Source organism: Amblyomma mixtum, chromosome 9 (assembly GCF_055824585.1).
Source record: "Amblyomma mixtum isolate Tamu chromosome 9, ASM5582458v1, whole genome shotgun sequence".
In the NCBI taxonomy this organism is placed as follows: Eukaryota; Metazoa; Arthropoda; class Arachnida; order Ixodida; family Ixodidae; genus Amblyomma; species Amblyomma mixtum.
Window position 1 is genome coordinate 69,560,016 of NC_143020.1, and position 72,089 is coordinate 69,632,104.

General features: G+C 45.2%; 3 protein-coding genes and 1 pseudogene across 3 annotated transcripts; all 4 read right to left on the reverse strand.

Moving 5' to 3' along the window:
• Positions 1-7,251: 7,251 nt before the first annotated feature.
• On the reverse strand, positions 7,252-13,031 carry LOC149329581 (uncharacterized; annotated as a pseudogene).
• Positions 13,032-21,343: 8,312 nt separating this feature from the next.
• LOC149329582 (uncharacterized) lies at positions 21,344-37,710 on the reverse strand. The gene is made up of 2 exons (XM_089559273.1): positions 37,423-37,710; positions 21,344-22,408 (listed from the first exon to the last, which is right to left on the reverse strand). Exons 1-2 carry the CDS (start codon positions 37,708-37,710, stop codon positions 21,344-21,346), a joined length of 1,353 nt encoding a protein of 450 aa, XP_089415399.1.
• Positions 37,711-50,225: 12,515 nt separating this feature from the next.
• LOC149329583 (uncharacterized) lies at positions 50,226-55,413 on the reverse strand. The gene is made up of 2 exons (XM_089559274.1): positions 55,126-55,413; positions 50,226-51,379 (listed from the first exon to the last, which is right to left on the reverse strand). Exons 1-2 carry the CDS (start codon positions 55,411-55,413, stop codon positions 50,264-50,266), a joined length of 1,404 nt encoding a protein of 467 aa, XP_089415400.1. The 3' UTR covers positions 50,226-50,263.
• Positions 55,414-64,288: 8,875 nt separating this feature from the next.
• On the reverse strand, positions 64,289-69,595 carry LOC149329584 (uncharacterized). Its single transcript, XM_089558900.1, has 2 exons — positions 69,305-69,595; positions 64,289-65,556 (listed from the first exon to the last, which is right to left on the reverse strand). The coding sequence occupies exons 1-2, from the start codon at positions 69,590-69,592 to the stop codon at positions 64,441-64,443; spliced, it is 1,404 nt and encodes a 467-aa protein (XP_089415026.1). The 5' UTR covers positions 69,593-69,595; the 3' UTR covers positions 64,289-64,440.
• Positions 69,596-72,089: the final 2,494 nt, after the last annotated feature.

A 72,089-nucleotide genomic window follows, 5' to 3' on the forward strand; every position in this document is an offset into this window, starting at 1 on the left:
GTCGAGGTCCGGGCTGAAGCCGACGAGCGTATATTGGGTAGTGGCAGGAGGCATCACTCTTCGCGTGCGCTCGCTTCCCCGCCGCCTGAAAAACTGCAATTTTTTCGCCCTCGCCGTGGAGGCTCTTATCTATTTTGTTTTGTAGGCGGTCGCTGGGGCAACTAGCAAAGCGCTATCCGCTGCCTCTTGCGGAACGTATCGCCTGCTGCGCCGGATTGGCGTTCGTTATCTCTCGAGCTGCATCCACAACATTCTTTATACGTACCTTTAACTCAGGCGGCTTTCTTTCGGAAGGGATCAATCGAGTAACAAATTTCTGTTCCCTGACTAATTTCGGAAATAAAATTTTGCAACATATTACAACATGAAGATGCTCGATGAGTATTGCAGCTGGCGCTGATGGGCCATGGCGTTGTAATCAACGTTTTTAGATCCCTTTCAGTTTGCAAGCTCCCCCGCGCCGCGCCCGAGAAAGCGGCCCCCGTCCGCTTCCACTCACCACGCGGCGCTGCTGTCGCTGTCGGCCCGGAGGCGCCGGAGCGCTCGCGCTTGGCAGTTGCTGTGACAGCCTGTTCTCATCCGCGATAACATTGGGAGCGAACACGTGGAACTCAAATTTGCTGTACTTTTGTAGCTGTCACGTTGAAACTTCAGCCTCATGGTTAAAGAAATGTTTCACCTGGCTAGTAAGGGTGAGATAAAGAGCAGGCTGATGCCAGTTCGCAAAAAACCAATCGTTTGCATTGCGCTTTATCGCATCACGTTTGCGACGTTTAGCGCTGATGATATGCGTATGTTGGAGTAGAGCTATCAATATTTCTTCGGGAGAATGCACGAAACATTAATGAAAGGATAAAACTAGCGATGTTCCGCTTCTAGTTCAGTCACGAAATTCCGCGCTATATTATCAACGAAGCACCGCACATGCGAGCAGCATTTTGCACGTTCTTTAGAATTCCAATTTCAGAGAACACAAGTATAAATGCAGACACACTTAGCTGGATCCAGGGAGGGAATAACTATAGAAGAGCTTTTTATTTGCAATGATAGCACAGACAGGAGCACCGTACTGCACTTTCATTTTTAGAATGTTAATTTCATTGAACACAGACAAGCATTAAACGCAGACACACTAAGTCAGAAGCACGGAGGGAATAGCTACTTGAAGGCGAGCTTTTTTATTTGCAATGACAATATTTCTCTGTTCTCTAGCCGACGGTTCACGTCTCTCGCCTAGAAGTGGATGCGTGTCACTATGACAAAATGCAGCACTTGGCATGTAAAAGTGGCCATATGCTCTGCACATCCAAGCCGAATAAGGTTTTGCAATTCAAGCTCGTCTAGCAGCTCCCCAGAAACGTCCCTTTCAAAAACGGGACCTTCCTTCAAAGAAATCGGGATTGCTTTGTTTACAATGTTGGTAAACTATAGCATCTTTTTGGTGGGATGCTTTAAGCACCCTTGCTTGAAGCTTTTGTATACTGTAAGATAAGCGTCACTGCCAACAACTGGCACAGGACAGCTGATATCTTCCATGCTGATATCTGCTGGCTGCTCCAAATCAGGCGGCGGTGACCATGGCGTAGACGCGAAGGGCCACGCTGGTCGGGCAAACAGCGTGGCGAGCGCCACCGCACGGAAGGAAACGGAAAGGCGAAAATCCGCGCACCGCAGCTTTCAAACTGAAAGGGATCTAAAAACGTTGGTTGTAACACTGAATAGTAATATTTCGTGGTTGCAACTTTGCCGCCGAGGTGCGCGGGTTTGATTTTCGCGGTTTGCATCTCGTCCATGCAGGAATTTCGATGCCAGCGAAAGGACAAACTTTCCGTTCAGAACTGTCCCAATATACATATGTTGAAAGAGTTGTGGTATGATCGGATTGCTACAGTGTTCGCCACCAAGGCACGACTTAAAAACCGACAGTCTTAGATCAGGATATTAAGAGCAATAAATCCTTCTGGCATTCCGGTGGTATTTAAGAAAAATAAAAGATTTGCACACATCTAGTCTGTACCGTGTGAAATTGATGTCAAAATCAAATTTGTGCGGTGCAAGCTGCGACACAGAATTCTATCAGTGTGGATAACAAAATATTCCAGGTGATAAATTTGTGTACGTTGTCACCGACACGTTAGAATGTCGTGGGCACATGCAAAGTCTTCAAATGACCTACGTCAGCTTTCACACACCTGGCACTGTAATGACTTACTTGGTGTTTTTTGGCTGATTTTAACGACGACGATGATAATGATGATGATGGTTTTATGGCGCAAGAGCATCTGCGGCCAATTTACAGACAGTGTCTTCGTCTACACGAGGTGGGGTCAAGGCGCCGTTTCCTGATCATTTCACCAAGAATGAGTCAAACACCACGCAAGGGAAGACAGACAGCAAACTTTATTGGTGCCTTGTGATTACGCCTACGGTTGGCCTAGGTCTGGGAAACAAGGGCCAGTCGAAAGCCAGGGCAAAGCTTCTGCCCCTTTGTTTCGTCCGTCGGTACATAAGGCCGCTTCCGCCTAATTTGACAAAGAACTGCTTGAAATTGCACAACATAACCATACTTTTCTAATGAGGCTGTAGGCAATTATTACGTCTAACATTCTAGAAATTTTTACCGAGAGGACAATCTGCGACGTAACAACTATTGCTGTCAAAACTAATCATAGCGACCTTGCAAGAACGACCGAGACAAGCAAGAGCTCGACTGAGTAGCTTAACCAGGAGAAGAGCCAATTCAAAAGCCGAAATTCCCGTTCACAACTAGCTGTGGATTTTCTAGAGGAGCTAGCTGCATTCCGCTCAAAGAGATCGTGACCGCGATGTAAAGTTTTTTTGTAGGGACAGATCACCGTTTGGTGATGACGACGAGCCTGTGTCCACTAAAGAGGGAGCTTTTTTTATCTTAAATGGTCCTAAATTTTATACAGAAATTGCAACCGCTTGGCGTTTTCGTAAGTAAACAGCAGTGACTTGGAGGCAGTTTTTGTCACCCGGGTCCGTGAGCCTAAGCTCTAGCAATGGCCGCTTCTAAACGGTACTCCCGGTCCACTTTTCAAACAGTCTTGATGGCACAAGACCAATCGGTTTGCGTGAAAAGGATAGGCCGTCTTTGAAACCAGTTGTCCTAGGAAAAAAATGTGGCGTGTTTTGCCGCCGACAGTAATCAGCATCTTCGGAAATACACATACCTAGCAATGCTCGACAAAAGCGTTTTGGGACGGGAAACCTTTATTGATGCAATTTTTTCGCATAATGTAAGATTTCACTATAACAATCAATATATCAGCACATTTCCTGACGGCAGTCTTGAATTTTTTTGATATCAACCTTTTTTTTTCGATCATCAGAAGCATTCCCCATTGGATTTCTGAGGCAGTATTAACACTTCGATGCGATCGATGGAAACGCTATAAAAGAAAGAAAGATTTTCTCACATATCAAAAGAACGGCCATTACAATGAATAAATACACAAAAGCATCCTCCAATTTCCCAATTTTCAAAAACATTTTGCAGGAATGTTGGGCATGATCGATTTTTACAAACAAAAATAGTATTGGACGCAAGTCGTCCACATTTTCACCTTGACCCCCAAATCTATGGTTTGCCGTGTATGCCCACAAAGCCTATCGCAATTCAACGGGAATAAAATCAGAATCAGAATGAAATACATAGTCTGCCAAAGAGCGCCAGCAAGTAGGAATGGAATTGCATAACAGTGCTATATTGGAAGTCGTTGCAATAAGTTTACAAGAACGAAACTGCTTTCCCGCAAGAATTTGCTACGTACCGATAAACAACACAAAAAGAGGTACATGAAGAACTTAAAAGTAAGGACGGCCCATAGAACAGCTAGAACTTGAAGTTAAAGCGCTTCTTTCTACCCTCACTTCCGGTCGCTTGTGTGCCTCGTTGTGTGCTTTGTTAGGAACTAATTTATAAGTACATGAAAGGTCTCTTTGTAACGGAAAGATTTTTTTATCTCGAAAAGAAAGTTTTACTCAATGTCGATGGCTGGCTTCGCTGACATTATAATTAGTAAGACGTGATAACTCGTGACCCCAAAAGTTAAGTCGTACTCAGTTTGTATTCTTTAGATTTTTCCTACAGGCTGTCTACCGACCACCGTCCTCAGACTAAAGTGGCTCCCCCTTCGTCGGCGGACGCCACGGAAACTAAACACCAGAAGCGAGTGTCTGTGGAGCCGCCATTCGAGAAGAAGACCAGCGTCAGCGCACATTCAGTCGTTGTATGCCAAATAAAGAAAATGATGAAATGCATTCCAAACCCCTTAGCCTCTCTCACCCGATATGTCCGTCTTACACCCATGGTCCCCGCAGGCGCTGAAGCAGAAGTTCTCGCTGTTTTTTTTTTGTGCCACTCAAAACCTCCTCACTCTGTACTGGACGCTATGCCAGCAAAAACTGAACGCGTTTAGTAATCGACGTTTTACCCTCGAGCCCGTGAGAACAGGACTGTAGAGCAAGCCGCCACGTCGCGTTCATAGCTGCGACTCTTCACAAAGAAGTCGAGTGGTTCTGTCTGTCCACTAAACCACCTGAGATTTCTGTTAAATATATGGTGGTCTATCCTGGCAAGAGGGTAAATTTTCTTGTTTTCGAGACAAAACTACTTTCTCGCCATCATCGCCATAATAAGCCAAGATTAGTGCAAGAAATTAATTTATGGAAATCAAATGTTTTCCGCATTTGCCTTAAGTTTTCTCAACTATCTGAAACACATTTCTTGTTCCAAAGATCATCAGCTCACACAAAAGTCGCGCATTCTGATATGAATAAGAAAGTTTAAGAAAAAGTACATTTTCTCAAATATTGACATTTTCCAGACATACATTTTTTCTTACTGTAGTAATTGCATCTACTTTCCCAAGCTCTCCAGAATGTCAAAAAAGTGATAAAATGTGTAGGAATAAAACTAAGAAAAATTCTGCAAAAAAAGTAAATTCTAGAATACTCTAAATATCCGTCTAGCCGCATACTTAGCTGCAAATCGGAAACTATGGTGATCCTAGTAAAGATATAAAAGACCGTGGGTTCAAGCAGACAAACAGATAAACGTAATTAAATTGAGCGCTTTTTCTTTTAGTCGATAACTAATGCTGAAGTTCAGTACTAGTGCCAAAACCCTGGTGGGCTGAATTATTCCGCAGAAACCGCGTTTCAATTCGGCCGCGGCGGCCGCGTTTCGATGGCGGCGAAAAGCGAAACGCGCTTGTGTGCTGTCCGACGTCAATGCACGTTAAATGCCCCCATGAGGTCGAAATTATACCGGTGACATCCACCACGGCCCCGTTTTCTTTCTTTCTTCTTTTACTTCCGAATTTATCCCTTCTCTTACCGCATGGTTCGGGTGTTCACCCAAATATGTGAGACAGTTACAGCGTCATTTCATTTCCTCAAAAAATATAATAAACATAGCTAATCCGCAGCACCCCACTACGACCTCCCTCATATCTAATGTGTCGCTTCGGGATCTTTAATCCTCACTATCAACATTTTCCAAAGTAGTTCGTTCTGAATTCACCACAAGGACGCAATACAAGAACTAGACAGTGAAAAATGGAAACGAGCGACTTCACTGAACTGCGCGCATTATTTTTTCTTCGCGGATGAAAATATACCAAATCTGGATGCAAAGTACCTTCCCGACAATTTCAGCGATATTATTGCATTGTTCGCTGCACTGAACAGTAAAATTGCAGTGCTCTGCATGCTTCTTAAATGCTATTACACCGTCCGATTTTTAGTTTCTAAATCTCGCGACTATGTTGCTCATTGACAGCTCACAAAAATGTGAATCTTCTGATTCGCGAAATTATCTATATCCATTCATCATCATCACACTATTACGTCCACTACACGATCAGCGTATCTCCGATATCCTTCCAATCAGCCCTCCCGTGGGCCATCTGCAGCCCTGTATTCAATCTAATTCTTCCTAATTATATCAGCCGACCTTTGTTCCCACCGCTCCCCGCTACGCTTGCTTTCTGAACAAAAAAAAAACAACGACGACACTAAAACCAATATATTAGAAACGTATTAACAGTTATAACTCTTAAGCATATTTTGTCAAGATACCTATCTCCTGAGACGAAAAATCTGAAGAAACCACAAAGCATGAAAGCGTCTATCCCTACCGAGAGAATATAACTAGCAGAGCTATAAAAGTTAATAAACAAGCGCTAGGCAGCCAAAATAAGTAAGTTTAATCTGGCGGTGGTGGTAAAAACGTTTATTTCCTCTGAAAAAAGGGACTTACATGGCGGTTGCTCTGGGGTCAGGCTTAGTGCCCTTCCCGTCACAAACACTAGGAGGAGTTCCTAGTACGGGACGCCAGTGTAAAAGCAGCGAAGAGAAAACTAGGCATGGATAATAACCACACGTATGTGACAAAGAGACAAAGAGGGCAATGTCATTAGCAATATGGATAAGATAGTTGAAGCAGCCGAATGGTATTACACGAATCTATGCAGTACCTAATGTAATCAGAACGTTAATAGTAAAGACAGTAGAGCACAGCAATGGGACATCCCGACAGTAATTAAGGAGGAAGTAAAGAAAGCCTTAGGAGCAATGCAAAAGGGGAGAGCAGGTGGTGAGAATCAGATAACCGCACATCTGTTGAAGGGCGAAGCGGATATTCTGCTAGAAAAACTACCCTCTCTGTATCATCATCATCATCATCATCAGCCTGACTACGCCCACTGCAGGGCGAAGGCCTCTCCCATGTCTCTCCAATTAACCTTGTCTTGCGCCAGCCGCGGCCACCATATTCCCGCAAATTTCTTAATCTCACCCGCCCACCTAATTTTCTGCCGTCCCACCGTCCCCGGCTACGTTTGCTTTCTCTTGGAATCCACTCCGTTACCCTTAAGGACCAGCGGTTATCTTGCCTTCACATTACATGCCCTGCCCAAGCCCACTTCTTCTTGAGAGTACCAGAAGCTTGGCGGAGCGCTAACATTATCGTAATTCATAACGAAGTTGACGTTTAGGACTTGAAAATCCATAGACCGATCAGCTTAGTGTCAGTTACTGCAAGGTATATACTAAGGTAATCGCAAATAGAATCAGGACAACCTTGAACCCTCATCAATCAAATAATCAGGCAGGCTTTCGTAAAGGATACTTGACAACAGACGATATTCACACCATCAATCAGATCATAGAGAAATGCACAGAATATAACCAACCCCTAAATATAGCCTCCATTGATTACGAGAAAGCACTTGATTCAGTGAAAACCTCAGAAGTCATGCGGTCATCACGGAATCAGGATGTAGAAGAGCCTTATGTGAAAATACTGAAAGGTAGCTATAGCGACTGCAGAGCTACCGTACTCCTCTAGGAAGTCAGCAATAAAATTCCAATAAGGGAGGGTGTCAGGCCCCGGCATGTGATCTCTCCAGTGCTGTTCACCGCCTGTTTACAGGAGATTCCGAGGCTTAGATTAAGAACAGCTGGGGATCAGAGATAAAGGAGAATACCTTAGCGATAAGCGATTTGCTAATGACGTTACATTGATAAGTAATTCAGGAGATGAGGTGCAAACCATAATCAATCAGTTAGATAGGCAGAGCAGAATAGTAGACCTTAAATTTAGCGAATCACAACGTAGATTATAAGACGCTTAAAGGCAGTATTATGAAGTACGAAACACCAATGACGTCGAATACAAACCTAAATAACTTGCATTTAAACTGCAAATTTATTTTGAAACAAAATGCTAAATATTGCAGAGGCCACGAAGCTTTTTTCAAATCTGATTTTAATATGAAGATAAAAAAAGTTTATTCCTGCCATGTACATGCGCCAATTCCTTGTCCCTGTGCCGTTGGAAGAGAAACTCAAGGCAGGAGCTCCCACTTGACTCGAAGCTTGTCGTCTTCAACAAAGCCGTCATTCAGGAGGTCCGCTAGGACGAACGACGTCTTCAGGAGATAAACGCCAAAATTGCTCGAAGATTCGGGCTTTTCGTAGTTCTTCCAAGAACGTATTGTTTTAACCTCAGCCTCACGTTCGGCGCCTCCCTGCGGGTGTACGATGCTCAGCTTGATTCTTTTCTCGAATGGCCACAGAACAATGTCGTCCAGGTCGCCTTTGTGCAGCTTTAATAAAATATGCATAGTGACCGAGTCGCCTGTTTTGTTGAAATATAGGCCGGGTGATATGCAGTAACCACGCAAGTACACCCTCTCGTTGTAATACCAAGCAGTGCCTTCCTCCAGCGCTTTCTCTTCGAGGGATTTCACACCTCTTACAAAAAACTCGCACCGCGTTGCTTGCAGCTGAGCCAGTGTATACACTTTTGTGATGCGCTCCAACGTCTTCTGACCATTCTCCCTCCCTTCTGTTCTGGCTTGCTCCAGGGCAGCTTTGATTTGGGAAATGCTTCCTGCAGTTTCCGTTCGCATATTATCCAGGTGATCTTTCAGTACTCTTTCTAATGGGTTCCCCCCTGCAGCAAGATTGTTTACGGCGTCGCTGCGTGTGGTCAAACGTTCTTTGATTTCCGTGTTTGACGCCAAAATTTCACGCAATGTTTCCCTCAAGTTTTGAGGATTTTGAACTGCAGCTGTCAGTTCCTGCCTTACAGCTTCCTTGAATGTGTTGATATCATGAGACATTTCATTCAACCTGTCACCGTGTGTGCTATTATCAGCAGTGATTCTTTCGAGATAGCCCTTCATTTCTTCCGCCTGCTTTTGAATTGCTTGGCTGAAAGTAGCAAAAGACGCATTTCCATCCTTGGGGTCGCAATTGCTTTGGGTTTCCAAAGAGGCGTTAGTCATCGAGCCGCAAGTTCCCGACCTGAGGTGGGCGCACACTTCGCTGCAGAGGACGCTGTTCGAACACTTGGGGCAGCGAGTAGAATGGTGCACACATTCCCGCTGGAAATGGTGGGCGACCATGGAAGCAGCCATCACATCCTGGCAGCCACTTTCGGCATTCCAGCACTTGACCTGCAAAGCAAAAATAGTATATTCATTGAAATGACTATTACCTCTCCAACGATCGCCTTTTATTTTTGTTAATTCTCCTCGCGATTTCACGTCAGCGCTTGGTTGAGCGCAAGGGCAGTAGGGTCTTTAAGTTTTCCTCTTCAAAATCTGCAACTTTATAGCTGCCACACATGAAGTTCAAAGGCATGGTTGCGCTTTTCCCTTCTACGCGTCCACTCAATCCGACTCCTAGTAGCGTAATTCATGAACTAAATTATAGTTTTATATTTACACACTCCTGTCCCCTATATCACGATTTTAGTCCTCCCTATACGCTCTGATTTAGCTCCTTCTGCCTGGCGACTGACGTACATAGCAGTAAATAGCAGTAGCGAACAACAGTAGACACCATCTATTTCTAATTGCGCGCATGCTGCATATATGGCAGCGTTCAGAGAAGGCTTGGTTTTTTCGATATCTTTGTGAGCTTCGAATAAGAAGAGAAAAGAATTTTGGACTAGGACGATTTCCTTCAATAATACACTCGCCTCCATGGGAGCCCTCGGAGAACTAGCGCCATGAAAATGTACCTTACTGCACATGCAAATGCCTCGCTGCATTTCCTGCAGTACTCCAATGCAATGGGCAGCAACGATTAACCTGCGGTAATTTTGTCCGTCTGTCCACAGAGAGACCTGAATTACAATAGAACATCGACCTGCGTAACAATATCACCCACGTATCTATAAGCCCAGACTAGTTTGATGATGACACATTGCGCACCGTGCATACACAGCAGCGTAAATCCTAGTACAGGATATCCATGTGGTCCGCCTGCTCTCGGCAGGAAACAAAAAAGTTACAGGTAAGAAACAAAGCTTATTGCGAAGATAATGCCTATTCTTCTGTGGGAGCCCGCCGCTTAACCTGGATAGAAATGCAGGCTCAAACAGACCTCAACATCAGGAGAGTACCGATGCAATTTGAAGCCTACATTCTACACAGAGCACGTATTGAGCAAATTGTTTAATAGTGGGTACATATGCGCGAGGAGGAATATTGTTCTTGATGTGGACTTGGAAGGATTAGTAAATCTGGCATAGACATGATACAGGAAATTAGGTGTTCGCCAATTCATATCATGGGTCCACCCTTGTATGTGCGCGCTGTATATATGGTCGCACAGGTAGGATCATGAGATACCGTGCTGTCCAGGTAAGCCGGGTAGAAAGCGTTGAAAAGGCGGTAGACCAAGAAGACAGCTTAAGTAAACACCGACGCCTCTTGGAACATCAGTCAGAGAAACGCAACGACGAGATTCCTACCGCATGACGGAATGCCTGATTGCCTTTAATTCCATGGAAACCTACAACCGTACTTGATCACCAGACGTCAATTCATTATGACGAGTAGAAAACAACGCTTTGTATGGTAGGGTTCTGAAAAGTAAACTTCCACAATCACATTACCTCCTAAATGTATTATGTGTTGATCACGGGATACGATACACGAAAAGGGAAAAGAAAGGATTTTCATCTTTTGAAGCATTAATGAATTCAAACTATTTGAGCAACCCTGCGACAGATGTGTGTTGAAACCCGTAGGCAAAAATATCGTGGCTTAATCTGTTTTGTTTATGTGCCTTCGATCGGGACCGAAACCATTCCCACTGTTAGAGAAATAATTCAGACGCAATGGCAGTTCCTCTTGACAGACAACTGTTATATGATTCAAAAACGTGCTTGCGACAATAGCGGCAACACGCTTACCCAGTCGCTTTGATTTCTTACGAAAAAGGTGCACTCTACTGCATACAGTACTGCATTGCGGTGGACCACGTCAGCAGAAAGATGAAAACAGAGGGGTCTTTTCGTCGCGAAAAAGCAGAAATAGGGACTTTTTTACCCTCTAGTCGTCCGCGCACCTGACTGACAGGGCTTGTTGTCCATGGTTTTTTGTTACATCATCTAGCATTACAAACGTTCAGAGTAGCGGGCTGTGGCTGTCAATTGAGGCACAACATAAAACTATACCCAACAGCTTAATCAATCGGCCCAATATTGGAAATGGATGGTTTCGTTCTGGTTCTCTGTAGGACCGAACCCTTTTTCAATACATTTCTAATATTGGGTCAATTACCTGCGCTGCTTGGGTACCTCTCGGACCTTCGCGGATAAGAAGGCTCATAACCATAGCTTTTCTTTTGTCTTTTAGCGCGACGTAAGGAAAAATATTACGCTCAATGATCACCTTTAACTGCTAAATACTTTTTTTCACATACTTTTGATCACTCACAAACCCGCAGAACCAGAAAGATTGCGAGCGTGTTCGGCGAAACTCGGTCCATACCTTACAGTGCCTTAAATATTGCAGAAATACCTGTCCCTGTGACGTGACGTTAAGATATCGGAAGAGGGCGGAGTGGGTGAAGGAACAAACGCGGGTTAATCATATCCTAGTTGAAATCAAGAGGAAGAAACGGGCTTGGGCAGGGCATGTGATGCTATGGCAAGATAACCTTAAGGAACCTTAAGGGTAACGGAGTGGATTCCAAGAGAAGGCAAACGTAAGAGTTAGGTGGGCTAATGAGATTAAGAAGTTGGCGGTGATACTATGGCCGCCACTGGCAAAGACAGGGTTGATCGGAGAGACATGGGCGAGCCATTTGCCCTCCAGTGGGTGTAGTCAGGCTGATGATGAGATGATGACGTGTCCTTTCCTTCAAAGATTCGAGACGCCCGAGTAATCTGTGCGGCTCTGTAGTACGGGTTCTTTAGTATATCCTATCTATCCAGCGTCCAAAATAATCAGTAAATGAGAGCAGCATACATTCAAGCATTTCTACAGCGCCATGCGAGTTAAGCCAGCCATTTTTAACTGTATCGGGCACTGTCGAAAAGCCAGGACTTAAGCGGCCTATCACCGCACACAGCGCCGAAATCAGCGAGATTACGCGGAGCGGTGAAAGCTCTTGTTTTAGACAGCCTCGTCTCCCCGGCTCTTCCCACACGCGCCCACAACCCCCGTCACCATCGGTGCCGTCGTCATCGGACAGTGAAAGCACACGCGACTGCAGAGTGGTTATCGCTGCTCGCTTACTGCACGATGTAGCAGTTTTTTTTTGTACGAAACATGCATTCCTCGCAAACAACAAAGAGAAAAAAAATAAAAACGCACTGAACGAAAACCGGTGCTTGCAAAACGAATAAAACGAAAGCGAAATATGCAAAGAAGGCAAATAACTTGATTGTTTTGCGCGAAAATGACAAACGAAGGTTAACTTGTGGAGGGACGATCCCGAATTAAAGAGCACGGAACACATTTTGCGTGGTGAAGATTTCCAGACGGTGTCTTGGTGCGGGCCGTGTTAAGGTTAGGATACACATAAATCGTTCCGCGGTGTCCTCGTTTGAATGATCCCGCAAACCCTCCTGTCGGGGGCTGGTTTCTATTCATTGCATGGATACATTTTGACGTGGACATCGGGAGTTAAGGCTAGTACTCTCGGGAATTCAAAGCGGAGGACACCGGAGAAGAAAATAACAGACGAAAGAATGCGCTACCTTGGCACACCGCAATACTGCGCTGTACAAAAATGGAGCGAAACTTTTCGGTAAGCAGTCAGAGCGAGTGGTTCCGTCTGCCTATTTCTTGTCCTGCGTGTGGCACTGCTACTTCTTTTGCAAACATTATGATACTTTTTTCATGCCAGATAGAAACAGGGAACGATAGTACAAGATAAAAAAGAAGGGCGTAAGTTCCGTGACTAACCTCTCGTCTCTGCAACTCATCTAGAGGAAAGTCCCTCCAGTCGACGTCCTCTTCGTCGTGCCACTCGTAGCCATCGAGCGGACAGACGTGCATCTCTTCCTGGGCGCATTGCTCGTATCACGAATCGCACAGCACGTGCATGCAGGGCAGCAACGCGGTCCTCTTGCGCACCAGTCCGCAAGCACTGCACACCCTGCTCGCCGGAATGGTCTTCACGAAACTCAGAGGCCTCCAGTCGAGGTCCGGGCTGAAGCCGACCAGGGTATATTGGGTAGCTACAGGAGGCATCACTCTTCGCGTGAGCTCGCTGCCCCGCCGCCTGAAAAACTGCAATTTTTTCGCCCTCGCTGTGCGGGCTCTTATCTATTTTGTTTTGTAGGCGGTCGCTGGGGCAACTAGCAGAGCGGTATCCGCTGCCTCTTGCGGAACGTATCGCCTGCTGCGCCGGATTGGCGTTCGTTATCTCTCGAGCTGCATCCACAACATCATTTATACGTACCTTTTACTCAGGCGGCTTTCTTTCGGAAGGGATCAATCGAGTAACAAATTTCTGTTCCCTGACTAATATCGGAAATAAAATTTTGCAACATATTACAACATGAAGATGCTCGATGTGTATTGCAGCTGGCGCTGATGGGCCATGGCGTTCTAACACTAAATAGTAATATTTCGTGGTTGCAACTTAGCCGCCGAGGTGCGCGGGTTTGATTTTCGCGGTTTGCATCTCGTCCAAGCAGGAATTTCGATGCCAGGGAAAGGACAAACTTTCCGTTCAGAACTGTCCCAATATACATATGTTGAAAGAGTAGTGGTATGATCGGATTGCTACAGTGTTCACCACCAAGGCACGACTTAAAAACCGACAGTCTTAGATCAGGATATTAAGAGCAATAAATCCTTCTGGCATTCCGGTGGTATTTAAGAAAAATAAAAGATTTGCACACATCTAGTATGTACCTTGTGAAATTGATGTCAAAATCAAATTTGTGCGGTGCAAGCTGCGACACAGAATTCTATCAGTGTAGATAACAAAATATTTCAGGTGATAAATTTGTGTACGTTGTCACCGACACGTTATAATGTCGTGGGCACATGCAAAGTCTTCAAATGACCTACGTCAGCTTTCACACACCTGGCACTGTAATGACTTACTTGGTGTTTCTTAGCTTATTTTAACGACGATGATGATGGTTTTATGGCGCAAGAGCATCTGCGGCCAATTTACAGACAGTGTCTTCGTCTACACAAGGTGGGACAAAGCGCCATCTCCTGATCATTTCACCAAGAATAAGACGAGCACCACGCAAGGGAAGACAGACAGCAAACTTTATTGGTGCATTCTGATAACGCCTACGGTTGACCTAGGTCTGGGAAACAAGGGCCAGTCGAAAGCCAGGGCAAAGCTTCTGCCCCTTTGTTTCATCCGTGGGTACATAAGGCCGCTTCCGCCTAATTTGGCAAAGTGCTGCTTGAAATTGCACAACATAACCATACTTTTCTAATGAGGCTGTCGGCAATTATTACCTCTAATATTCGCGAAATTTTTACCGAGAGGACAATCTGCGACCTAACAACTATTGCTGTCAAAACTAATCATAACGACCTTGCAAGAACTACCGAGACAAGGAAGATCTTGGCTGAGTAGCTTAACCAGGAGAAGAGCCAATTCAAAAGCCGAAATTGCCGTTCACAACTAGCTGTGGATTTTCTAGAGGAGCTAGCTGCATTCCGCTCAAAGAGATCGTGACCGCGATGTAAAGTTTTTTTGTAGGGACAGATCACCGTTTGGTGATGACGACGAGCCTGTGTCCACTAAAGAGGGAGCTTTTTTTATCTTAAATGGTCCTAAATTTTATACAGAAATTGCAACCGCTTGGCGTTTTCGTAAGTAAACAGCAGTGACTTGGAGGCAGTTTTTGTCACCCGGGTCCGTGAGCCTAAGCTCTAGCAATGGCCGCTTCTAAACGGTACTCCCGGTCCACTTTTCAAACAGTCTTGATGGCACAAGACCAATCGGTTTGCGTGAAAAGGATAGGCCGTCTTTGAAACCAGTTGTCCTAGGAAAAAAATGTGGCGTGTTTTCCCGCCCACAGTCATCAGCATCTTCAGAAAGAGCAATACACATACCCAGAATTTCTCGACAAAAGCATTTTAGGACGGGAAATCTTTATTGATGCAATTTTTTCGCATAATGTAAGATTTCACTATAACAATCAATATATCAACACATCACCCGACGGCAGACGAATTTTTTTTCTATTAACATATTTGCTATCATCAAAAGCGTTCCCCATTGGATTTCTGAGGCAGTATACAGTTCGTTGCGATCGATGCAAACACTATAAAAGGAAGATTTTCTTACGTAACAAAAGAATGGGCCATTACCTTTAACGAATACCTAACAGCATCTTCCAATTTCTCAATTTTCAATTTTTTGTCCGAGAATGTTGGACATGATCGATTTGCACAAAAAAAGAAGCATTGAACGCAAGTCGTCCTCGTTTTCACCTTAACCCCCAAATTTATGGATTGCCGCGTCAGCCCACAAACCCTATCGCAATTCAACTTTAATAGATGCTGAGCCAGAATGAAATGCATAGTCTGCACAAAAGCGCCAGCAAGTAGGAAAGGAATTTCGTAACAGTGCTACTTTTGAAGTCATTGCAATAAGTTTACAAGAACTTCACTGCTTCAACGCAAGAATTTATTACATATCGATACCACAAAAAGAGGGACATGAAGAACTTAAAGTAAGGATGGCCCATACAACAGCTAGAAATCGAAGTTCTAGCTCTTGCTACTATTCGCGATTCCGGTCGTTTGTGTGCCTCGTTTTGTATATTAGCAAAAATTAATTTATAAGTACATGCCAGGTCTTTTTCATATGCTAAGATCGTTTGCTCTCGAAAAGAAAGTTTTACTCAGTGTGAATAACTGGGTTAAATGATATTATATTCAGTAACACTTAATAACTTGTGACCCCGAAAGTTAAGCCGTACTCAGTTTGTATCCTTCAGATTTTTCTTACAGGCTGTCCAGCGTTCACCGTCCTCAGACTAAAGTTGCTCCCTCCTCGTCGGCGGTTGCCACGCCAACGAAAGACAAGAAGGGAGTGTCTGTGGAGCTGCCAATCGACAGGAAGAACGGCGTCAGCTCACATTCAGTCCTTCTATGCCAAATAAAGAGCATTATGACATGCTTTCCAAACCCTTTAGCCTCTCTCACCCGACATGCGCATCTCGCTCGCACGGCCCCCGGAGGCGCTGAAGCAGAAGTTCTCGTTGTGTTTTGTTGTTTTTTTGTGCCTCTGCAAACATCCTCGTTGTGTATTGCACGCTACGAGCTATAACTTAACGCATTTAAGCACGGTGTTTTACCCCCGAGCACGTAATAACAGGACACCCGTGCAAGGCATCACGTAGCGTTCATAGCTGCGACTCTCCACAAAGAAGTCGGGTCGCCGACTGTCTACTAAACCACCCGAGATAGCTGTTAAAGAAATCAAGGAACATTGAACATGGAAGAGGCTTTTGCCCTGCAGTGGGCGCAGTCAGGCTTATTGTAATGATGCTTATGGTAATATTAAAGCTCGCCTTCTTTACGTGGATGCCGCTTACGCATTCATAGATGCGTCTGCTCAGCTGAGCATGGGACACAGGATCAACATTTCATTCGCACATCCGCCGCAGTGGCTCCGTGGTTATGGTTCTCGGCTGCTGACCCAAAAGAGGCGGGTTCGATCCCGGCCACGGCGGTTGAATTTCGATGCAAGCGAAATTCTAGAGGCCTGTGCATTGTGCGATGTCAGTGCACGTTAAAGAACCCCGGGTGGTCGAAATTTCCGGAGCCCTTCACTACGGCGTCTCTCATGGCCGAGTCGCTTTGAGACGTTAAACGCCATAAACAAAACAAAACCAATAATTCTCACATTGCTCAATAAATCCTGTTGGTTGGCCCTTTGATTTCCTAACATGACAATTAAAAATAATGCTGTGTTACATATACTGTCAGCAGCAAATGTTTGCGGGAACTCCAGCCCGTGGTGGAGCAACGCAAAACTGCATTCTAGCGCCACCTGCCGTGATGACACCCGATGTCGAGGCTCACAGCACTTCCGCGTTAACCATTATTTGTGCATGCCTGTCCTTTCTTTCTGATCGCGCATGTCTCATTGTCTCTTCGCCGGGATCCGCTTTTGTCACTCGCCATTAGCAATGAATCGCTGTGTCACCATCATTGCGCGTCTCTTTCGGCTGCTGCGATGGTGTACAGTGCTCTCATCGCCCGCGCGAGCCTAAGTAGGACTGGCTGCGAACGTCACACAGCGCCTCAGCGGCCCCCGTGAGTCAGATAAGCGCGTCACGGGGAAGCAAGCGTCACGGCACGCTTGATAGCGAAGAAAAGTACAGGCATGCACAAAGCGTGCTTCAAACGCAATTTCCGTGGGCCTCGACAACATGCTTGGAGGCGGCCGATGGCGCTGGAATGCAGTTTTGCGCCGCTCCGCCACGCGCTGGAGATCCCGCAAACTTTTGCTGCTGACAGTAGATAGGCGGGGCAATGGAAGCTCTAAGGCCGCGATCATGCGAAAAGCTGCGACAATGAAGTGATAAGCCCAACACCGGGACAGCGCACACCGCCCGACACAAAGAAGATCCATTTTGATGAACGTATGCGTGGAGACAGCCGGAGACAATACCTGCGTTTCACTGAGTAGGTTTGCCAGAAAACTTCAAACATCTGCAACGCCACACCGGTCGAATAGTTTCCGAAGTAATTTCCAGACAATGTTCAGAAAACTCGACGTGATTTCAAGGGAGAGGGTGCTACATCAGCTTTCCCAGTACCTGACGCATTTTTATTGGGTATGAAAACCGACTTGCGGCAATGCCAATTTTTACACGCCTCCTGGCCCATGGTTAATAAAGGCTAAAATGGTACTAAAGAACGGTCACTGAGAGAAAGAAGCCTCGTTTCCTGTAGAAATTAAATAAATAACTCTATGATTGCACCGTGGAGGTCCGCACTAATCTCCCTAAGACATTTTCTCACAATTTGACCACGGCTCCTTTGCAAAAGGTGATTTGGTTTATCGGGGTTTATCGTCCCAAAGTGACTCAGGCCATGAGGGACGCCGTAGTTCCCTGAAAGATGCCGGAAATTTTGGCCACCTAGCATTCTTTAACAAACAGTGAGATCCCATAGTATATGGACGTCTAGAATTTCATCTGCATCCAAATTCAACCGCTGCGGCCGGGATCAAATCCGCGTCTTTCGGGTCAGCTGCAGAGTGCTATATCCACTGAGCTAACACGGCGGCTCTACAGAAGCAGCGGCGCGCAAAACCTTACGCATACACAGCTCATTTCAACCACCGTCTATTGTGTTAAAGCTAAGTGGAGGACAGAACTTAGGACTTTCCATGTTAATGCTATTGGCGAAGTTTTCTTTTCACCTTATCCTCATTTGTAACCGGACTGGGGCCTCGCCCTCACTTGATGAGAGTATTGGCTGTCCGCAGGTCTAAAGCACACTTGTATAAAATGATTTGATTTGGCCTTTACGAGAGTAGACATGGCACAAGGACAGTTTTCCCTTCAGTTAACAAATTTCACTTATCTTCACTTCACTTTATTACCTTAAAGACCCTCGTTAGAGGGTATTACATAAGGGGTGGGGCACACAGAAATGAAAAACAAAATAAGTAACAGAAAAGTTGTGAGTTATAACAATATAAGATTTTCACTCAGCAAGTACAAGCGTGATTATTTCTACGAACAAATATGGGCATATAACAGAAGCAAGTTCTTGGGGAAGGCTGTTCCAGTCGTTCGCAGTCCCGGGGAAGAATGATGAAGAAAATGTAGTGGTGCGGGCGCGAGGTCGTGACACTAGCTGCTGATGGCCGGTGCGGAGGGAGATGCGTGGTGGTGGTGCGCAGATGTAGGGTTCCTGTCGTAGCTCAGAGTAAAAAAACTTGTGAAACAAACATAAACCAGCAATGTAGCGGCGATGAGCAAGGGTCTGGACTGTGATTTGAGGGATGATATGCTGATATCAAAGGAATACGATGAATGAATGAATCTAGTTGCTCGGTTTTGAACTGCTTCAATTGAATTACAGAGATATGCTTGCCTTGGAGACCAGATGGGAGATGCGTATTCTAATTTTGATCGGGCTAATGATTTGTATGCGAGGAGCTTGACGGGCTGAGGTGCTGAGCGCAGGTGACGCTTTAAGAATCCTAGTGTTCTGTTAGCGCATGATACGATGTTTGAAATATGCGTATCCCATGCAAGATCCTGACAAAGATGAACAGCGAGGTATTTGTATGATTGGACAAGATCGAGAGGAACCTTAGATATGCTGTATTGGAACAGAAGAGGGTAACGGCGACGATGGAACGACATATATTTGCATTTACTTATGTTAAGTGTCATTAGCCATTCGCTGCACCAGTCTTCCACGTGAGTTAAGTTATTTTGAAGAGATTGTTGGTCGAAGGTGTTAGTTACTGTTCTCTAAATAACAAAATCGTCAGCAAACATCCGAATATGGCAATCTAATTTCTCAGGTAGGTCGTTAATATAAATTAGAAACAAGAGTGGCTCAAGGACGGATCCTAGGGGCACGCCTGAGGAGACTGGTAGGAGGTTAGACATTTGCTTATTGACAATGACTGATTGGAAGCGGTGAGTTAAGAATTCTTTTATCCATGCTAGTATGTCGGGATGCATGTTTAGGCGAGAGAGTTTCAGAAATAAGCGGTTATGAGGTACCTTGTCAAATATCTCAGCGAAGTCGAGAAAAATTGCTCCATTTTGGAGGTTAGCATCAAGGTTGGCATGCAAGTCATGAACGAAAAGTTCTAGCTGACTTTCACAAGAGTATCCTTTGCGAAATCCGTGCTGCGATTAGTGAAAAAAAAATTATTTAAATCCAGAAAATGCATCGGTAAAGAGTAAATGACGTGTTCCATGAGTTTACATGGTATGCTGGTGAGTGATATGCGTCGGTAATTAAGTGGTGAATCATTGTTACCCGACTTGTGGACAGGAACGACCTTCCCCACTTTCTACTCATGGGGTATGACACCTGTAGAAAGAGACTGTGAGAACAGCAGGCATACAAATTTGGCAGACGTGTGGTTAACGTTTTTTAGTACCTTGGTGTTGATTTCGTCAAAGCCGGCAGAAGATATCAGTTTTAGTTTATCTATAAGACAAGATATCCCGGCTTCAGAGAAAGTAACGGCTTGCATTAAACTTCTTTGGTCATTTGCTGTCATGAGAGGTCGCGGTTCTTGTTCATGAGTGAATACAGATGCGAAAGCAGAATTAAATATGTTAGCACGCTCGACAGCGTAAACAGCACGCCCGGAATCATCAGTGAGGGTAATATTGCGTAAAGAGGGCGGGTTTAAAAGCTGCCAGAATTTAGTCGGGTTATCCTTAAGTATGTTGGGTAGGTCAGTATGATAAAATGAGCGTTTAGCATTTTTTACTGCGACCATGTATGTCTTTTCGGCAGTGTAATATTTTTCCCATGCGCAGTCATTTCCAGTCTGTTCGGCACTGCGAAACAAACGTTTCTTTTTGTTTACCAATTTTCCTAGAGCCTTGGTAAACCATGGTTTCTGTGTGGTTGCGCGGAAGCTGCATTTGGGAATATATTTGTTAGTAAGTTCGTTCATTTTGTGAATAAACATCGACCAATTTTCGCGGATCGTTTATTCCTGGAAAGAGCGCTGAAAAGGTGGGAAGTAAGCTTCCAACGCCCTGTTTACAGCCTGATAGCTACCTTTGTTGTAAAGGGTGATTGTTTTTCTGGGAGTTTCTTTTATTGTTGGAGTGAAGGTAAAAGACGCGTGGATGACTTTGTGACCACTAATTTCCCGGGGATAAGTAATGGAGTTGAGGCATTCCGGGTGGCTAGATAGTAAAAGGTCAAGAATGTTAGCGGTATCTCCGGCGATGGGTGTAGGCTGTGTTACTCATTGAGTAAGATTAAAGTTAAGCACACCTCCACCATCTCCTGTGATTCACGCTCTATAAATATAGGTTGATAAGGGTTATTCCAATCTATGTCAGGATAGTTAAAATCTCCAAAAAGGAGCACGTGTGCATTACGGTGTTTTGTTGCAAGTTCGTTCAGAATGTTGTGCAGCTTTTGAGGGAATTCGGGGTTATTGGGGGGGGGGGGGGGGTATTCTACCGTGAGCGTCGCAGTATTCTTTTGGAAAATATTACGAACACAGAGGCTTTTTTTATTCCCGGAAATATGGCATATTCAGCTATCGATGTGAAGCTGGGTATGAGCAAATGTGAAAGCTTTCATATCCAAACAACATTTGCGAGTATGGCAACGGAAATTGTAAGATGTTAAAAGTAGTGTTTGGTAGGGCAAAACAGCACTGCCGTCGAATCCAAACCATTGTAAATTCCAGTTAAACTTCGAATTTATTTCGAACAAAAAAGGTTAAACATTGCATAGCCCACGAGGCTTCCTTCAAATTTCAATTCTCAAGAAATTCTCACGAAGAAAAGTTATTACTACCATGCACATGCGCCACTTCCATCTTCCTGTGCCTTTAGAAGAGAAACTCAAGGCAGGAGCTCCCACTTGACGCGAAGCTTGTCGTCCTCAACAAAGCCGCCTTTCCGGAGATCCGCTAGGACAAACAACGACGTCAGGAAACAAACAGCTTCATTGCTTGGAGTCTCCGGCTTTTTGTAATACTTCAGAGAACGCCATGTTTTATCCTCGGCCTCACGTTCGGCGCCTCCCTGAGGGTGCACGACGCTCAGCTTGATTCTTTGCTCGAATGGCCAAAGAACAGCGTCGTCCAGGTCACCTTTGTGCAGCTGTAAGCAAATATGCACAGTAACCGAGTCGCCTTTTTCCCTGAAATTTAGGCCAGGTGATATGCAGTAACCACGCAGGTACACCCTCTCGTTGTAATAGCTAGCACGGCCTTCCTTCAGCGCTTTCTCTTCGAGGGATTTCACACCTTTTACAAAAAACTCGCACCGCGTTGCTTGCAGCTGAGCGAGTGTGTGCACTTTGGTGATGCGCTCCAACGTCTTCTGACCATTCTCCCTCCCTTCTGTTCTGGCTTGCTCCAGGGCAGCTGGGATTTGAGTAATACTTCCTGCAGTTTCCGTTGTCATATTACCCAACTGATCTGTCAGTGCTCTTTCTAGTCGGTTTATCCCTGCAGAAATATTGTTCACGGTGTCGCTGCGTGTGGTTAGATATTCTTTAATTTCCGCGTTCGACGCTAGGATTTCTTCTCTTAAGGCTTCTTTGAATGCGTTGATATCATGAGAAATTTCATTAAACCTGTCACCGTGCGTGCTATTATCAGCAGTGATTCTCTCGAGATAGCCCTTCATTTCATCCGCCTGCTTTTGAAATGCTTGGCTGAAAGTGGCAAAGAACGCATTTCCATCCTTGGGGTCGCACTTGCTTTGGGATTCCAAAGAGGCGTCAGTCAACGAGCCGCAAGTTCCCGACCTGAGGTGCGCGCACACTTCGCTGCAGAGGACGCTGTTCGAGCACCTCGGGCAGCGAGTAGAATGGTGCACACATTCCCGCTGGAAATGGTGGGCGATCATGGAAGCAGTTGTCACATGCTGGCAACCTTGTTCTGCATTCCAGCACTTGACCTGCAAGGCGAACAAGAGTATTTTCATTGAAATCACTATTACGTCTCCAACTATTAAATTTTTTATTTGTTTTTAAGGTAATTCGTGCTGTGATTTCACGTGAGCTCTTAGTTGGGCGCAGAAGCAGCAGGATCTTGCAGCTTTGCTCTTCAAAATCTACAATTTTATAGCTGCAACACATGAATGGCAAAGACACGGTTGCGCTTTCACTTCTACGCGTCCACTCACTCCGACACCTAGTAGTGCATTTCATAAAATAAATTATAGTGTTATATTTACACACTCCTGTCCCCTATATCACGATTTTAGTCCTCCCTATGCGCCCTGATTTAGCTCCTTCTGCCTGGCGACTGACGTACATAGCAGTAATTCTAGAAGCCGGTGTGCTGTGCGATGTCAGTGCACGTTAAAGAACCCCAGGTGGTCGAAATATCCGGAGCCCTTCACTACGGCGTCCCTCATAGCCTGAGTTGCTTCGGGACGTTAAACCCCAATAAACCAAACCAAACCAAGTAGCAGTAGCGAACAACAGTAGACACCATCTATTTCTATTTGCGCGCACGCTGCATATATGGCAGCGTTGAGAGAAGGCTTGGCTTTTTACGATATCTTTGTGAGCTTCGAATAAGAAGAGAAAAGAATTTTGGGCAAGGACGATTTCCTCCAATAATACACTCGCCTCTATGGGAGCCCTCGGAGAACTAGCGCCATGAAAATGTACCTTACTGCACATGCAAATGCGTCGCTGCATTTCCTGCAGTACTCCAATGCAACGGGGATCAACGATTAACCTGCGGTAATTTTGTCCGTCTGTCCACAGAGGGACCTGAATTACAATAGAACATCGACCTGCATAAAAATATCACCCACGTATTTATAAGCCCAGGCTAGTTTGATGATGACATATTGATCACCGTGCATACACAGCAGCGTAAATTCTAGTACAGGATATCCATGTGGTCCGCCTGCTCTCGGCAGGAAACAAAAAAGTTACAGGTAAGAACCAAAGCTTATCGCGAAGATAAAGCCTATTCTTCTGTGGGAGCCCGCCGCTTAACCTGGATAGAGATGCAGGCTCAAACAGACCTCAACATCAGGAGAGTACCGATGCAATATGAAGCCTACATTCTACACAGACAACGTATTGAGCAAATTTTTTAATAGTGGGTACATATGCATGAGGAGGAATATTGTTCTTGAGGTGGACTTGGAAGGATTAGTAAATCTGGCATAGATATGATACAGGAAATTAGGTGTTCGCCAATTCATAGCATGGGCCCAGCCTTGTATGTGCGCGCTGTATATATGGTCGCACAGGTGGGATCATGAGATACCGTGCTGTCCAGGTAAGCCGGGTAGAAAGCGTTGAAAAGGTGGTAGACCAAGAAGACAGCTTAAGAAAACACCTACGCCTCTTGGAACATCAGTTAGAGAAACGCAACGACGAGATTCCTACCGCATGACGGAATGCCTGATTGCCTTTAATTCCATGGAAACCTACAACCGTACTTGATCACCAGACGTCAATTCATTATGACGAGTAGAAAACAACGCTTTGTATGGTAGGGTTCTGAAAAGTAAACTTCCACAATCACATTACCTCCTAAATGTATTATGTGTTGATCACGGGATACGATACACAAAAAGGGAAAAGAAAAGATTTTCATCTTTTGAAGCATTAATGAATTCAAACTATTTGAGCAACCCTGCGACAGATGTGTGTTGTAAACCCGTAGGCAAAAATATCGTGGTTTAATCCGTTTTGTTTATGTGCCTTCGATCGGGACCGAAACCATTCCCACTGTTAGAGAAATAATTCAGCTGCAATGGCAGTTCCTCTTGACAGACAACTGTGATATGATTCAAAAACGTGCTTGCGACAATAGCGGCAACGAGCTTACCCAGACGCTTTGATTTCTTACGAAAAAGGTGCACTCTACTGCATACAGTCCTGCATTACGCTGGACCACGACAGCAGAAAGATGAAAACAGAGGGGTCTATTCGTCGCGAAAAAGCGGAAATATGGACTTTTTTACCCTCTAGTCGTCAGCGCACCTGACTGACAGGGCTTGTTGTCCATGGTTTTTTTTACCTCATCTAGCATTACAAACGTTCAGAGTAGCGGGCTGTGGCTGTCAATTGAGGCTCAGCATAAAACTATACCCAACAGCATAATCAATCGGCCCAATATTGGAAATGGATGGTTTCTTTCTGGTTCTCTGTAGAACCGAACCCTTTTTCAATACATTTCTAACATTGGGTAAATTACCTGCGCTGCTTGGGTACCTCTCGGACCTTCGCGGATAAGAACGCTCATAACCATAGCTTTTTTTTTGTCTTTTAGCGCGACGTAAGGAAAAATATTACGCACAATGATCACCTTTAACTGCTAAATACTTTTTTTTTCACACACTTTTGATCACTCACAAACTCGCAGAACCAGAAAGATTGCGAGCGTGTTCGGCGAAACTCGGTCCATACCTTACAGTGCCTTAAATATTGCAGAAATACCTGTCCCTGTGACGTGACGTTAAGATATCCGAAGAGGGCGGAGTGGGTGAAGGAACAAACGCGGGTTAATCATATCCTAGTTGAAATCAAGATGAAGAAACGGGCTTGGGCAGGGCATGTGATGCGAAGGCAAGATAACCTTAAGGGACCTTAAGGGACCTTAAGGGACCTTAAGGGACCTTAAGGGTAACGGAGTGGATTCCAAGAGAAGGCAAACGTAACAGTTAGGTGGGCGGATTAGATTAAGAAGTTGGCGGTGATACTATGGCCGTCACTGGCAAAGGACAGGGTTAATCGGAGAGACATGGGAGAGCCATTTGCCCTCCAGTGGGTTTAGTCAGGCTGATGATGATGATGATGACGTGTCCTTTCTTTCAAAGCTTCGAGACGTCCGAGTTATCTCTGCGGCTCTGTAGTACGCTTCTATTGTATATCCTATCTATTCAGCGTACAACATAATCAGCAAATGAGAGCAGCATTCATTCAACCATTTCCACAGCGCCATGCAAGTTAACCAGCCATTTTTAACTGAATCGGGCACTGTCGAAAAGCCAGTTCAACACCGCCTCATCGCCGCACACAGCGGCGAAATCAGCGAGATTAGGCGAAGCGTTGAAAGCTGCTGCTTCAAATAGTCTCCTCTGCCCGGCTCTTCCCACATGCACCCATAACCCCCGTCACCATTGGTGCCGTCGTCATCGGACAGCGAAAGCACACGCGACTGCGAGTGGTTGTCGCTGCTCGCTTACTGCATGATGTGGCAGTATTTTTTTGTCCGCAACACGTATTCCCCGCAAATATCAAAGAAAAGAAAAGAGCAACGCACTGAACGAAAAACGGAGCTTGCAGACAGAATAAAACGAAAGCGAAGTTGGCAAATAAGGCAAATAACTTGATTGTTTTGCGTGAAAATGAAAAACAAAGGTTAACTTCTGGAGTGACGATCCCGAATTAAAGATCACGGAACACATTTTGCGTGGTAAAGATTTCCATACGGTGTCTTGGTGCGGGCCGTGTTAAGGTTAGGATACACATAAATCGTTCCGCGGTGTCCTCGTTTGAATGATCCCGCAAACTCTCCTGTCGGGGGCTGGTTTCTATTCATTGCATGGATACATTTTGACGTGGACATCGGGAGTTAAGGCAAGTACTCTCGGGAATTCAAAGCGGAGCACACCGGAGAAGAAAATAACAGACGAAAGAATGCGCTACCATGGCACACCGCAATACTGCCCTATTGAAAATACTGAACGTGGATTCTGCGTGCCTACCTTTGCGTGTTTATTGCCACGCACATTGTGACGATTGAGCGAGGTCGCAGAACGCGAGACATATTTCACACAATTTGCGCAAGCCGAGCAAGCTCGCAAATGCGAGACATCTGTCACATAAAGTGCGCAAGCCGCGCAAGGCTCCTACAGCAGGAGACATCCTCGCGTGATATGCGCAAGCCGGGTGGGGCTTCCAGAATGTCCGAGAGCCAAGGGTGAGTCCCAGAATGTTCAAGAGCCTTGTCTGGCTCACAGAGCACTAGACAGTGTCAAATGGAGTTACCATCATGATACCGATAATACCTTGCATGGCTGCAAGGCTCCTACATCAATGCTCGACACGTTACGCCAATGCCCTACCTAAAGGCCTCCTCACCTGTCTGTCACTGCCTCATTCAGCATGCATGTTGTGAGATAACAAGCTTTGCAGCAATGGTGCTTCGTGGGATGGCTCTCATGTGTGTAGCATGCTTGCAAAAGGACATAGATAAGGTCACCTTAACTGGCTTTATTAATGCCACATCCCTCATGACGGGTGCCACACAGTCGCTAAACAATTTCTTCAGCTTCTCCAAGTCCAGCAGGTTGGCGTCTTGATCCAGGTTCTCACTATGCAGCACCTGCAAAAAGGTAGCAGTATATGCAAAAAAATTCAGTTAATTTGTTTTCTGGAAATTCCAGAAAAGGGCACAAGTAGTTCTTCCATTAATGAACTAATGATGATTTCGAAAAGTATCAGGTTTGAAATACAGACATTGGAAAACCCGACTCAAGCACGCAGGCTGCTCAGCATCAAACCTGCACAAAATCTAATAACCGTGTCACACAGGCATTTTGAAGGCTTTCAAATGGCCATCAACTCAGTGGCACTTGAATGCAGCTAAATGGGCATTTCCAATAGCCACAGAGTCCCTAGAACAGTGTGGACATCTATCAAGATTTTGAAGGCTTTTCAGTGGTAGAAATTTGCACTCAGACATGGAGCACTCGCAACTTACACTAAGGAATAAAATCAAAGCAATTTAATCGCTGAAAGAATACTCAACATGAAATGTACAACTTATTTCACTGAAAAAAAAGAAGGCTGGCCACAAAACACTGCAGCAAGCGTATTATCACTGTTGCCAATAGCACAAAAACAATGAATACCACCTTTTCAAAACTGCGTGAGTGCTACAACAGCTTCCCAGCAAAATTATCAACTGTGACAGTGGCTCCACAGCAGTTTGGTGCGAGATGATGAAATATCTCTACGGCGATCAAGTATTCTGTGTAGCAGCGGCATAACTCCCGAGTTGAAGTGCAAATCTCAAAGCTCAATCTCCCACCTTAACTGTTATCTTTAAATACATATTTAAATTCATTGCAGCATGCTGCAGAAGTATGTGGTCAGATCATTCGAGAGGATACCTGCAAGCTATCTCAGGAGACGAAAGATCTGATGAAGAAACGCCAAAGCATCAGGACGTCTAACTTCAGAGATAGAATAGGACTAGGAGAGCTATCGAAGTTAATTATAAGTGCAAGGTAGCCAACATAAGAAAGTTTAACATGGAGAAAACCTAGCATGCTCTAAAGCATGGAGGTAGCCTAAAATCAGTGAAGAAAAAACTAATCACTGGTAAAAACCAGATGTATGCGCTAAAAGACAAAGAGGGCAATGTCATAAGCAATATGGATAAGATAGTTAAAGTAGCCGAAGAGTTCTACACAAATCTCTACAGTAGTGAATGTAATCAGAATGTTACAGAGAGAGGCAGTAGAGCACAGCAATGGGACACCCGCCAGTAACGAGGGAGGAAGTAAAGAAAGCCTCAGGAGCAATGCAAAGGGGTAAAGCAGCTGGTGAGGATCAGGTAACAGCAGATTTGTTGAAGGATGGAGGAGAGATTATGCTAGAGAAACTAGCCACCCTGCATACGCTTGCCTCGTGACCACGAGCGTATCAGGAGCTTGAAAGAATGCGAACATTATTTTAATTCATAAGAAAGAAGATGTCAAGGACTTGAAGATTTACAGACCGATCAGCTTACTATCCATTGTCTACAAGGTATTTACTAAGGTAATCACTAATAGACTCAGGACAACCTTCGAATTCAATCAATCAAATGATCAGGCAGGCTTTCATAAAGGATACTCAACAAGAGACCACATTCATGCAATCAATCAGGTGATAGAGAAATGGGCAGAATACAACCAACCCCAATATATAGCCTTCATTGACTACCAGACAGCAATTGACTCGGTGGAACCACAGCTGTCATGCAGGCATTGTGGAATCAGGGTGTAGAAGAGTGTTATGTGAAAATATTGGAAGATATTTATAACGACTGCACAGCTACCATAGTTCTCCATAAGGTCAGCAATAAAATTCCAATAAGGCAAGGTGTCAGGCAGGGAGACACGATTTCACCAATGCTATTCACCGCCTGTTTACACGAGGTGTTCTGGGGCCTGAAATGGGAACAGTTGGGGAGAAGAGTTACTGGAGAATATCTAAGTAATTTGAGATTCCCTGATGGCATTGCCTGGCTAAGCCACTCAGGATATGAACTGCAAAGCATGATGAATAAGTTAGACAGGCAGAGCAGAATTGTGGGGCTAGAAATGAACATGCAGAAAACCAAAGTAATGCTCAACAGTCTAGCAAGGGAACAGCAGTTCACAATTGGTAGCGAGGTGCTAGAAGTAGTAAGAGGATATGTATACTTAGGGCAGGTAGTGACCGCTGATCCGGATCATGAGAGGGAAATAACTAGAAGAATAAGAACGGGGTGGAGCGCATATGGCAGGTTCTCTCAGATCGTGAAAGCCAGTTGCCAATATCCCCCAAGAGAAAAGTCTAACACAGCTGTATCTTACTGGTACTCACCTATGGGGCAGAAATGTGGAGGCTAACAATGAGGGTTCAGCTTAATTCAAGGACAATGCAGCGAGCTATGGAAAGAAAAATGATAGGTGTAACGTTAAGAGACCGGAAGCGGGCGGAGTGGGTGAGGGAAAAAACGCGGGTTAATGAAATCCTATTTGAAATCAAAAGGAAGAAATGGGCTCGGGCAGGGAATGTAAGGCGAAGGCAAGACAACCGCTGGTCCTTGAGGGTAACAGAGTGGATTCCATGAGAAGGTAAATGTAGCAGGGGGCGGCAGAAAATTAGGTGGGCGGATGAGATTAAGAAGTTTGCGGGGATACGGTGACCACAATTGGCAGAGGACAGGGTTAATTGGAGAGACATGGGAGAGGTTTTGCCCTGCAATGCGTGTAGTCAGGCTGCTGCTGCTGCTGATGATGATGATGATGACAGCCTGAGCACACCTACAAAGTAAAACTGTGAACTCGACCCAGCAGCACTTTACTGTGTTGAAAGAGAACAGGTACAATTGAATTGCTGGATTACCTTGTTATTATCATTAAAAAGTACAGGGTTCTAAGGACTTCCTAATTTACATCGAAACGAATGGTTTACAGTGAACTTTCACTGATTACACTAACAGGCACTGAAAATCCAACACAGCTGCCCAAGAGAATATTAGGCAGCCGCGCTAGCCTTCTTTTGCGCTATGCTACCTGATACCAGATTAAAATTCGAGAGCAATTTACTCATACTCTAGCACTGGGATACGTTATGCCCCAGACTGATGCAGCTGTCTTACTAAAGGCAGAGAAGCTTTCAGTGTGGGTCATGTGTGCTGTGGCGTGAACACATGCACAGGATCGCCTGCTACCATTCAAGTCCTCTGTGTACACAAATGCAGGTGCAATAGAAAACCCACATCACAAATTTGGCTAGTCTGGTCGGCCAAGCATGGGCCAGCTGATAGCACGAAGCAGCAGGTGCGACACATACCATCATCATCAGCCTGACTAGGCCCACTGCAGGGCAAAGGACTCACCCATGTCTCCACATTAACCCTGTCCTTTGCTAGGTGTGGCCACCATATCCCCGTACACTTCTTAACCTCATCCGCCCATCTAAGTTTCTGCCGCCCCCTGCTATGCTTGCATTCTTTTGGAATCCACTCCATTACCCTTAAGGACCAGCGGTTATGTTGTCTTCCCATTACAAGCCCCGCCCAGGCTCATTTCTTCCTCTTAATTTCAAGTAGCATGTCATTAACCCGCGTTTGTTCCCTCACCCACTCCGCCCCCTTTTGGTCTCTTAATGTTAGACTTATCATTTTTCTTTCCATAGCTCACTTTGCTGTCCTTATCGTTTGGCACGTGTTTTTTTCTTTGTAATAAGGCATAAAGTATTATACATGAATTACCACATGGCATCCTCCTATGACCGCTAAATAATTTATAATCAAATTTCTTTCTCCTGCTGTATTTGTTTCGGTTTCGACAGCTGAATGATGGCTGTGACGTCAAAGCGAGGTTATTGGTCACGTGAGGCATGAAAAACTGCAATACAATTGGTACTTCTGGCTCTTAAGCAATGCTGGTGTCAGCGCTGTAGCGAATTAAAATGATGATGCAGCGATTATAAGTGCAGTTTTTCCACGCCTCACGTGACCTATAACCTCTCTTTGATGTCATAGCCATAGTCAAATTGTTCACCGAAACAGGATGGCAGAAAAAGTTTATTATAAATTATTTAGCGGTCTCACGCGAATACCAGATGGTGATTCATGCATAGTAGTGTCTTCCGCAGCATTATAGAGAAGAAAACATGCCACCAAGATTAGGTGTCTATACTCTTTTAAGCTGAACTCTTTTAATTAGCCTCCACATTTCTGTCCCAAAAGTGAGAAACATGCAGGCTAAAGAAAAGATTTCAGCTTAAGTACCAAAGTGGCTCTAATCACACGATGAAGCGGAAAAAAACTCTCGACACTTGAACAGAGAACAAATAGGAATTCCAACAAAATTTTAGATTCTTGTAAGGCTATCAAGCATTTCTGAATATTGTAAACTGCACTTTCACACATACAGTACGCATGTATGCCAAGCTCACATTCAGTAGCCCTGTTTTCCGGCTGTAATTATCACGGTCTGAGCTCAGTTACAGATTTAAAACCAGCCAAAAGATGCAACACAGGAAAAGAGAAGAAAACAGGTTGGACTATCAATTGAATTTTTTGTGAAGGAAAAGAAGGCTCGCATGAAGATGCGCCACACATGACCCACACCAGCGAAAGGCAGGACAACAAATAACTGTCACTGATATACAAGCACGTCATCTAAAAGAGAAAATTCTTTCCGTTGAAGATTGACTAATGGCTTCGCTACTCATACAGCCGTTGCCTTGGAGATATGCATCAAATACCTTACAGACCACTGAAGTGTCACAGAAATCAGGCGTACACACTGACGGGTCATCTTATGATTTACACTCACGACATTGGCACTGTAGTGCCAGATTAGAAGCTGCCTTCCCCCTAACGAGTTAGTGCTCACTCAGGAACACATTAAAGACACCTGCACATATCCCTGAAGTAGTTTCTTGCACAAGCTAGCGGAATGTGATAAACCACTTCCTGCAAGTCCTGAACCTAGTTTTATGGGATACCATACTGCTATCCCGGGTTTTAACAGCAGCGCAAAGGCCATCAACACAATGATTGGCGCAAAAATTACATTTAAAAATTTTCCCGACACTCGATTTGAACTCATGAAGTCTACACAAAGGACTCCATGATAACCGTTCTGAGGTGAATGGCAGTTCAGCCTAGCCTCTGGAATCTGTGCCAAAAAAAAAACGGAGTCAGCGCATCGCAATTTATTTCCGATATCAGCCGGTGCTGATGACAATTGTATGTTTTGCTTTCTCTGGCTTATAAAGCTCCACTTTCAGAAAAAGTATCGTCTTTGTGGTTAGGATGCGGAACTTCATCATCACAGGTCAACTTCAGCCTGCCATCAGTGTCCCTTTAATGCCTCAAAGTTGAACAATAGCTCCATTCATAGAGGAGGGCTGTGCATAAATTTCGACCACCAAAGATTCTTTAACATGCACTGACATTGCATAACACACGAGCAAATATGCATTTCGCCTTGTCGAAACGAAGCCACCACAATTCAATCCCCCGTCTTTGGGCTCAGTAGCCGAACACCAATGCAGTAGGCCACAGAAGCAGGTGAAAAACAAAAGAGAGCCCTTAATAGGCAACCTAACTTGCAAAACTCAACATAACGAGGGGTCCCACAAGTAGCAGTGGACTAGGAAAATAAAAGCTACTTGTGTCGGAAGATGTCTTCAGTGCTTACCTCAAAAGCCTGCTTGCTTGCTGGGCATCCTAGCACCAAGTGAAAGGCTGGCACAGCTATACTGGAGAGCTTGGAAGAGGCATTGCTGGTAAAGCTATGTGGAGCTTGCTGCAAGGTAAAAAGACACATTTAACAGCAGCACAGTGCAAAAAATGGACTAGAATCAAGCATGTAAGGCAAAATGCAAGGCACAAAAAGGAGCCGGTCGCAGAATGGAACACGACTGTTTAACCACATTTCGAAGTGGGCCAGGCAACAAGAAATTCATAACCACGGCAGTCATTCACAAGCTAGCCTCAGACGAGACATCACTTGCATATCGATATCCAGCATCGTTTCTACAATACATGCCACCATTCAAAAGAACAGACCACAGCAGAACGATATTTTCAGTAGAAGGCTGGTTTGCTTCAAATTCTGCATGCGTCCCTCAATTTGAAATCTGGCATGATTAGCACTGATTTCACATTCTCACAGGTATGATGAATTAATAGTGCCAATTGCAGAAAAACCACACTTTTTCCTTTAACATCAAATAAGGTATTGGAGAGGTACCTCAGCATATTTAAGTCAAAGTCAGATTTATTTGCGCCATTGGTTATAATCATGAAACAATTAAGTTTATTCTTCGTACATATTAAAGGCTCAATTACCCTTAAATTTCACTGCAACTTCGGGATTTAGGCCAAATGGAGCTAGGGCACCTGTGTGCATTTTGCAGTTTGTACCATTTCAGCTCCGAGCCAAAGTATGAAAAAGCGAATGCAAAATAGAGGCGAAAAACTTCAGAGCAATTTGTCTTTATCTCACCGTTCTGCTATTCAAGGCTCGACTACACTGGCTCGGCTATAAGTACGAACGCAGCTGGATCATACGGAGCTTCGTACCTTAAATACACAATTTATAAAAGTACAAGTGAAATACAAGTGAAAGAGGAGGAAGCTCAATCCTAACGCATACAGCTGAATCGCAGTCTACGTAGTTATACTGCTCGAGCGCTGTTACTTCAATTACAGCGTAACATGCGGCGAGAATGTAAAGCCCGGGCCGAAGATCTATTCGCGGGCACATATTCCATTCTCGGCGAGAGATGAATGGCAGTACGGCGGCAGTACGGCGCCGATATCGTGCACCCCGCGATCGGATCAGCTGTGCATATTTGCATGGCATACTGACCATGACCGTGTGACCACTGACACTATACGCGCATTCATGCCCGTGTGCCGCCAGCAAACAACCTTTCAGCGCTGCGTGCTGCCGCGATAGGCACTGCGTCTTCGCGTCTCTGTACTAGCTGTGTTGACGTGGCCAGTTGTGCGCAAAGGCTTTGAAATAATGAACAGGTTCGAAGAAAATTAACTTACCCCCAAGATGCGAGATGTCACCCGGGTAGTGGTCTCCCACCAGCTGCTCCGCCATGGAGGAAATGAACCCCGCCGTCAGCATAGCGTTTCCAGTGAAGGCGCGCAAAGGACGACGCCCGCTGACGCACGCTATAAACACAGGTTTACTCAGCACCTTACCACGTTTTCGTACATCGCACCAGCGAATTTCACTGCTGTCAGCACATCACATATCGGAAGAGTGACAAATGCTCATGCCAGCGATGGTTCACGCCCTCGGCACCACAAAGGAGGACCACGACCATGACCACGACAAACGTAGCAACGCTGTCCGCCATGCTGTCCCTCCCCAGACGCTGCGTTCGTTGGCTAGCGCTTCGGCCAGTTCCGGCTTCCTTCGGCCCGTTTAGAAAGGCATCGCCTCCAGGCATTCCTCCAGGTCGTCTCTTTCGGGCTATTTCGGGCTCTATGCTTTTGGGCAGTGCGATAGCAAAGGATTAAAACCAAATGAAACTTTCGTTACAAAAATAATTAAGTTCTTGTGCACATATTAGCATTAAAAACTTGAGAAATTTGTGACGCGTGGACGCATGAATATGCGTGTCGGTACATGCGTGCGTGCGTGCGTGCGTGAGTGGGCATGGTCTAGCGCGTCAAATCCAAAGCCTATCCGACATGCTGCATGGTTTCTGAGATCACCGCCGTGAGCTTCGCTTGTTTTCTCGTGCTGCTGCTGGGCGGTCTTGCGCGCCGCTGTTACTGTGCTGGAATCGCAAAAGAAGAAGGATTACCGGTGTGTGCTGCCGGTGGGCGCGCTCTCATCCAAGAGTAGTAGCAGCTCCCAATTAAGCGATCCGTCGGGGCATATGTGTTATGGATGTCTGGTCGACAACGATAATGAGGTCAGCAGTGCGGTGCCGTCGTTTGATGAGTCGAACCTTTCGGCCTATTGCACTGCTAACTTCGTTGCAAAAATGCCTGGCTCATAAGCAGCGACAGTGGCCATTGTTTCTGTGGTGTGTTTCGATTACAAGACGGCGCCCTACAGTGTGGCTTCCTTAGAAACTTAGTCGGCGGTGTGCCTGCAACGCCTGTCGCTGTCAGCTCAAACTGACCGCCTGCGAGCGCTGCCTTCTTTTGCGATGTGAACGGTGACGGGACACTTACTGCCTGTGGCCGGAGCTTATAGCAAAAGCGAAGAGTGTTTTCTGTGAAGGTTTGACGAAGTGCGTGTGTCAGTCTGGACCCTTAGCAAGTCATACGAGATGCGACATGCAAAAGTGGTCCACCAGTCGCTTCAGCAGAAAGGAGTGCGGATGTTTTTTACGTTACTTCAATCGAGAACTGCCCATGCAAATATTTCAACTCGTCTCTTGCCTAAACAGCATAGTAAAGAAGCTAAAGCAACAAAACTGCTGTTTCCATGCTGTATATTGATTCCGCACTCGTGCTAGAGGTGGGAAATATGTAGCAGTTATTGGCGGAGTTACAGCCTATGAAGCACGTGCAGCTTCATGTAATTGCAGGTTAGGATATGCGCCTTACTTGGTATTGACTTTGTGACCAGACATAGCCATCTGTCAACTAAAAGAAATTTTCTTGCTATAGGATTCTGCAGCGTTATGTATGCTTCTGGACACTGAATACCGGGGGCGTCACCTCTCTTGAAAGCACTCAGATTTGTGTACTTACCAGTACGCTTGAGATGAGAAAATTTTATCAGCTTCTTTTCTTTATTTTATAATTAGCTACACAGCATGTTGCAAAAAAAAATGTTTTAAGGAAAAGTATTTCAGTTTAGAGTAGAACAGTTCAACAAAGTTGTTTTGGGCATTCTGGTAACTTCAAGATGGTATCTGATGGTTGCATACAGACGCGCAAGTCAAACCTCAAAGGGCATCAAACTTAACAGTACCGCTGAGCTTATCCTTTCGTGCTTTTTATGTGTGTGTAGATCCCCTGGGGAAGTTCAGTATTGGATGTTGGATTTCATAGTTCTGCTACAACTTTTATCTTCCTTTCTACACATGAAACATGACTCAACTTGATTACATTCCCCAAGCAAATACCTGACGCCTTACAAGCGTTCCTTACTGTGCACAGTTGTCCCAGTGCATTATATCCACTCATGTGCAGCACACTGTTGTGTTGCTCTTGGTCTCCAAATGTGACTCTCAGCAATATGATGGAATCATAGTCCATCCAGATGGTCTTTGTGGTAGTGCAAATTTCAAAACAGATTGAAGAAGAATGAAGAGTGTGATACTTCGTCATGCATCATGCAATGCTGGTGCTAATCAGGCAACATGTGTGGTATATATACTTCGCACATTTGAGATTCATTGGATTTGTTCTGGAGCCATACTGGGAATTAATTAATCGATCTGTGATTTGTCACTGAAATTGAGAGAGGACACTAATTTCTGAACTTTTGACACCAACTGTGAATTCAAAACTGTCTTTTCATGTAGGCTTACATGGCTTTTTTACGTGTATGTAAATTTATGCTAATGACTTTGGAAATTGCTTTGGAAATGGTTTTAGAAATTGCCTCGTAACATTCCTGTTACAGCTCACAATTCGCTTTCTGCACGTCATGTTTGATTGAACCTGATTATATCCCCAAGCTTGTTTGTTGCACCTAACAAACACTGTTGCCCTTTCAGAGTTATTCCATTGATTGACTCCTTTCGAGTGCAAGCAACAAATGGTTGTGTTGCTTCTGATTTCGAAATATGGCTGTCTGCATGACGGGCGACAACATAAATGCTCTGGATGGCTTTCATCATGCATCTATAAGATATCTGTAACTTTCAGAATTGGTTAAAGGAAGAACTGAAGGATGCTGTAAGAGTCATTAGAAGCTTGTTTTTTACATTATTTTACAATGAACTTGCAATGTTGACAAGTTCTTGCTCAGTGTGCATGTTGTCATGTACAGGTCCCTGCATGTATCGAAGGGAACCATTTTGCACTGAAAGATAATTTTTTGGTTATTTGTTTGCTGAAGTTGAAAATGATTAATGGGTACTTACGCCAAGATGAAAATTATAAAACAGCAAAACGTGAGCTTATTGCTCATTATTGAGAAGTAATCATTAACTGAATGCTCGAACTTTGTTTGCTTTCACCCTAAATGGGCCTTTACAGTCTCGACAAGTTGCTACTAAGCAACCAAACGCACACATGGCCACACGCAGCCTCACTGAGCTTGCTCAGTATGCACATAAGCACGCACAGCTTCGGCAAGCCCCCTCTCAGCACGCAGATGTCCACGCACAGAGAGTTGTCCACGAGAGTCCACGATTTTTTACACACAAAGAGTGTGCGTCTACGTCTTTCAGCTCACAGTACGCGATCATGTACACACAGGACGCACAGAATGCGTACAGGTAACGCACAATTTCTGCGCATTCGTGTTCAAAATGAATGTGATCGTACAAAAATCACTGTTCTCGTGCAAACTCACGCAGAGTTTTTTCAATAGGGTGCGCTGTACAAAAATGTTGCGAAACTTTTAGGTAAGCAGTTAGAGCGAGTGGTTCCGTCTGCCTATTTCTTGTCCCGCGTGTGGCACTCCTACTTCTTTTGCAAACATTATGATACTTTTTTCATGCCAGATAGAAACAGGGAACGATAGTACAAGATAAAAAGAGGGGCGCAAGTTCCGTGACTAACCTCTCGTCTCTGCAACTCATCTAGAGGAAAGTCCCTCCAGTCGACGTCCTCTTCGTCGTGCCACTCGTAGCCATCGAGCGGACAGATGTGCATCTCTTCCTGGGCGCATTGCTCGTAGCACGAGTCGCACAGCACGTGCATGCAGGGCAGCAACGCGGTCCTCTTTCGCACCAGTCCGCAAGCACTGCACACCCTGTTCGCCGGAATGGTCTTCAGGAAACTCAGAGGCCTCCAGTCGAGGTCCGGGCTGAAGCCGACGAGCGTATATTGGGTAGTGGCAGGAGGCATCACTCTTCGCGTGCGCTCGCTGCCCCGCCGCCTGAAAAACTGCAATTTTTTCGCCCTCGCTGTGCGGGCTCTTATCTATTTTGTTTGGTAGGCGGTCGCTGGGGCAACTAGCAGAGCGGTATCCGCTGCCTCTTGCGGAACGTATCGCCTGCTGCGCCGGATTGGCGTTCGTTATCTCTCGAGCTGCATCCACGACATCCTTTATACGTACCTTTTACTCAGGCGGCTTTGTTTCGGAAGGGATCAATCGAGTAACAAATTTCTGTTCCCTGACTAATTTCGGAAATACAATTTTGCAACATATTACAACATGAAGATGCTCGATGTGTATTGCAGCTGGCGCTGATGGGCCATGGCGTTGTAACACTGAATAGTAATATTTCGTGGTTGCAACTTTGCCGCCGAGGTGCGCGGGTTTGATTTTCGCGGTTTGCATCTCGTCCATGCATTAATTTCGAAGTCAGCGAAAGGACAAGCTTTCCGTTCAGAACTGTCCCAATATACATATGTTGAAAGAGTAGTGGTATGATCGGATTGCTAGAGTGCTCGCCACCAAGGCACGACTTAAAAACCGACAGTCTTAGATCAGAATATTAAGAGCAATAAATCCTTCTGGCATTCCGGTGGTATTTAAGAAAAATAAAAGATTTGCACACATATAGTATGTACCTTGTGAAATTGATGTCAAAATCAAATTTGTACGGTGCAAGCTGCGACACAGAATTCTATCAGTGTGGATAACAAAATATTTCAGGTGATAAATTTGTGTACGTTGTCACCGACACGTTATATGTCGTGGGCACATGCAAAGTCTTCAAATGACCTACGTCAGCTTTCACACACCTGGCGCTGTAATGACTTACTTGGTGTTTTCTTGCTTATTTTAACGACGATGATGATGGTTTTATGGCGCCAGAGCATCTGCGGCCAATTTACAGACAGTGTCTTCGTCTATACGAGGTGGGGTCAAAGCGCCATCTCCTGATCATTTCACCAAGAACAAGACGAGCACCACGCAAGGGAAGACAGATAGCAAACTTTATTGGTGCATTGTGATAACGCCTGCGTTGACCTAGGCCTGGGAAACAAGGGCCAGTCGAAAGCCATGCCAAAGCTTTTGCGCCTTTGTTTCGTCCGTCGGTACATAAGGCCGCTTCCGCCTAATTTGACAAAGTACTGCTTGAAATTGTACAACATAACAATACATTTCTAATGAGGCGGTCGGCAATCATTACCTCTAACTTTCGCGAAATTTTTACCGAGAGGACAATCTGCGACCTAACAACTATTGCTGTCAAAACTAATCATAACGACCTTGCAAGAACTACCGAGACAAGGAAGAGCTCGACTGAGTAGCTTAACCAGGAGAAGAGCCAATTCACAAGCCGAAATTGCCGTTCACAACTAGCTGTGGATTTTCTAGAGGAGCTAGCTGCATTCCGCTCAAAGAGATCGTGACCGCGAAGTGAAGTTTACTTGTAGGGACAGATCACCGCTTGGTGATGACGACGAGGCTGTGTCCACTAAAGAGGGAGCTTTTTTGTCTGAAATGGTCCTAAGTATTATACAGAAATTGCAATTGCTTGGCGTTTTCGCAAGTAAACAGCAGTCACGTGGAGGCAGCTTTTGTCACCCGGTTCCCTGAGCCTAAGCTCTAGCAATGGCCGCTTCTAAACGCTACTGCCTGCGCTCTTTTCAAACAAATTGAGGGCACAAGACCAATCGGTTTGCGTGAAAAGGATAGGCCGTCTTTGAAACCAGTTGTCCTAGGAAAAAAAAATGTGGCGTGTTTTGCCGCCGACAGTAATCAGCATATTCAGAAAGAGCAATACACATACCCAGCAATTCTGGACAAAAGCATTTTAGGACGGGAAACCCTTATTGATGCAATTTTTTCACGTAATGTAACATTTCACTATAACAATCAATATATCAGCACATTTCCCTACGGCAGTCTTGAATTTTTTTCATATAAACCTTTTTTCTGTCATCAGAAGCATTCCCCATAGGATTTCTGAGGCAGTATTAACACTTCGATGCGATCGATGGAAACGCTATAAAAGAAAGAAATATTTTCTCACATATCGAAAGAACGGCCATTACCTTGAATAAATACACAAAAGCATCCTAAAATTTCCCAATTTTCAAAAAAATTTTGCGGGAATGTTGGGCATGATCGATTTTTACAAAAAAAAAATATTATTGGACGCAAGTCCTCCACATTTTCATCTTAACCCCCAAATCTATGGTTTGCCGTGTATGCCCACAAAGCCTATCGCAATTCAACGGGAATAAAAGCAGAATCAGAATGAAATACATAGTCTGCCAAAGAGCGCCAGCAAGTAGGAATAGAACTGCGTATACAGTCCTATATTGGAAGTCGCTGCAATAAGTTTACCAGAACGAAACTGCTTTCCCGCAAGAATTTGCTACGTATCAATAAAGAACGCAAAAACAGGTACATGAAGAAATTAAAAGTAAGGACGGCCCATAGAACAGCTAGAAATTGAAGTTAAAGCGCTTCTTACTACCGCCACTTCCGGTCGCTTGTGTGCCTCGTTATGTGCTTTCTTAGAAATTATTTTATAAGTACATGACAGGTCTCTTTGTAATGGAAAGATTTTTTTATCTCGAAAAGAAAGTTTTACTCAATGTCAATCGCTGGCTTCGCTGACATTATATTTAGCAAGACGTGATAACTCGTGACCCCGAAAGTTAAGTCGTGCTGAGTTTGTATTCTTTAGATTTTTCCTACAGGCTGTCTACCGACCACCGTCCTCAGGCTAAAGTGGCTCCCCCCTCGCCGGCAGATGGCACAGGAACTAAACACAAGGAGCGAATGTCTGTGGAGCCGCCATTCGAGAAGAAGACCAGCGTCAGCGCACATTCAGTCGTTCTATGCCAAATAAAGAAAATGATGAAATGCATTCCAAACCCCTTAGCCTCTCTCACCCGATATATCCATCTCACACCCATGTTCCCCGCAGGCGCTGAAGCAGAGGTTCTCACTGTTTTCTTTTTTGTGCAACTCAAAACCTCCTCACTCTGTACTGGACGCTATGCCAGAAAAAACTGAACGCGTTTAGTAATCGATGTTTTACCCTCGAGCCCGTGAGAACAGGACTGTAGAGCAAGCCGCCACGTTGCGTTCATAGCTGCGACTCTCCACAAAGAAGTCGAGTGGTTCTGTCTGTCCACTAAACCACCTGAGATTTCTGCTCAAGATATGGTGGTCTATCCTGGCAAGAGGGTAAATTTTCTTGTTTTCGAAGACAAAACTATTTTCTCGTCGTCATCGCATAATAAGCAAAGGATAGTGCAAGAAATTAATTTATGGAAATCAAATGTTTTCCGCATTTGCCTTAAGTTTGCTCAGCTATCTGAAACACATTTCTTGTTCCAAAGATCATCAGCTCACACAAAAGTCGCGCATTCAGATATGAATAAGAAATTTAAAAAAAAAGTACATTTTCTCAGGTTTTGACATTTTCCAGATATGCATTTTTTTTCTTGCTGTAGTAATTACATCGACTTTCCCAAGCTCCCCAGCATGTGAAGAAAGGGAGAAAATTTTTAGGACTAAAACGCAGAAAAATTCTTTAAAAAAAGTAAAATCTAAAATACTCTAAATATACGTTTAGCCGCATACCTAGCTGCAAACCGAAAACTGCAGTGATCCTAGTAAAGACATAAAAGACCGTGGGTTCGAGCAGGCAAGTAGTTAAACTTGATTAAATTGAGCGCTTTAAGTTTTAGTCGATAAGTAAAGCTGAAGTTGAGTACTAGTGCCCAAACCCTGGTGGGCTGAATTATTCCGCAGAAACCGCGTTTCAATTCGGCCGCGGCGGCCGCGTTTCGATGGCGGCGAAAAGCGAAACGCGCTTGTGTGCTGTCCGACGTCAATGCACGTTAAATGCCCCCATGGGGTCGAAATTATACCGGTGACATCCACCACGGACCCGTTTTCTTTCTTTCTTCTTTTACTTCCGAATTTATCCCTTCTCTTACCACATGGTTCGGGTGTTCACCCAAATATGTGAGACAGTTACAGCGTCATTTCATTTCCTCAAAAAAACAAACAAAATATAGCTAATCCGCTGCACCCCACTACTACCTCCCTCATAGCCAATCTGTCGCTTCGGGATCTTTAATCCTCACTATCAACATTTTCCAAAGTAGTTCGTTCTGAATTCACCACAAGGACACAATACAAGTACAAGACAAGGAAAAATGAAAAGGAGCGACTTCACTGAAATGCGCGCATTATTTTTTCTTCGCGGATGAAAATATACCAAATCTGGATGCAAAGTGTCTTCCCGACTATTTCAGCGATTTTATTGCATTCTTCGCTGCACTCAACAGTAAAATTGCAGTGCTCTGCATGCTTCTTAAATGCGATTACACTGTCCAATTATTAGTTTCTAAATCTCGCGATTATGTTGCTCGTTGACAGCTCACAAAAATGTGAATCTTCTGATTCGCGAAATTATCTATATCCATTCATCATCATCACACTATTACGTCCACTACACGATCAACGTATCTCCGATATCCTTCCAATCAGCCCTCCCGTGGGCCATCTGCAGCCCTGTTATTAAGTCAAATTCTTCCCAATTTGATCAGCCGACCTCTGTTCCTAGCGCTCCCCGCTACGCTTGCTTTCTCAAGAAAAAAAAGCATCGACGACACTAAAAACAATATATTGGAAACGTATTAACTATTACGACTCTTAAGCGTATTTTGTCAAGATACCTATCTCCGGAGACGAAAAATCTTAAATGACAAAGAATGAAAGCGTCTAACCCTACCGAGAGAACAGAACTAGCAGAGCTATAAAAGTTAATAAACAAGCGCTAGGCAGCCAACATAAGTAAGTTTAATCTGGCGGTGGTGGTAAAAACGTTTATTTCCTCTGAAAAAAGGGACTTACATGGCGGTTGCTCTGGGGTCAGGCTTAGTGCCCTTCCCGTCACAAACACTAGGAGGAGTTCCTAGTACGGGACCCCAGTGTAAAAGCAGCGAAGAGAAAACTAGGCATGGGTAATAACCATACGTATGTGACTAAGAGACAAAGAGGGCAATGTCATTAGCAATATGGATAAGATAGTTGAAGCAGCCGAATGGTATTACACGAATCTATACAGTACCTAATGTAATCAGAACGTTAATAGTAAAGACAGTAGAGCACAGCAATGGTACATCCCGCCAGTAACGAAGGAGGAAGTAAAGAAAGCCTTAGGAGCAATGCAAAAGGGGAGAGCAGGTGGTGAGAATCAGATAACCGCACATCTGTTGAAGGGCGAAGCGGATATTCTGCTAGAAAAACTACCCTCTCTGTATCATCATCATCATCATCAGCCTGACTACGCCCACTGCAGGGCGCAGGCCTCTCCCCCCATGTCTCTCCAATTAACCCTGTCTTGCGCCAGCCGCGGCCACCATATTCCCGCAAATTTCTTAATCTCACCCGCCCACCTAATTTTTCGCCGTCCCCTGCTACGTTTGCTTTCTCTTGGAATCCACTCAGTTACCCTTAAGGACCAGCGGTTATCTTGCCTTCACATTACATGCCCTGCCCAAGCCCACTTCTTCTTCTTGAGAGTACCAGAAGCTTGGCGGAGCGCTAAAATTATCGTAATTCATAACGAAGTTGACGTTTAGGACTTGAAAATCCATAGACCGATCAGCTTAGTGTCAGTTGCCTGCAAGGTATATACTAAGGTAATCGCAAATAGAATCAGGACAACCTTGAACCCTCATCAATCAAATAATCAGGCAGGCTTTCGTAAAGGATACTTGACAACAGACGATATTCACACCATCAATCAGATCATAGAGAAATGCACAGAATATAACCAACCCCTAAATATAGCCTCCATTGATTGCGAGAAAGCACTTGATTCAGTGAAAACCTCAGAAGTCAAGCTGTCATCACGGTATCAGGATGTAGAAGAGCCTTATGTTAAAAGACTGAAAGGTAGCTATAGCGACTGCAGAGCTACCGTACTCCTATAGGAAGTCAGCAATAAAATTCCAATAAGGGAGGGTGTCAGGCCCTGGCATGTGATCTCTCCAGTGCTGTTCACCGCCTGTTTACAGGAGATTCCGAGGCTTAGATTAAGAACAGCTGGGGATCAGAGATAAAGGAGAATACTTTAGCGATGAGCGATTTGCTAATGACGTTACATTGATAAGTAATTCAGGAGATGAGGGGCAAACCATAATCAATCAGTTAGACAGGCAGAGCAGAATAGTAGATCTTAAATTTAGTGAATCACAACGTAGATTATAAGACGCTTAAAGGCAGTATTATGAAGTACGAAACACCAATGACGTCGAATACAAACCTAAATAACTGGCATTTAAACTGCAAATTTATTTTGAAACAAAATGCTAAATATTGCAGAGGCCACGAAGCTTTTTTCAAATCTGATTTTAATATGAAGATAAAAAAAGTTTATTCCTGCCATGTACATGCGCCAGTTCCTTCTCTCTGTGCCGTTGGAAGAGAAACTCAAGGCAGGAGCTCCCACTTGACTCGAAGCTTGTCGTCTTCAACAAAGCCGTCATTCAGGAGGTCCGCTAGGACGAACGACGTCTTCAGGAGATAAACGCCAAAATTGCTCGAAGATTCGGGCTTTTCGTAGTTCTTCCAAGAACGTATTGTTTTAACCTCAGCCTCACGTTCGGCGCCTCCCTGCGGGTGTACGACGCTCAGCTTGATTCTTTTCTCGAATGGCCACAGAACAATGTCGTCCAGGTCGCCTTTGTGCAGCTTCAATAAAATATGCATAGTGACCGAGTCGCCTGTTTTGTTGAAATATAGGCCGGGTGATATGCAGTAACCACGCAAGTACACCCTCTCGTTGTAATACCAAGCAGTGCCTTCCTTCAGCGCTTTCTCTACGAGGGATTTCACACCCTGTACAAAAAACTCGCACCGTGTTGCTTCCATCTGAGCAAGTGTATGCACTTTTGTGATGCGCTCCAACGTCTTCTGACCACTCTCCCTCCCTTCTGTTTTGGCTTGTTCCAGGGCAGCTGTGATTTGGGAAATGCTTCCTGCAGTTTCCGTTGTCATATTACCCAACTGATCTGTCAGTACTTTTTCCAATCGGTCCATCCCTGCGGAAAGATTGTTTATGGCGTCGCTGCGTGTGGTCACCATGTGGGCTATTATCAACAGTGATTCTTTCAAGACAGCCCTTGATTTCATCCGCCTGCTTCTGAAATGCTTGGCTTAAAGCAGCAATAGACGCATTTCCATCCTTGGAGTCGCAGTTGCTTTGGGTTTCCAACGAGGCGTTAGTCATCGAGCCGCAAGTTCCCGACCTGAGGTGGGCGCACACTTCGCTGCAGAGGACGCTGTTTGAACACTTCGGGCAGCGAGTAGAATGGTGCACACATTCCCGCTGGAAATGGTGGGCGATCATGGAAGCAGTTGTCACATGCTGGCAACCTTGTTCTGCATTCCAGCACTTGACCTGCAAAGCAAAAGTAGTATATTCATTCAAATGACTATTACCTCTCCAACGATCGCCTTTTATTTTTGTTAATTCCCCTCGCGATTTCACGTCAGCGCTTGGTTGAGCGCAAGGGCAGTAGGGTCTTTAAGTTTTCCTCTTCAAAATCTGCAACTTTATAGCTGCCACACATGAAGTTCAAAGGCATGGTTGCGCTTTTCCCTTCTACGCGTCCACTCAATCCGACTCCTAGTAGTGTCATGTATGAACTAAATTATAGTGTTATATTTACACACTCCTGTCCCCTATATCACAATTTTAGTCCTCCCTATGCGCCCTGATTTAGCTCCTTCTGCCTGGTGACTGACGTACATAGCAGTAAATAGCAGTAGCGAACAACAGTAGACACCATCTATTTCTATTTGCGCGCATACTGCATATATGGCAGCGTTCAGAGAAGGCTTGGTTTTTTCGATATCTTTGTGAGCTTCGAATAAGAAGAGAAAAGAATTTTGGACTAGGATGATTTCCTCCAATAATACACTCGCCTCCATGGGAGCCCTCGGAGAACTAGCGCCATGAAAATGTACCTTACTGCACATGCAAATGCCTCGCTGCATTTCCTGCAGTACTCCAATGCAATGGGCAGCAACGATTAAACTGCGGTAATTTTGTCCGTCTGTCCACAGAGAGACCTGAATTACAATAGAACATCGACCTGCGTAACAATATCACCCACGTATCTATAAGCCCAGACTAGTTTGATGATGACACATTGCACACCGTGCATACACAGCAGCGTAAATCCTAGTACAGGATATCCATGTGGTCCGCCTGCTCTCGGCAGGAAACAAAAAAGTTATAGGTAAGAAACAAAGCTTATTGCGAAGATAAAGCCTATTCTTCTGTGTGAGCCCGCCGCTTAACCTGGATAGAAATGCAGGCTCAAACAGACCTCAACATCAGGAGAGTACCGATGCAATTTGAAGCCTACATTCTACACAGAGCACGTATTGAGCAAATTGTTTAATAGTGGGTACATATGCGCGAGGAGGAATATTGTTCTTGAGGTGGACTTGGAAGGATTAGTAAATCTGGCATAGACATGATACAGGAAATTAGGTGTTCGCCAATTCATATCATGGGTCCAGCCTTGTATGTGCGCGCTGTATATATGGTCGCACAGGTAGGATCATGAGATACCGTGCTGTCCAGGTAAGCCGGGTAGAAAGCGTTGAAAAGGTGGTAGACCAAGAAGACAGCTTAAGAAAACGCCTACGCCTCTTGGAACAGCAGTCAGAGAAACGGAACGACGAGATTCCTACCGCATGACGGAATGCCTGATTGCCTTTTATTTCATGTAATACTACAACCGTACTTGATCACCAGACGTCAATTCATTATGACGAGTAGAAAACAACGGTTTGTATGGTAGGGTTCTGAAAAGTAAACTTCGACAATCTCATTACCTTCTAAATGTATTATGTGTTGATCACGGGATACGATACACGAAAAGGGAAAAGAAAAGATTTTCATCTTTTGAAGCATTAATGAATTCAAACTATTTGAGCAACCCTGCGACAGATGTGTGTTGTAAACCCGTAGGCAAAAATATCGTGGCTTAATCCGTTTTGTTTATGTGCCTTCGATCGGGACAGAAACCATTCCCACTGTTAGAGAAATAATTCAGCTGCAATGGCAGTTCCTCTTGACAGACAACTGTGATATGATTCAAAAAGTGCTTGCGACAATAGCGGCAACACGCTTACCCAGTCGCAGAAACCACCTGAGGTTTCTGTTAAGGATATGGTGGTCTATCCTGGCAAGAGGGTTAATTTTCTTGTTTTCGAAGACAAAACCATTTTCTCGCCGTCATCGCCATAATAAGGAAAGGATAGTGCAAGAAATTAATTTATGGAAATCAAATGTTTTCCGAATTTGCCTTAAGTTTTCTCAACTATCTGAAACACATTTCTTGTTCCGAAGATCATCAGCTCACACAAAAGTCGCGCATTCTGATATGAATAAGAAAGTTTAAGAAAAAGTACATTTTCTCAGGTATTGACATTTTCCAGATATACATTTTTTCTTACTGTAGTAATTACATCTACTTTCCCAAGCTCTCCAGAATGTCAAAAAAGTGATAAAATGTGTAGGAATAAAACTAAGAAAAATTCTGCAAAGAAAGTAAATTCTAGAATACTCTAAATATCCGTCTAGCCGCATACTTAGCTCCAAATCGGAAACTATAGTGATCCTAGTAAAGATATAAAAGACCGTGGGTTCAAGCAGACAAACAGATAAACTTGATTAAATTGAGCGCTTTTTATTTTAGTCGATAACTAATGCTGAAGTTCAGTACTAGTGCCAAAACCCTGGTGGGCTGAATTATTCCGCAGAAACCGCGTTTCAATTCGGCCGCGGCGGCCGCGTTTCGATGGCGGCGAAAAGCGAAACGCGCTTGTGTGCTGTCTGACGTCAATGCACGTTAAATACCGCCATGGGATCAAAATTGTACCGGTGGCATCCACCACGGACCCGTTTTCTTTCTTTCTTCCTTTACTTCCGAATTTATCCCTTCTCTTACCGCATGGTTCGGGTGTTCACCCAAATGTGAGACAGTTACAGCGTCATTTCATTTCCTCAAAAAAAAAAATAATAAATGTAGCTAATCCTCAGCACCCCACTACGACCTCCCTCATATCCAATGTGGCGCTTCGGGATCTTTAATCCTCACTATCAACATTTTCAAAAGTAGTTCGTTCTGAATTCACCACAAGGACACAATACAAGTACAAGACAAGGAAAAATGAAAAGGAGCGACTTCACTGAAATGCGCGCATTATTTTTTCTTCGCGGATGAAAATATACCAAATCTGGATGCAAAGTGTCTTCCCGACTATTTCAGCGATTTTATTGCATTCTTCGCTGCACTCAACAGTAAAATTGCAGTGCTCTGCATGCTTCTTAAATGCGATTACACTGTCCAATTATTAGTTTCTAAATCTCGCGATTATGTTGCTCGTTGACAGCTCACAAAAATGTGAATCTTCTGATTCGCGAAATTATCTATATCCATTCATCATCATCACACTATTACGTCCACTACACGATCAACGTATCTCCGATATCCTTCCAATCAGCCCTCCCGTGGGCCATCTGCGGCCTCTTATTAAGTCAAATTCTTCCCAATTTTATCAGCCGACCTCTGTTCCTAGCGCTCCCCGCTACGCTTGCTTTCTCAAGAAAAAAAAAACATCGACGACACTAAAAACAATATATTGGAAACGTATTAACTGTTACGACTCTTAAGCGTATTTTGTCAAGATACCTATCTCCGGAGACGAAAAATCTTAAATGACAAAGAATGAAAGCGTCTAACCCTACCGAGAGAATAGAACTAGCAGAGCTATAAAAGTTAATAAACAAGCGCGAGGCAGTCAACATAAGCAAGTTTAATCTGGCGGTGGTGGTAAAAACGTTTATTTCCTCTGAAAAAAGGGACTTACATGGCGGTTGCTCTGGGGTCAGGCTTAGTGCCCTTCCCGTCACAAACACTAGGAGGAGTTCCTAGTACGGGACCCCAGTGTAAAAGCAGCGAAGAGAAAACTAGGCATGGGTAATAACCATACGTATGTGACTAAGAGACAAAGAGGGCAATGTCATTAGCAATATGGATAAGATAGTTGAAGCAGCCGAATGGTATTACACGAATCTATACAGTACCTAATGTAATCAGAAACGTAATAGTAAAGACAGTAGAGCACAGCAATGGGACATCCCGCCAGTAACGAAGGAGGAAGTAAAGAAAGCCTTAGGGGCAATGCAAAAGGGGAGAGCAGATGGTGAGAATCAGATAACCGCACATCTGTTGAAGGGCGAAGCGGATATTCTGCTAGAAAAACTACCCTCTCTGTGTCATCATCATCATCATCAGCCTGACTACGCCCACTGCAGGGCGCAGGCCTCTCCCCCCATGTCTCTCCAATTAACCCTGTCTTGCGCCAGCCGCGGCCACCATATTCCCGCAAATTTCTTAATCTCACCCGCCCACCTAATTTTCTGCCGTCCCCTGCTACGTTTGCTTTCTCTTCGAATCCACTCAGTTACCCTTAAGGACCAGCGGTTATCTTGCCTTCACATTACATGCCCTGCCCAAGCCCACTTCTTCTTGAGAGTACCAGAAGCTTGGCGGAGCGCTAACATTATCGTAATTCATACCGAAGTTGACGTTTAGGACTTGAAAATCCATAGACCGATCAGCTTAGTGTCAGTTGCCTGCAAGGTATATACTAAGGTAATCGCAAATAGAATCAGGACAACCTTGAACCCTCATCAATCAAATAATCAGGCAGGCTTTCGTAAAGGATACTTGACAACAGACGATATTCACACCATCAATCAGATCATAGAGAAATGCACAGAATATAACCAACCCCTAAATATAGCCTCCATTGATTACGAGAAAGCACTTGATTCAGTGAAAACCTCAGAAGTCAAGCGGTCATCACGGTATCAGGATGTAGAAGAGCCTTATGTGAAAAGACTGAAAGGTAGCTATAGCGACTGCAGAGCTACCGTACTCCTATAGGAAGTCAGCAATAAAATTCCAATAAGGGAGGGTGTCAGGCCCTGGCATGTGATCTCTCCAGTGCTGTTCACCGCCTGTTTACAGGAGATTCCGAGGCTTAGATTAAGAACAGCTGGGGATCAGAGATAAAGGAGAATACTTTAGCGATGAGCGATTTGCTAATGACGTTACATTGATAAGTAATTCAGGAGATGAGGGGCAAACCATAATCAATCAGTTAGACAGCAAGAGCAGAATAGTAGATCTTAAATTTAGCGAATCACAACGTAGATTATAAGACGCTTAAAGGCAGTATTATGAAGTACGAAACACCAATGACGTCGAATACAAACCTAAATAACTGGCATTTAAACTGCAAATTTATTTTGAAACAAAATGCTAAATATTGCAGAGGCCACGAAGCTTTTTTCAAATCTGATTTTAATATGAAGATAAAAAAAGTTTATTCCTGCCATGTACATGCGCCAGTTCCTTGTCCCTGTGTCGTTGGAAGAGAAACTCAAGGCAGGAGCTCCCACTTGACTCGAAGTTTGTCGTCTTCAACAAAGCCGTCATTCAGGAGGTCCGCTAGGACGAACGACGTCTTTAGGAGATAAACGCCAAAATTGCTCGAAGATTCGGGCTTTTCGTAGTTCTTCCAAGAACGTATTGTTTTAACCTCAGCCTCACGTTCGGCGCCTCCCTGCGGGTGTACGACGCTCAGCTTGATTCTTTTCTCGAATGGCCACAGAACAATGTCGTCCAGGTCGCCTTTGTGCAGCTTTAATAAAATATGCATAGTGACCGAGTCGCCTGTTTTGTTGAAATATAGGCCGGGTGATATGCAGTAACCACGCAAGTACACCCTCTCGTTGTAATACCAAGCAGTGCCTTCCTTCAGCGCTTTCTCTACGAGGGATTTCACACCCTGTACAAAAAACTCGCACCGCGTTGCTTCCAGCTGAGCAAGTGTATGCACTTTTGTGATGCGCTCCAACGTCTTCTGACCACTCTCCCTCCCTTCTGTTCTGGCTTGTTCCAGGGCAGCTGTGATTTGGGAAATGCTTCCTGCAGTTTCCGTTGTCATATTACCCAACTGATCTGTCAGTACTTTTTCCAATCGGTCCATCCCTGCGGAAAGATTGTTTATGGCGTCGCTGCGTGTGGTCAAACATTCTTTGATTTCCGCGTTTGAAGCTAAGATTTCACGCAAGGTTTCATTCAAGTTTTGAGGATTTTGAACTGCAGATCTCAGTTCTTGCCTTACAGCTTCTTTGAATGTGTTGATATCAAGAGAAATTTCGTTCAACCTGTCACCATGTGCGCTATTATCAACAGTGATTCTTTCAAGACAGCCCTTGATTTCATCCCCTTGCTTCTGAAATGCTTGGCTTAAAGTAGCAATAGACGCATTTCCATCCTTGGAGTCGCAGTTGCTTTGGGTTTCCAACGAGGCGTTAGTCATCGAGCCGCAAGTTCCCGACCTGAGGTGGGCGCACACTTCGCTGCAGAGGACGCTGTTTGAACACTTCGGGCAGCGAGTAGAATGGTGCACACATTCCCGCTGGAAATGGTGGGCGACCATGGAAGCAGCCATCACATGCTGGCAGCCACTTTCGGCATTCCAGCACTTGACCTGCAAAGCAAAAATAGTATATTCATTCAAATGACTATTACCTCTCCAACGATCGCCTTTTATTTTTGTTAATTCCCCTCGCGATTTCACGTCAGCGCTTGGTTGAGCGCAAGGGCAGTAGGGTCTAAGTTTTCCTCTTCAAAATCTGCAACTTTATAGCTGCCACACATGAAGTTCAAAGGCATGGTTGCGCTTTTCCCTTCTACGCGTCCACTCAATCCGACTCCTAGTAGTGTCATGTATGAACTAAATTATAGTGTTGTATTTACACACTCCTGTCCCCTATATCACAATTTTAGTCCTCCCTATGCGCCCTGATTTAGCTCCTTCTGCCTGGCGACTGACGTACATAGCAGTAAATAGCAGTAGCGAACAACAGTAGACACCATCTATTTCTATTTGCGCGCATACTGCATATATGGCAGCGTTCAGAGAAGGCTTGGTTTTTTCGATATCTTTGTGAGCTTCGAATAAGAAGAGAAAATAATTTTGGACTAGGACGATTTCCTCCAATAATACACTCGCCTCCATGGGAGCCCTCGGAGAACTAGCGCCACGAAAATGTGCCTTACTGCACATGCAAATGCCTCGCTGCATTTCCTGCAGTACTCCAATGCAATGGGCAGCAACGATTAAACTGCGGTAATTTTGTCCGTCTGTCCACAGAGAGACCTGAATTACAATAGAACATCGACCTGCGTAACAATATCACCCACGTATCTATAAGCCCAGACTAGTTTGATGATGACACATTGCGCACCGTGCATACACAGCAGCGTAAATCCTAGTACAGGATATCCATGTGGTCCGCCTGCTCTCGGCAGGAAACAAAAAAGTTATAGGTAAGAAACAAAGCTTATTGCGAAGATAAAGCCTATTCTTCTGTGTGAGCCCGCCGCTTAACCTGGATAGAAATGCAGGCTCAAACAGACCTCAACATCAGGAGAGTACCGATGCAATTTGAAGCCTACATTCTACACAGAGCACGTATTGAGCAAATTGTTTAATAGTGGGTACATATGCGCGAGGAGGAATATTGTTCTTGAGGTGGACTTGGAAGGATTAGTAAATCTGGCATAGACATGATACAGGAAATTAGGTGTTCGCCAATTCATATCATGGGTCCAGCCTTGTATGTGCGCGCTGTATATTTGGTCGCACAGGTAGGATCATGAGATAACGTGCTGTCCAGGTAAGCCGGGTAGAAAGCGTTGAAAAGGTGGTAGACCAAGAAGACAGCTTAAGAAAACGCCTACGCCTCTTGGAACATCAGTCAGAGAAACGCAACGACGAGATTCCTACCGCATGACGGAATGCCTGATTGCCTTTTATTTCATGTAATACTACAACCGTACTTGATCACCAGACGTCAATTCATTATGACGAGTAGAAAACAACGGTTTGTATGGTACGGTTCTGAAAAGTAAACTTCGACAATCTCAATACCTTCTAAATGTATTATGTGTTGATCACGGGATACGATACACGAAAAGGGAAAAGAAAAGATTTTCATCTTTTGAAGCATTAATGAATTCAAACTATTTGAGCAACCCTGCGACAGATGTGTGTTGTAAACCCGTAGGCAAAAATATCGTGGCTTAATCCGTTTTGTTTATGTGCCTTCGATCGGGACCGAAACCACTCCCACTGTCAGAGAAATAATTCAGCTGCAATGGCAGTTCCTCTTGACAGACAACTGTGATATGATTCAAAAACGTGCTTGCGACAATAGCGGCAACACGCTTACCCAGTCGCTTTTATTTCTTACGAAAAAGGTGCACTCTACTGCATACAGTACTGCATTGCGGTGGACCACGACAGCAGAAAGATGGAAACAGAGGGGTCTATTCGTCGCGAAAAAGCAGAAATAGGGACTTTTTTAACCTCTAGTCGTCCGCGCACCTGACTGACAGGGCTTGTTGTCCATGGTTTTTTTTACCTCATCTAGCATTACAAACGTTCAGAGTAGCGGGCTGTGGCTGTCAATTGAGGCACAGCATAAAACTATACCCAACAGCATAATCAATCGGCCCAATATTGGAAATGGATGGTTTCGGTCTGGTTCTCTGTAGGACCGAACCCTTTTTCAATACATTTCTAATATTGGGTCAATTACCTGCGCTGCTTGGGTACCTCTCGGACCTTCGCGGATAAGAAGGCTCATAACCATAGCTTTTTTTTGTCTTTTAGCGCGACGTAAGGAAAAATATTACGCTCAATGATCACCTTTAACTGCTAAATACTTTTTTTTTCACATACTTTTGATCACTCACAAACTCGCAGAACCAGAAAGATTTCGAGCGTGTTCGGCTAAATTCGGTCGATACCTTACAGTGCCTTAAATATTGCAGAAATGCCTGTCCCTGTGACGTGACGTTAAGATATCGGAAGAGGGCGGAGTGGGTGAAGGAACAAACGCGGGTTAATCATATCCTAGTTGAAATCAAGAGGAAGAAACGGGCTGGGTAGGGCATGTGATGCGAAGGCAAGATAACCTTAAGGGACCTTAAGGGTAACGGAGTGGATTCCAAGAGAAGGCAAACGTAACAGTTAGGTGGGCGGATTAGATTAAGAAGTTGGCGGTGATACTATGGCCGTCACTGGCAAAGGACAGGGTTAATCGGAGAGACATGGGAGAGCCATTTGCCCTGCAGTGGGTTTAGTCAGGCTGATGATGATGATGATGACGTGTCCTTTCTTTCAAAGCTTCGAGACGCCCGAGTTATCTCTGCGTCTCTGTAGTACGGCTTCTATTGTATATCCTATCTATTCAGCGTACAACATAATCAGCAAATGAGAGCAGCATTCATTCAACCATTTCCACAGCGCCATGCAAGTTAACCAGCCATTTTTAACTGAATCGGGCACTGTGGAAAAGCCAGTTCAACACCGCCTCATCGCCGCACACAGCGGCGAAATCAGCGAGATTAGGCGAAGCGGTGAAAGCTGCTGCTTCAAATAGTCTCCTCTGCCCGGCTCTTCCCACATGCACCCATAACCCCCGTCACCATTGGTGCCGTCGTCATCGGACAGCGAAAGCACACGCAACTGCGAGTGGTTATCGCTGCTCGCTTACTGCATGATGTGGCAGTATTTTTTTGTCCGCAACGCTTATTCCCCGCAAACATCAAAGAAAAGAAAAGAGCAACGCACTGAACGAAAAACGGAGCTTGCAGAAAGAATAAAACGAAAGCGAAATTGGCAAATAAGGCAAATAACTTGATTGTTTTGCGTGAAAATGAAAAAGAAAGGTTAACTTCTGGAGTGACGATCCCGAATTAAAGATCACGGAACACATTTTGCGTGGTAAAGATTTCCATACGGTGTCTTGGTGCGGGCCGTGTTAACGTTAGGATACACATAAATCGTTCCGCGGTGTCCTCGTTTGAATGATCCCGCAAACTCTCCTGTCGGGGGCTGGTTTCTATTCATTGCATGGATACATTTTGACGTGGACATCGGGACTTAAGGCAAGTACTCTCGGGAATTCAAAGCGGAGCACACCGGCGAAGAAAATAACAGACGAAAGAATGCGCTACCATGGCACACCGCAATACTGCGCTGTACAAAAATGTAGCGAAACTTTTAGGTAAGCAGTCAGAGCGAGTGGTTCCGTCTGCCTATTTCTTGTCCCGCGTGTGGCACTGCCGCTTCTTTTGCAAACATTGTGATGCTTTTTTCATGCCAAATAGAAACGGGGAACGATAGTACAAGATAAAGAGAAGGGCGCAAGTTCCGTGACTAACCTCTCGTCTCTGCAACTCATCTAGAGGAAAGTCCCTCCAGTCGACGTCTTCTTCGTCGTGCCACTCGTAGCCATCGAGCGGACAGATGTGCATCTCTTCCTGGGCGCATTGCTCGTAGCACGAGTCGCACAGCACGTGCATGCAGGGCAGCAACGCGGTCCTCTTGCGCACCAGTCCGCAAGCACTGCACACCCTGTTCGCCGGAATGGTCTTCACGAAACTCAGAGGCCTCCAGTCGAGGTCCGGGCTGAAGCCAACGAGCGTATATTGGGTAGTGGCAGGAGGCATCACTCTTCGCGTGCGCTCGCTGCCCCGCCGCCTGAAACACTGCAATTTTTTCGCCCTCGCCGTGCAGGCTCTTATCTATTTTGTTTTGTAGGCGGTCGCTGGGGCAACTAGCAGAGCGGTATCCGCTGCCTCTTGCGGAACGTATCGCCTGCTGCGCCGGATTGGCGTTCGTTATCTCTCGAGCTGCATCCACAACATCCTTTATACGTACCTTTTACTGAGGCGGCTTTCTTTCGGAAGGGATCAATCGAGTAACAAATTTCTGTTCCCTGACTAATTTCGGAAATAAAATTTTGCAACATATTACAACATGAAGATGCTCGATGTGTATTGCAGTTGGCGCTGATGGGCCATGGCGTTGTAACACTGAATAGTAATATTTCGTGGTTGCAACTTTGCCGCCGAGGTGCGCGGGTTTGATTTTCGCGGTTTGCATCTCGTCCATGCAGGAATTTCGATGCCAGCGAAAGGACAAACTTTCCGTTCAGAACTGTCCCAATATACATATGTTGAAAGAGTAGTGGTATGATCGGATTGCTACAGTGTTCGCCACCAACGCACGACTTAAAAACCGAGTCTTAGATCAGAATATTAAGAGCAATAAATCCTTCTGGCATTCCGGTGGTATTTAAAAAAAATAAAACATTTGCACACATCTAGTATGTGCCTTGTGAAATTGATGTCAAAATCAAATTTGTGCGGTGCAAGCTGCGAAACAGAATTCTATCAGTGTGGATAACAAAATATTTCAGGCGATAAATTTGTGTACGTTGTCACCGACACGTTATAATGTCGTGGGCACATGCAAAGTCTTCAAATGACCTACGTCAGCTTTCACACACCTGGCACTGTAATGACTTACTTGGTGTTTTTTGGCTTATTTTAACGACGATGATGATGATGATGGTTTTATGGCGCAAGAGCATCTGCGGCCAATTTACAGACAGTGTTTTCGTCTATACGAGGTGGGGTCAAAGCGCCATTTCCTGATCATTTCACCAAGAATAAGACGAGCACCACGCAAGGGAAGACAGACAGCAAACTTTATTGGTGAATTGTGATAAGGCCTACGGTTGACCTAGGTCTGGGAAACAAGGGCCAGTCGAAAGCCATGGCAAAGCTTCTGCCCGTTGTTTCACCCGTGGGTACATAAGGATGCTTCCGCCTAATTTGGCAAAGTGCTGCTTGAAATTGCACAACATAACCATACTTTTCTAAGGAGGCTGTCGGCAATTATTACCTCTAACTTTCGCGAAATGTTTACAGAGAGGACAATCTGCGACCTAACAACTATTGCTGTCAAAACTAATTATAACGACCTTGCAAGAACTACCGAAGCAAGGAAGAGCTCGACTGAGTAGCTTAACCAGGAGAAGAGCCAATTCACAAGCCGAAATTGGCGTTCACAACTAGCTGTGGATTTTCTAGAGGAGCTAGCTGCATTCCGCTCAAAGAGATCGTGAGCGCGATGTGAAGTTTACTTGTAGGGACAGATCACCGCTTGGTGATGACTACGAGGCTGTGTCCACTAAAGACGGAGCTTTTTTATCTTAAATGGTCCTAAATATTATACAGAAATTACAACCGCTTGGCGTTTTCGCAAGTAAACAGCAGTGACGTGGAGGCAGTTTTTGTAACCCGGTTCCCTGAGCCTAAGCTCTAGCAATGGCCGCTTCTAAACGCTACTACCTGCACTCTTACAAACAAACTTGAGGGCACAAGACCAATCGGTTTGCGTGAAAAGGATAGGCCGTCTTTGAAACCAGTTGTCCTAGGAAAAAAAATGTGGCGTGTTTTGCCGCCGACAGTAATCAGCATATTCAGAAAGAGCAATACACATACCCAGCAATTCTCGACAAAAGCATTTCAGGACGGGAAACCCTTATTGATGCAATTTTTTCGCATAATGTAACATTTCACTATAACAATCAATATATCAGCACATTTCCCTACGGCAGTCTTGAATTTTTTTCATATAAACCTTTTTTCTATCATCAGAAGCATTCCCCATTGGATTTCTGAGGCAGTATTAACACTTCGATGCGATCGATGGAAACGCTATAAAAGAAAGAAATATTTTCTCACATATCGAAAGAACGGCCATTACCTTGAATAAATACACAAAAGCATCCTCCAATTTCCCAATTTTCAAAAAAATTTTGCGGGAATGGTGGGCATGATCGATTTTTACAAAAAAAAATAGTATTGGACGCAAGTCGTCCACTATTTCACCTTAACCCTGTGGGGACGCCTTCGTCCCCTGCGTACGCTTTCCCTCAACGCACCCCACTGTTGTTAGCTGCCCCCCCGAAAAGCACTCCTCTCGGTTCGGTTACTGTAACTAACAAGGGAGGGCGCCCGCGTCGCAGCGACACCAGCGCCACGGATGGCGTTTTGCTGCGCGCTCGCGGGGAGCGACGGGGTCTCTTCTCTCTGGGATGGGGAAGCGAGCAGACGTTTCGCTCGCAGCTTCGCTCTTCGTCGACGGGCGCCCCTCGGTCGGAACTTACTCCCGCCGAGCCCGTTCCGCTCGACCTCGGAGTTCCCTTTGCCCTACCGTGGGCGGACGTTCGCTCGTAGCCGTGCTGGTGAGTCGGACATCCTAGATTCCTCAGTGTATTTTGTTGCTAGCTGGCGTTATTGTTGCTATAGCAATAAATGCCTTGTTTGTGTCAGCCAGTGTGTCGTTCCTTTGTTCCCGCAGAGCACGGCCCGCAGTGGTCGGCGTGCGCTCAGTAGCGTACGCGACCACGGGGTGGGGTCCGCGCGGCTTTGAACTGGCTCAGCCGCGGTTAAACGGGGAGAACGGATTTATCCCCCCGATTTCAACCCCACATCTGGCAGCCCAACGTGGGGCCTGCTCTTGGAACACTGGACGACAGTCTGTTCGGTTCGAGGAACGCTCTTTGTCCGGACTTGACAAGTGCTAGGCCTAGAGTGAATTTTGATCGCTAGGACCTGCGGCATGCTTTCTTGAGTGCGAGGTGTATTGCGCTGCAGCATGTTTGAACTTTTCGATATGCTCAGCATGTTTTTTTTGTGAAGTTTTCTTCCTGGAGTTTCTTCAAGAACCACTTGGTCCGCATCGAGGGAGCGCGAGGCCTAGCGCCCGCGGAGTTGCCGAGCCCGAAGCGAGTGAGTACGGAAGCCGCGTGGGTGGTCCGAGTTTTCTGTATATATTTTCTCGCTGTCTCTTTTTCGACTCTGGGAGTCGCGGCTCTGGGAGCCGGGTGGCCTGGGGCCACGGGTGCAGTTACGAGCTCGCTGGTATTGCAGCTCGGCACCGGGCGTTCCGACACCGTCCGATACGGTGGGCGCCGATCACTCAGCAGCTGCTTTGTGCAGTGAGCGGGGAGGACCACCCCACAACGCTGATGTCTCCTCGCGGCTGCGCGCACGAAACCCGTTTCGGGTCTTTCTTTTGTTGGGGGTCATCGACCGCCACTATGGTAGTGAGGCCTAAGGCTATTCATAGCTGCCTGCGCCATGTCAAAAGTGACACGACCACCGGACCGTGGTGTTGAGAGGGGGCGCACTTTGCTGGCCGCCTGTTTTTTTTTAACCTCGCATGAACCGAGCATTCTCGTTCAACTCAAGAAAGGGCTTTGTTCACTCGAACTTTGCGTTGCACCGCCGCCCGACACGTTTTGCTAGCGAGTTGAGCATATAGCCACCAGGCCTTTGTGTACACCGTTTCCCCTCCCGTGACCTACGTTAAAGGCATGCGGAGTGTGTTTCGGAAATTTTACAGATCTGGAGCCACTGCGGCTTGCTGTCCTGTGCACATCGTCTCGCTGCCGCCTGCTGCGACGGAGCGGCCTGTATCCTGTTCGCCGCATCCATCCGGGGCAGCCGTGGCGAGACCAGACAGCAGCCACGTCTGGCTGCTGTTGCCCTGGCGACTACTGCGGAATCTTGGCCTGCAGTGGTCAACCGGCCCTCCTCTTCGCGGGCCTGCGGGCACATAGTCCGCGGGCCATGCGAGTCGTCCAGCGGAGACCTTCACGCCGCCTTCGGAATACCGCGGAAGACTGCGTGCACTCTGTCGGCGTGACCTCCGCTGCACGACCTGCCTCAAGTGCATGAAGACCAGGAGACTCCTCCATAGCATGTAACTTGCAGGCGCGTGGGTCTATTTAAGGTTGGGGGGATGTGGGGACGCCTTCGTCCCCTGCGTACGCTTTCCCTCAACGCACCCCACTGTTGTTAGCTGCCCCCCCGAAAAGCACTCCTCTCGGTTCGGTTACTGTAACTAACAAGGGAGGGCGCCCGCGTCGCAGCGACACCAGCGCCACGGATGGCGTTTTGCTGCGCGCTCGCGGGGAGCGACGGGGTCTCTTCTCTCTGGGATGGGGAAGCGAGCAGACGTTTCGCTCGCAGCTTCGCTCTTCGTCGACGGGCGCCCCTCGGTCGGAACTTACTCCCGCCGAGCCCGTTCCGCTCGACCTCGGAGTTCCCTTTGCCCTACCGTGGGCGGACGTTCGCTCGTAGCCGTGCTGGTGAGTCGGACATCCTAGATTCCTCAGTGTATTTTGTTGCTAGCTGGCGTTATTGTTGCTATAGCAATAAATGCCTTGTTTGTGTCAGCCAGTGTGTCGTTCCTTTGTTCCCGCAGAGCACGGCCCGCAGTGGTCGGCGTGCGCTCAGTAGCGTACGCGACCACGGGGTGGGGTCCGCGCGGCTTTGAACTGGCTCAGCCGCGGTTAAACGGGGAGAACGGATTTATCCCCCCGATTTCAACCCCACAACCCCCAAATCTATGGTTTGCCGTGTATGCCCACAAAGCATATCGCAATTCAACGGGAATAAAATCAGAATCAGAATGAAATACATAGTCTGCCAAAGAGCGCCAGCAAGTAGGAATGGAATTGCATAACAGTGCTATATTGGAGGTCGTTGCAATAAGTTTACAAGAACGAAACTGCTTTCCCGCAAGAATTTGCTACGTATCGATAAAGAACACAAAAAGAGGTACATGAAAAACTTAAAAGTAAGGACGGCCCATAGAACAGCTAGAACTTGAAGTTAAAGCGCTTCTTTCTACCCTCACTTCCGGTCGCTTGGGTGCCTCGTTGTGTGCTTTGTTAGAAACTAATTTATAAGTACATGAAAGGTCTCTTTGTAACGGAAAGATTTTTTTATCTCGAAAAGAAACTTTTACTCAATGTCAATCGCTGGCTTCGCTGACATTATAATTAGTAAGACGTGATAACTCGTGACCCCGAAGGTTAAGTCGTACTCAATTTGTATTCTTTAGATTTTTCCTACAGGCTGTCTACCGACCACCGTCCTCAGACTAAAGTGGCTCCTCCCCTCGTCGGCGGACGCCACTGAAACTAAACACAAGAAGCGAGTGTCTGTGGAGCCGCCATTCGAGAAAAAGACCAGCGTCAGCGCACATTCAGTCGTTCTATGCCAAATAAAGAAAATGATGAAATGCATTCCAAACCCCTTAGCCTCTCTCACCCGATATGTCCCTCTCACACCCATGGTCCCCGCCGGCGCTGAAGCAGAAGTTCTCGCTGTTTTTTTTTTGGTGCCACTCAAAACCTCGTCACTCTGTACTGGACGCTATGCCAGCAAAAACTGAACGCGTTTAGTAATCGATGTTTTACCCTCGAGCCCGTGAGAACAGGACTGTAGAGCAAGCCGCCACGTTGCGTTCATAGCTGCGACTCTCCACAAAGAAGTCGAGTGGTTCTGACTGTCCACTAAACCACCTGAGATTTCTGCTAAAGATATGGTGGTCTATCCTGGCAAGAGGGTAAATTTTCTTGTTTTCGAAGACAAAACCATTTTCTCGCCGTCATCGCCATAATAAGCAAAGGATAGTGCAAGAAATTAATTTATGGAAATCAAATGTTTTCCGCATTTGCCTTAAGTTTTCTCAACTATCTGAAACACATTTCTTGTTCCAAAAATCATCAGCTCACACAAAAGTCGCGCATTCTGATATGAATAAGAAAGTTTAAGAAAAAGTACATTTTCTCAGGTATTGACATTTTCCAGATATACATTTTTTCTTACTGTAGTAATTACATCTACTTTCCCAAGCTCTCCAGAATGTCAAAAAAGTGATAAAATGTGTAGGAATAAAACTAAGAAAAATTCTGCAAAGAAAGTAAATTCTAGAATACTCTAAATATCCGTCTAGCCGCATACTTAGCTCCAAATCGGAAACTATGGTGATCCTAGTAAAGATATAAAAGACCGTGGGTTCAAGCAGACAAACAGATAAACTTGATTAAATTGAGCGCTTTTTCTTTTAGTCGATAACTAATGCTGAAGTTCAGTACTAGTGCCAAAACCCTGGTGGACTGAATTATTCCGCAGAAACCGCGTTTCAATTCGGCCGCGGCGGCCGTGTTTCGATGGAGGCGAAAAGCGAAACACGCTTGTGTGCTGTCTGACGTCAATGCACGTTAAATACCGCCATGGGATCAAAATTGTACCGGTGGCATCCACCACGGACCCGTTTTCTTTCTTTCTTCTTTTACTTCCGAATTTATCCCTTCTCTTACCGCATGGTTCGGGTGTTCACCCAAATATGTGAGACAGTTACAGCGTCATTTCATTTCCTCAAAAAAACAAACAAAATATAGCTAATCCGCAGCACCCCACTACTACCTCCCTCATAGCCAATGTGTCGCTTCGGGATCTTTAATCCTCACTATCAACATTTTCCAAAGTAGTTCGTTCTGAATTCACCACAAGGACACAATACAAGTACAAGACAAGGAAAAATGAAAAGGAGCGACTTCACTGAAATGCGCGCATTATTTTTTCTTCGCGGATGAAAATATACCAAATCTGGATGCAAAGTGTCTTCCCGACTATTTCAGCGATTTTATTGCATTCTTCGCTGCACTCAACAGTAAAATTGCAGTGCTCTGCATGCTTCTTAAATGCGATTACACTGTCCAATTATTAGTTTCTAAATCTCGCGATTATGTTGCTCGTTGACAGCTCACAAAAATGTGAATCTTCTGATTCGCGAATTTATCTATATCCATTCATCATCATCACACTATTACGTCCACTACACGATCAAAGTATCTCCGATATCCTTCCAATCAGCCCTCCCGTGGGCCATCTGCAGCCCTGTTATTAAGTCAAATTCTTCCCAATTTTATCAGCCGACCTCTGTTCCTAGCGCTCCCCGCTACGCTTGCTTTCTCAAGAAAAAAAAACATCGACGACACTAAAAACAATATATTGGAAACGTATTAACTGTTACGACTCTTAAGCGTATTTTGTCAAGATACCTATCTCCGGAGACGAAAAATCTTAAATGACAAAGAATGAAAGCGTCTAACCCTACCGAGAGAATAGAACTAGCAGAGCTATAAAAGTTAATAAACAAGCGCTAGGCAGCCAACATAAGTAAGTTTAATCTGGCGGTGGTGGTAAAAACGTTTATTTCCTCTGAAAAAAGGGACTTACATGGCGGTTGCTCTGGGGTCAGGCTTAGTGCCCTTCCCGTCACAAACACTAGGAGGAGTTCCTAGTACGGGACCCCTGTGTAAAAGCAGCGAAGAGAAAACTAGGCATGGGTAATAAACATACGTATGTGACTAAGAGACAGAAAGGGCAATGCCATTAGCAATATGGATAAGATAGTTGAAGCAGCCGAATGGTATTACACGAATCTATACAGTACCTAATGTAATCAGAACGTTAATAGTAAAGACAGTAGAGCACAGCAATGGGACATCCCGCCAGTAACGAAGGAGGAAGTAAAGAAAGCCTTAGGAGCAATGCAAAAGGGGAGAGCAGGTGGTGAGAATCAGATAACCGCACATCTGTTGAAGGGCGAAGCGGATATTCTGCTAGAAAAACTACCCTCTCTGTATCATCATCATCATCATCAGCCTGACTACGCCCACTGCAGGGCGCAGGCCTCTCCCCCCATGTCTCTCCAATTAACCCTGTCTTGCGCCAGCCGCGGCCACCATATTCCCGCAAATTTCTTAATCTCACCCGCCCACCTAATTTTCTGCCGTCCCCTGCTACGTTTGCTTTCTCTTGGAATCCACTCAGTTACCCTTAAGGACCAGCGGTTATCTTGCCTTCACATTACATGCCCTTCCCAAGCCCACTTCTTCTTCTTGAGAGTACCAGAAGCTTGGCGGAGCGCTAACATTATCGTAATTCATAACGAAGTTGACGTTTAGGACTTGAAAATCCATAGACCGATCAGCTTAGTGTCAGTTGCCTGCAAGGTATATACTAAGGTAATCGCAAATAGAATAAGGACAACCTTGAACCCTCATCAATCAAATAATCAGGCAGGCTTTCGTAAAGGATACTTGACAACAGACGATATTCACACCATCAATCAGATCATAGAGAAATGCACAGAATATAACCAACCCCTAAATATAGCCTCCATTGATTACGAGAAAGCACTTGATTCAGTGAAAACCCCAGAAGTCAAGCGGTCATCACGGTATCAGGATGTAGAAGAGCCTTATGTGAAAAGACTGAAAGGTAGCTATAGCTACTGCAGAGCTACCGTACTCCTATAGGAAGTCAGCAATAAAATTCCAATAAGGGATGGTGTCAGGCCCTGGCATGTGATCTCTCCAGTGCTGTTCACCGCCTGTTTACAGGAGATTCCGAAGCTTAGATTAAGAACAGCTGGGGATCAGAGATAAAGGAGAATACCTTAGCGATAAGCGATTTGCTAATGACGTTACATTGATAAGTAATTCAGGAGATGAGGGGCAAACCATAATCAATCAGTTAGACAGGCAGAGCAGAATAGTAGATCTTAAATTTAGCGAATCACAACGTAGATTATAAGACGCTTAAAGGCAGTATTATGAAGTACGAAACACGAATGACGTCGAATACAAACCTAAATAACTGGCATTTAAACTGCAAATTTATTTTGAAACAAAATGCTAAATATTGCAGAGGCCACGAAGCTTTTTTCAAATCTGATTTTAATATGAAGATAAAAAAAGTTTATTCCTGCCATGTACAGGCGCCAGTTCCTTGTCCCTGTGCCGTTGGAAGAGAAACTCAAGGCAGGAGCTCCCACTTGACTCGAAGCTTGTCGTCTTCAACAAAGCCGTCATTCAGGAGGTCCGCTAGGACGAACGACGTCTTCAGGAGATAAACGCCAAAATTGCTCGAAGATTCGGGCTTTTCGTAGTTCTTCCAAGAACGTGTTGTTTTATCCTCGACCTCACGTTCGGCGCCTCCCTGCGGGTGTACGACGCTCAGCTTGATTCTTTTCTCGAATGGCCACAGAACAATGTCGTCCAGGTCGCCTTTGTGCAGCTTTAATAAAATATGCATAGTGACCGAGTCGCCTGTTTTGTTGAAATATAGGCCGGGTGATATGCAGTAACCACGCAAGTACACCCTCTCGTTGTAATACCAAGCAGTGCCTTCCTTCAGCACTTTCTCTACGAGGGATTTCACACCCTGTACAAAAAACTCGCACCGCGTTGCTTCCAGCTGAGCAAGTGTATGCACTTTTGTCATGCGCTCCAACGTCTTCTGACCACTCTCCCTCCCTTCTGTTTTGGCTTGTTCCAGGGCAGCTGTGATTTGAGAAATAATTCCTGCAGTTTCCGTTGTCATATTACCCAACTGATATGTCAGAACATTTTCCAATCGGTCCATCCCTGCGGAGAGATTGTTTATGGCGTCGCTGCGTGTGGTCAAACATTCTTTGATTTCCGCGTTTGACGCTAAGATTTCACGCAAGGTTTCATTCAAGTTTTGAGGATTTTGAACTGCAGCTCTCAGTTCTTGCCTTACAGCTTCTTTGAATGTGTTGATATCATGAGAAATTTCGTTCAACCTGTCACCATGTGCGCTATTATCAACAGTGATTCTTTCAAGACAGCCCTTGATTTCATCCGCCTGCTTCTGAAATGCTTGGCTTAAAGTAGCAATAGACGCATTTCCATCCTTGGAGTCGCAGTTGCTTTGGGTTTCCAACGAGGCGTTAGTCATCGAGCCGCAAGTTCCCGACCTGAGGTGGGCGCACACTTCGCTGCAGAGGACGCTGTTTGAACACTTCGGGCAGCGAGTAGAATGGTGCACACATTCCCGCTGGAAATGGTGGGCGACCATGGAAGCAGCCATCACATGCTGGCAGCCACTTTCGGCATTCCAGCACTTGACCTGCAAAGCAAAAATAGTATATTCATTCAAATGACTATTACCTCTCCAACGATCGCCTTTTATTTTTGTTAATTCCCCTCGCGATTTCACGTCAGCGCTTGGTTGAGCGCAAGGGCAGTAGGGTCTTTAAGTTTTCCTCTTCAAAATCTGCAACTTTATAGCTGCCACACATGAAGTTCAAAGGCATGGTTGCGCTTTTCCCTTCTACGCGTCCACTCAATCCGACTCCTAGCAGTGTCATGTATGAACTAAATTATAGTGTTATATTTACACACTCCTGTCCCCTATATCACAATTTTAGTCCTCCCTATGCGCCCTGAAATAGCTCCTTCTGCCTGGCGACTGACGTACATAGCAGTAAATAGCAGTAGCGAACAACAGTAGACACGATCTATTTCTATTTGCGCGCATACTGCATATATGGCAGCGTTCAGAGAAGGCTTGGTTTTTTCGATATCTTTGTGAGCTTCGAATAAGAAGAGAAAAGAATTTTGGACTAGGACGATTTCCTCCAATAATACACTCCCCTCCATGGGAGCCCTCGGAGAACTAGCGCCATGAAAATGTACCTTACTGCACATGCAAATGCCTCGCTGCATTTCCTGCAGTACTCCAATGCAATGGGCAGCAACGATTAAACTGCGGTAATTTTGTCCGTCTGTCCACAGAGAGACCTGAATTACAATAGAACATCGACCTGCGTAACAATATCACCCACGTATCTATAAGCCCAGACTAGTTTGATGATGACACATTGCGCACCGTGCATACACAGCAGCGTAAATCCTAGTACAGGATATCCATGTGGTCCGCCTGCTCTCGGCAGGAAACAAAAAAGTTACAGGTAAGAAACAAAGCTTATCGCGAAGATAAAGCCTATTCTTCTGTGGGAGCCTGCCGCTTAACCTGGATAGAAATGCAGGCTCAAACAGACCTCAACATCAGGAGAGTACCGATGCAATTTGAAGCCTACATTCTACACAGAGCACGTATTGAGCAAATTGTTTAATAGTGGGTACATATGCGCGAGGAGGAACATTGTTCTTGAGGTGGACTTGGAAGGATTAGTAAATGTGGCACAGATATGACACAGGAAATTAGGTGTTCGCCAATTCATAGCATGGGCCCAGCCTTGTATGTGCGCGCTGTATATATGGTCGCACAGGTGGGATCATGAGATACCGTGCTGTCCAGGTAAGCCGGGTAGAAAGCGTTAAAAAGGTGGTAGACCAAGAAGACAGCTTAAGAAAACACCTACGCTTCTTGGAACATCAGTCAGAGAAACGCAACGACGAGGTTCCTACCGCATGACGGAATGACTGATTGCCTTTTATTTCATGTAAACCTACAACCGTACTTGATCACCAGACGTCAATTCATTATGACGAGTAGAAAACAACGGTTTATATGGTAAGGTTCTGAAAAGTAAACTTCGACAATCACATTACCTCCTAAATGTATTATGTGTTGATCACGGGATACGATACACGAAAAGGGAAAAGAAAAGATTTTCATCTTTTGAAGCATTAATGAATTCAAACTATTTGAGCAACCCTGCTACAGATGTGTGTTGTAAGCCCGTAGGCAAAAATATCGTGGCTTAATCCGTTTTGTTTATGTGCCTTCGATCGGGACCGAAATCATTCCCTCTGTTAGAGAAATAATTCAGCTGCAATGGCAGTTGCTCTTGAAAGACAACTGAGATATGATTCAAAAACGTGCTTGCGAATATAGCGGCAACACGCTTACCCAGTCGCTTTGATTTCTTACGAAAAAGGTGCACTCTACTGCATACAGTACTGCATTGCGGTGGACCACGACAGCAGAAAGATGGAAACAGAGGGGTCTATTCGTCGCGAAAAAGCAGAAATAGGGACTTTTTTACCCTCTAGTCGTCAGCGCACCTGACTGAATGGGCTTGTTGTCCATGTTTTTTTTACCTCATCTAGCATTACAAACGTTCAGAGTAGCGGGCTGTGGCTGTCAATTGAGGCACAGCATAAAACTATACCCAACAGCATAATCAATCGGCCCAATATTGGAAATGGATGGTTTCGTTCTGGATCTCTGTAGGACCGAACCCTTTTTCAATACATTTCTATTATTGGGTCAATTACCTGCGCTGCTTGGGTACCTCTCGGACCTTCGCGGATTAGAAGGATCATAACCATAGCTTTTATTTTTGTCTTTTAGCGCGACGTAAGGAAAAATATTACGCACAATTATCACCTTTAACTCCTAAATACTTTTTTTTCACACACTTTTGATCGCTCACAAACTCGCAGAACCAGAAAGATTGCGAGCGTGTTCGGCGAAACTCGGTCCATACCTTACAGTGCCTTAAATATTGCAGAAATACCTGTCCCTGTGACGTGACGTTAAGATATCGGAAGAGGGCGGAGTGGGTGAAGGAACAAACGCGGGTTAATCATATCCTAGTTGAAATCAAGAGGAAGAAACGGGCTTGGGCAGGGCATGTGATGCGATGGCAAGATAACCTTAAGGGACCTTAACGGTAACGGAGTGGATTCCAAGAGAAGGCAAACGTAACAGTTAGGTGGGCTAATGAGATTAAGAAGTTGGCGGTGATACGATGGCCGCCACTGGCAAAGGACAGGGTTAATCGGAGAGACATGGGAGAGCCATTTGCCCTGCAGTGGGTGTAGTCAGGCTGATGATGATGATGACGTGTCCTTTCCTTCAAAGCTTCGAGACGTCCGAGTATTCTCTGAGGCTCTGTAGTACGGCTTCTACAGTATATCCTATCTATTCAGCGTACAAAGTAATCAGCAAATGAGAGCAGCATTCTTTCAACCATTTCCACAGCGCCATGCAAGTTAAGCCAGTCATATTTAACTGTATCGGGCACTGTCGAAAAGCCAGTTCAACACCGCCTCATCGCCGCACACAGCGGCGAAATCAGCGAGATTAGGCGAAGCGGTGAAAGCTGCTCCTTCAAATAGTCTCCTCTGCCCGGCTCTTCCCACATGCACCCATAACCCCCGTCACCATTGGTGCCGTCGTCATCGGACAGCGAAAGCACACGCGACTGCGAGTGGTTATCGCTGCTCGCTTACTGCATGATGTGGCAGTATTTTTTTGTCCGCAACACGTATTCCCCGCAAAACTTCAAAGAAAAGAAAAGAGCAACGCACTGAACGAAAAACGGAGCTTGCAGAAAGAATAAAATGAAAGCGAAATTGGCAAATAAGGCAAATAACTTGATTGTTTTGCCTGAAAATGAAAAACAAAGGTTAACTTCTGGAGTGACGATCCCGAATTAAAGATCACGGAACACATTTTGCGTGGTAAAGATTTCCATACGGTGTCTTGGTGCGGGCCGTGTTAATGTTAGGATACACATAAATCGTTCCGCGGTGTCCTCGCTTGAATGATCCCGCAAACTCTCCTGTCGGGGGCTGGTTTCTATTCATTGCATGGATGCATTTTGACGTGGACATCGGGAGTTAAGGCAAGTACTCTCGGGAATTCAAAGCGGAGCACACCGGAGAAGAAAATAACAGACGAAAGAATGCGCTACCATGGCACACCGCAATACTGCGCTGTACAAAAATGGAGCGAAACTTTTAGGTAAGCAGTCAGAGCGAGTGGTTCCGTCTGCCTATTTCTTGTCCCGCGTGTGGCACTCCTACTTCTTTAGCAAACATTATGATACTTTTTTCATGCCAGATATAAACAGGGAACGATAGTACAAGATAAAAAGAAGGGCGTAAGTTCCGTGACTAACCTCTCGTCTCTGCAACTCATCTAGAGGAAAGTCCCTCCAGTCGACGTCCTCTTCGTCGTGCCACTCGTAGCCATCGAGCGGACAGATGTGCATCTCTTCCTGGGCGCATTGCTCGTAGCACGAGTCGCACAGCACGTGCATGCAGGGCAGCAACGCGGTCCTCTTGCGCACCAGTCCGCAAGCACTGCACACCCTGTTCGCCGGAATGGTCTTCACGAAACTCAGAGGCCTCCAGTCGAGGTCCGGGCTGAAGCCGACGAGCGTATATTGGGTAGTGGCAGGAGGCATCACTCTTCGCGTGCGCTCGCTGCCCCGCCGCCTGAAAAACTGCAATTTTTTCGCCCTCGCCGTGCAGGCTCTTATCTATTTTGTTTTGTAGGCGGTCGCTGGGGCAACTAGCAGAGCGGTATCCGCTGCCTCTTGCGGAACGTATCGCCTGCTGCGCCGGATTGGCGTTCGTTATCTCTCGAGCTGCATCCACAACATCCTTTATACTTACCTTTTACTCAGGCGGCTTTCTTTCGGAAGGGGTCAATCGAGTAACAAATTTCTGTTCCCTGACTAATATCGGAAATAAAATTTTGCAACATATTACAACATGAAGATGCTCGATCTGTATTGCAGTTGGCGCTGATGGGACATGGCGTTGTGACAATGATTAGTAATATTTCGTGGTTGCAACTTTGCCGCCGAGGTGCGCGGGTTTGATTTTCGCGGTTTGCATCTCGTCCATGCAGGAATTTCGATGCCAGCGAAAGGACAAACTTTCCGTTCAGAACTGTCCCAATATACATATGTTGAAAGAGTAGTGGTATGATCGGATTGCTACAGTGTTCGCCACCAAGGCATGACTTAAAAACCGAGTCTTAGATCAGAATATTAAGAGCAATAAATCCTTCTGGCATTCCGGTGGTATTTAAGAAAAATAAAAGATTTGCACACATCTAGTATGTACCTTGTGAAATTGATGTCAAAATCAAAATTGTGCGGTGCAAGCTGCGACCCAGAATTCTATCAGTGTGGATAACAAAATATTTCAGGTGATAAATTTGTGTACGTTGTCACCGACACGTTATAATGTCGTGGGCACATGCAAAGTCTTCAAATGACCTACGTCAGCTTTCACACACCTGGCACTGCTTGGTGTTTTTTGGCTTATTTTAACGACGATGATGATGATGATGGTTTTATGGCGCAAGAGCATCTGCGGCCAATTTACAGACAGTGTCTTCGTCTATACGAGGTGGGGTCAAAGCGCCATTTCCTGATCATTTCACCAAGAACAAGACGAGCACCACGCAAGGGAAGACAGACAGAAAACTTTATTGGTGCATTGTGATAACGCCTACGGTTGACCTAGGTCTGGGAAACAAGGGCCAGTCGAAAGCGACGGCAAAGCTTCTGCGCCTTTGTTTCGTCCGTCGGTACATAAGGCCGCTTCCGCCTAATTTGACAAAGTACTGCTTGAAATTGTACAACATAACAATACATTTCTAATGAGGCGGTCGGCAATCATTACCTCTAACTTTCGCGAAATTTTTACCGAGAGGACAATCTGCGACCTAACAACTATTGCTGTCAAAACTAATCATAACGACCTTGCAAGAACTACCGAGACAAGGAAGAGCTCGACTGAGTAGCTTAACCAGGAGAAGAGCCAATTCACCAGCCGAAATTGCCGTTCACAACTAGCTGTAGATTTTCTAGAGGAGCTAGCTGCATTCCGCTCAAAGAGATCGTGACCGCGATGTGAAGTTTACTTGTAGGGACAGATCCCCGCTTGGTGATGACGACGAGGCTGTGTCCACTAAAGAGGGAGCTTTTTTTATCTTAAATGGCCCTAAATATTATACAGAAATTGCAACCGCTTAGCGTTTTCGCAAGTAAACAGCAGTGATGTGGAGGCAGTTTTTGTCACCCGGTTCCCTGAGCCAAAGCTCTAGCACTGGCAGCTTCTAAACGCTACTACCTGCGCTCTTTTCAAACAACCTTGAGGGCACAAGACCAATCGGTTTCCGTGAAAAGGATAGGCCGTCTTTGAAACCAGTTGTCCTAGGAAAACAATGTGGCGTGTTTTGCCACCGACAGTAATCAGCATCTTCAGCAAGAGCAATACACATACCCAGCAATTATCGACAATAGCATTTTAGGACGCGAAACCTTTATTGATGCAATTTTTTCGCATAATATAAGATTTCACTATAACAATCAATATATCAGCAATTTCCCGACGGCAGTCTTGAATTTTTTTGATATTAACCTTTTTTCTATCATCAGAAGCATTATCCATTGGATTTCTGAGCAAGTATTAACACTTCGATGCGATCGATGGAAACGCTATAAAAGAAAGATTTTCTCACATATCAAAAGAACGGCCATTACAATGAATAAACACACAAAAGCATCCTCCAATTTCCCAATTTTCAAAATTTTTTTCCGGGAATGTTGGGCATGATCGATTTTCGCGAAAAAAAAAGTACTGGACGCAAGTCGTCCTCATTTTCACCTTAACCCCCAAATCTATGGTTTGCCGTGTATTCCCACAAAGCCTATCGCAATTCAACGGGAATAAAAGCAGAATCAGAATGAAATACATAGTCTGCCGAAAAGCGCCAGCATGTAGGAATGCAACTGCATATACAGTGCTATATTGCCAGTCGTTGCAATAAGTTTACAAGAACGAAACTGCTTTCACGCAAGAATTTGCTACGTACCGATAAACAACACAAAAAGAGGTACATGAAGAACTTAAAAGTAAGGACGGCCCATAGGACAGCTAGAAATT

Excerpts from the sequence above, each read along its gene's own strand:
- LOC149329582 (XM_089559273.1), bottom strand. The coding sequence starts at position 37,710 with ATGCCTCCTGCCACTACCCAATATACGCTCGTCGGCTTCAGCCCGGAC. Across the intron at positions 22,409-37,422 it reads ATGAGTTGCAGAGACGAGAG|GTCAAGTGCTGGAATGCAGA; the intron begins GTTAGTCACGGA and ends TTCGCCTTGCAG.
- LOC149329583 (XM_089559274.1), bottom strand. The coding sequence starts at position 55,413 with ATGCCTCCTGCCACTACCCAATATACGCTCGTTGGCTTCAGCCCGGAC. Across the intron at positions 51,380-55,125 it reads ATGAGTTGCAGAGACGAGAG|GTCAAGTGCTGGAATGCCGA; the intron begins GTTAGTCACGGA and ends TTTGCTTTGCAG.
- LOC149329584 (XM_089558900.1), bottom strand. The coding sequence starts at position 69,592 with ATGCCTCCTGCCACTACCCAATATACGCTCGTCGGCTTCAGCCCGGAC. Across the intron at positions 65,557-69,304 it reads ATGAGTTGCAGAGACGAGAG|GTCAAGTGCTGGAATGCCGA; the intron begins GTTAGTCACGGA and ends TTTGCTTTGCAG.